Source organism: Cervus canadensis, chromosome 11 (assembly GCF_019320065.1).
Source record: "Cervus canadensis isolate Bull #8, Minnesota chromosome 11, ASM1932006v1, whole genome shotgun sequence".
NCBI classification, from domain to species: Eukaryota; Metazoa; Chordata; class Mammalia; order Artiodactyla; family Cervidae; genus Cervus; species Cervus canadensis.
In genome coordinates this window covers 76,873,926-76,946,014 of record NC_057396.1, presented here as the reverse complement: position 1 = coordinate 76,946,014, position 72,089 = coordinate 76,873,926, and the positions used below count along the sequence as shown (strand labels likewise).

The 72,089-nt window shown below is 42.3% G+C and overlaps 5 protein-coding genes across 5 annotated transcripts in view; all 5 read right to left on the bottom strand.

Annotated features, from left to right (window-relative positions):
- LOC122449525 (olfactory receptor 4D9-like) overlaps positions 1-688 on the bottom strand; it is a 936-nt gene extending 248 nt beyond the window's left edge. Inside the window, exon 1 of the mRNA XM_043481166.1 lies at positions 1-688. This exon is cut by the window's left edge and continues 248 nt beyond it. Within this exon, the coding sequence (XP_043337101.1) occupies positions 1-688 (688 nt within the window).
- An 11,946-nt stretch (positions 689-12,634) lies between these two features.
- On the bottom strand, positions 12,635-13,570 carry LOC122450063 (olfactory receptor 4D9). The gene has a single exon (XM_043482202.1). It carries the CDS (start codon positions 13,568-13,570, stop codon positions 12,635-12,637), a length of 936 nt encoding a protein of 311 aa, XP_043338137.1.
- Positions 13,571-29,322: 15,752 nt separating this feature from the next.
- Positions 29,323-30,258, bottom strand: LOC122449962 (olfactory receptor 4D11-like). Its single transcript, XM_043482082.1, has one exon. It carries the CDS (start codon positions 30,256-30,258, stop codon positions 29,323-29,325), a length of 936 nt encoding a protein of 311 aa, XP_043338017.1.
- A 13,540-nt stretch (positions 30,259-43,798) lies between these two features.
- On the bottom strand, positions 43,799-44,734 carry LOC122450036 (olfactory receptor 4D10-like). The gene has a single exon (XM_043482166.1). It carries the CDS (start codon positions 44,732-44,734, stop codon positions 43,799-43,801), a length of 936 nt encoding a protein of 311 aa, XP_043338101.1.
- A 1,224-nt stretch (positions 44,735-45,958) lies between these two features.
- On the bottom strand, positions 45,959-56,905 carry LOC122449394 (olfactory receptor 4D10-like). The gene is made up of 2 exons (XM_043480897.1): positions 55,951-56,905; positions 45,959-45,993 (listed from the first exon to the last, which is right to left on the bottom strand). The coding sequence occupies exons 1-2, from the start codon at positions 56,903-56,905 to the stop codon at positions 45,959-45,961; spliced, it is 990 nt and encodes a 329-aa protein (XP_043336832.1).
- Between the last annotated feature and the right edge of the window lie 15,184 nt (positions 56,906-72,089).

The following is a 72,089-nucleotide window of genomic DNA, read 5'->3' as shown; positions in this document are numbered from 1 at the left end:
CGGAGCGCGACCTCAGCATGGTCAGGATGACTCCGTAGGACACAAGGAGGAAGACGAACCACAGGGTAGAGATCAAGCCATTGTTGGAAATCATTAAGACCTCAAGGGCAAAGGTGTCGGCGCAGGCGAGTGTGAGGACCTGGGGGACGTCGCAGTAGAAACCGTCCACGACGTTGGGTCCGCAGAAGGGGAGCGGCAGCAGGAGGGAGATCTGCACGATGGAGTGGACGAAGCCCCCCGCCCAGGAGGCCGCGATGAGGACGGTGCAGCGCCCCCGACTCATGACGCTCACGTAGTGCAGGGGCCTGGAGATGGCCACGTAGCGGTCAAAGGCCATCACCGAGAGGGAGAAGATGTCCGCGCCCCCGAGGAGGTGGAAGAAGAACATCTGCGTGAGGCAGCCGCGGAAGGAGATGGTCTTTCTCTCCGAAAGGAGGTCCACCAGGACCTTGGGGGCGGTGATGGAGGAGAAGCAGATGTCCAGGACGGAGAGGTTGCGGAGCAGGAAGTACATGGGGGTCTGCAGGCGGGACTCGCAGCTCACAGTGACCATGATGAGGAGGTTGCCCAACACGGTAGCTGTGTACACCAATGATAAGAAAAGAAATAAGACCCGGCTCAGTTCTCGGGACTGGGTCAGTCCTTGAAAAATAAATTCTTTCACCCTGGTATGATTTCCCTGCTCCATTGGGTCATGTTTTTTCTTCTTTCTCAACTTCCTGGAGAGAAGACAGAAAATAGAATATAGAAAAGATATCATTAAAAACCGAAGGAGTGTGAATTATATGACTGGGCTGCCTTGGGTGTTACTTTTGCAGTTGTTTTCCTTTTGGGGAAAGACGCCAACTCCTGTAGATGGTGTTTTTTGAGTTATCTCAGAGCAAAACCAAGAGTGGGTTTTCGAAGGATGTAATTAATTAAAACCTTTTCATATTGTTCATGGGGTTCTTGAGGCAAAAATACTGGAGTGGTTTGCCATTCCAGGGGTCTTCCAGTCATGGCACATAGAAGGGGAAAAAGTGGAAGCAGTGACAGATTTTATTTTCTTGGGCTCCAAAATCATTGCAGACAGTGACTGCACCCATGAAATTAGAAGACGCTTGCTCCTTGGAAGGAAAGCTATGACAAACCTAAACAGCATATTAAAAAGCAGAGACATCACTTTGCTGACAAAGGTCTGTATAGTCAAAGTTATGGTTTTTCCAATAGTCATGTACAGATGTGAGAGTTGGACCATTAAGAAGGCTGAGCAGGAGGAACTGATGCTTTCAAACTGTGGTGTTGGAGAAGACTCTTGATAGTCACTTGAACTGCAAGGCGATCAAACCAAAGGGAATCAACACTGAATATTCATTGGAAGGAATGATGCTGAAGCTGAAGCTCCAGTAGTTTGGCCACCTGATTCGAAGAGCCAGCTCATTGGAAAAGACCCTGATGCTGGGAAAGATTGAAGGCGGGAAGAGAAGAGGGCATCAGAGCATGAAATAGTTTGTTAGCATCACTGACTCAATGCACATAGATCTGAGCAAACTCCAGGAGACAGTGAAGGACAGGGGAGCCTGGCGTGCTGCAGTCCATGGGGTTGTAAAGAGTAGGACATGACTTAATGAGTGAACACCAACAAATTAATTAAAACACCTTAATTAATGCATTATTCTTACTAAAATTTTTATGGTCTCATCATTTTATTCTTGAAAAACCACTGAATGCTCTGAGAAGTGAAGAGACTAGGGAACAGTATAATACATAGTCTGTGGCTCTAATGGAAGCTCATAGCTTCTCCTTCATTTTCTTCCACCGGAGACAATCTACTTAGCATAGTCTTGCTGAATCTTCATGATACCAGTGATCAGCACTAAATTAAGGCCAGAAAGACAGTTTACATTTTACTTTCTCCTTAGGACAAACAGCTTTGCAGCAGCTAAGACAATTTAATTGAGTGCATTTCTCTTTCTTTTTTTCTTCTTTCCTTCCTTCCTTCTCCTCCTCCTCCTTCTTTTCCTTTTTAGTCTCCCTTCTCTTTGGTGTCTTGTTTTCTTCTGATTTCTGTGGCCCAAGATCAGGACTTGGCAACTACAGTCTCTGCTTTTCATAGTGCTCTTGGCAAAGACTTCACCACCCTGGCCACTGGACCAATGGTTTTCCTTCCTCAGTCTCCCTCCCTTTCATCACCTACATTTGTGCATCACTTCGGTATTTGTAGAGGTTTTAGTTTTGCACAAAGAGCAAAGATGTTAGCATCACACACTGCTGTATTTAAAATGGGTAACCAACAAGGACCCCCTGTAGAACAGGGGACTCTGCTCAATGTTCTGTGGCAGCCGGGATGGAAGGGGCTTTGGGGGAGAGTGGATCTTGATACATGCATATGTCTGGCTGAGTCCTTTTGCTCTTCACCTGAAACTATCACAATGTTTTTAATTAGCTATACCCCGATACAAAATAAAAAGTTCAAAAGAAAAAAAAAAGATGCTGGTTTCAGTAGACCTGAATTTGTGTGTGTGTATTCAAATTTATTTTATTGAAGTGTGGCTGATTTACAGTGTGTGTACATTTCTGCTGTTCAGCAAAGTGACTCAGATTTAGTAAATACACATATTTAGTCATTTCATCATGGTTTACCACAGGCTGTTGAATATAGTTCCGTGTGCTCTACAGTAGGACCTGGTTGCTTATCCACTCTGCGTATAATAGTTTTGCATACACTAGTCCCAAACTCCCGATTCATCCCTCCCCAACCCTCATCCCTGGCAACCACAAGTCTGCTCTCTATGCAGCAGACCTGAATTTGAATGTAGATGCTGCTACTTAATTGGCAGGTAACCCTGACCCTCAGTTCATCATCAGTAAAAATGAGTCTCATCGCGTTTGTGTTACAGGACTGTGGACCTTGAGGAGACTTGCTTAATACAGTCAACCGGAGGTGACACAGACCACATCTCCCCCATGTATAATACACTTAACATTTAGCAGGGTCAGTCTTTTACACATTTTTTTTTTTTTTGAAAATGCTGACAAAAATGCACTTCTATACTTTTGTTATAAAATATGGTTCTTTGAAATAATTGCAACTATTATCTAATCTAACATCTCAAAAGCAGATATGTTCTGTACAATGGGATATTATTCAGTGATCACAGGAAATGAGGTACCAGGCCAGAAAAAGACAGGGATGAAATGTTATTCATAGTACTAAGTGAAAGAAGCCAATCTGAAAATGTACTTCCTGTATGATCCCACTATATGATAGCCTGGAAATGACAATATGATAAATCATAATTGAAAGATTATAACAAAATTATAATAAAATATTAATGGCTGCCCGGGGCTGGGTGTGGAAGCTGGGAGGGATAAATAGGTGAGACACAGGGAATTTTTGAGGCTTCCCGGGTGGCTCAGAGGGTAAAGAATCTGCCAGCCAACTCAGGAGACCCGGGTCAGTCCCTGGGTCAGGAAGACTCTGTGGAGATGGAAATGGCAACCCACTCCAGTATTCTTGCCTGGAGAATTCCATGGCCAGAGGAGCCTGGTGGGGTACAGTCCATGGGGTCGCAAAGAGTCGGACCCGACTGAGAGGCTAACACACACGCACATGGGATTTTTAGGGGACTGGAGCTATTCTGTAGGCTGCTCAGATTGTGGGTACACGACATCGTGTAAACCCATAGAATGTACAACACTAAGAGTGGCGTTTAAGGTCAGGATCTCAAGCTTTTCAGTGGGTCGTGATTGGACTTTTCATGTGCATGGAACACCTTCACCTTGCACAAGCACACTTAATAACATTCTTGCTTTTCAGTATGTGGAAGGATTTGGGTCACATATTTGAAACAGCTACTGCCAGGGAAAGTTCTACACTGAAGCCAAATTTGCACTCATGATTCAGGTTAGCTTAAAATATTATAAGTTGTTATTCTAAAGAGCTTTAGGAATACTCTAATTGTCATGCTATCATTGTTAGTGATACTTAAAAGAATTTTCAGCAAATGCTTAAAAATCCTTTAAATCATGTTTTTAGGAAGTACTGCAGTTCTTCAATACTAGGTCATGAAGGGTAGATCTACTTTTAAAAAAACATTACTAAAATCATGCAAGTACTATACTCATGACATATGTTTTATTATTCTGTTATTATTGGCAGGAATATTGAAATGCTCAGCACTAAGTGAGTTAATGGATAAAAGTTAATATCCATTATCTTTTATGGATAAAAGCCACAACCTGTTTTTATGATTAAGCTGTTAGGACTATTTGAACTGTTTTTTATCGGAAAGAATAAGAATGTGATAAGTGTCTATTTTCCTCCCTTTTTAAAAGTAATGCTAAAGTATCAGTACTGTAAACACATCTAGAATATGGAAAACTGTGATTGCAAACAACTTTCTTTTCCTCATAGTAAATGATCAGGTATGGCGTGGAAAGGAAACTTAAAATTTCCTTTAGCTTTCTTAACAAAAAGAGTGAGCCCTCATGCAAAACATGGGCTTCAGTTAATAATAATGTATCCGTACTGGTCTGTCAGTTTTTACCCAGTGGAGCCCGCTGTGTGCAGTGGGAGTAATAGGCCCACTGGGGTGGTAGTGGGGAGAGGTAGTTGATGGGAGCTCTTTGTACATTCTGTCCAATTTTCCTGTAAACTTAAAATTGCTCCAAGAAATAAAATCTATTCCTCTGAACCCTCCTGCCCCAACACATATAGCAAAGGATAAAACAATTGAGAACATTTCTACATTGCCAAGGAACACAATTTTTACAACACTTATGGCTGAGCTTCATTTGCTGATCCTAATTTGTTGCTGTTCTCCTGTTTACCACTCTGTTTTAAAGAAGATATTTAGAATAAATTCTAGTTTGGGTGTTAATAGGCATCAGTCTATTGTGATTTTAGCAACAAAACAAAACTATCCTTTGCACCTTTTTTCTTTTTCTAAAATCAGCTTTGTTGAGGTATAACTTACTTGCAATGAACTGCACACATTTAAAGGTTTGGTTTGATGAGCTTTGATATACACATACACCCATGAAACCATCACCAAGTTAGGATAAAGAACATCTCCCTCATCCCAAAGTTCACTTGTGCCCCCGAGAACCACAGAATTTTGGCACCTAAGGACTCTGTCCAAACCTGCAAAAGAGATGATCAGACCGCAGCATAGCCTCTGGACACACAAGACAGTGTCCTTAGGATGACCCCAGGCCCTCATTTAAAATGCCTGCCTGGGAAAGCACAAAGCTGCCTGGAAATTTCACTGTTTGTTCCAGCCAACATCAGAGATGGCCCCCGATCTCTCTTGCTTAGAGCATTTACGGACCAGTCCTGGCAACTGTGATGTGTATCTCTGGCAACTTACAAGCGTCTCTTTCAAGGACCAAGAGCCGTTTCTTTGAATGTGATCATCATGAAGGAAGGAACCTCTGTCTCCCAGTCTGCATAGGGGGGTGACTTACATAAATGCTAGCTGGCAGACAAGCGGCCTGATTGCACCAACGCTGCAATTTCCCACTTTTTTGACTCTGCGGAGCCCTAGCTTTCCCCCTCCTTCGCGCCTCCTTTGATCACTCTGAGCAAATAGGCACGGAGCCCAGCTGTTCTCAGGAACATCAGGCTGTGTTCACCTCTGACACTTCTTTCTACTCCTTCCTGTTTTGTGCCCGCATTGAAGCCATCCTTTTGTTCTGCTGTTGTTGCTCTTCAGTCGCTCAGTCGTGTCCGACTCTTTGTGACCCCATGAATCACAGCACGCCAGGCCTCCCTGTCCATCACCCACTCCCGGAGTTTACTCAAACTCATGTCCATTGAGTCAGTGATGCCATCCAACCACCTCATCTTCTGCCTCATTCCCCTCCAGCCATCAACCTTTCCCAGCATCAGAGTCTTTCCCAATGAGTCAACTCTTCACATCAGGTGGCCAAAGTATTGGAGCTTCAGCTTCAGTTAACGACTCAGATCTCTGGATCCCACTGTACTTTATGTCTCACTTTCTCATCAGAACAGAACTTCATGTTGGTAACTTTCCTCCTATTCTCTTTTCTTTGAAGCCCAAGCCACACAAAGCTAATTTTCTTGGCTTACTCCCAGTGACTTAATAACTCCCCAAAGATTTCATCCCCTTCAAATGTTTTCTGTTTTTAAAAGGGCCAGTTATTTAAAAAATTTTTTTTAAATAAAGTGATCAGAGCATATGCAGCTTTTTAGTTTTTTAGATAATGCTGCTGCTGCTAAGGCGCTTCAGTCGTGTCTGACTCTGTGCGACCCCATGGACTGCAGCCCACCAAGCTCCTCCGTCCATGGGATTTTCCAGGCAAGAGGACTGGAGTGGGGTGCCATTGCCTTCCCCACTGCACGGAGGATTTATTTTTAAAAATTTTGAACTATAGTGGGAAGTATTGTGGCTCAGAAAGAAGATACCAGCTTGGGAGATGTGAACTCTGAGGTCTTCATGAAACAACAGTGGAATCTTTAAAGGCATCTAAACTCCAGGATATTCAGTCTTTTCATGAGTGAAATGGGAGCACACACTGCCTCAAGTCCCTTTGTAAGTGGGCAAGGCCTGCCTGGTGTTACACAATATTAAATGGATCCGTTGATCCAGATGATTTCCAGACTTTGGCAGCTTTTTAAAAAAATCCTTTTCATTTTTTTAAAAATTAAAAATATTTTTGACTGCACCATGAGATATGTGGGAGCTTAGTTCCAGAGTCAGTGCCCCTTGCATGGAAGCATAGTCTTAACCACTGGACTGCCAGGTAAGTCCTCTGGAACTTTTTAAAAATAAATATATATGAAATTTTTTTTGTTTAAGTATAATTGACTTATAATATTGTGTTAGTTTCAGGTGTACAACAACATGATTCAGTTCTATATATATATCTGTAAATATCTACATTCTTTAAAAAGTTTGTTTCCATTATAGCTTTACAGTTTATTACAAGATATCAAACATAGTTTCCTGTGCTATATAGTAAGTGCTTGTTTATCTATTTTAATATATGACAGTGTGCATTTGTTAATGCCAATTTATCCCGACCCCCTACCCCTGCTCTAGACCTTTGGAGCTTTAATTCTCAATTGTTTTAAATAGTGTTGCCCTCAATTATCTTGTGATGAGTCTAAGATTATATTCTGTCTATTGCTTACCAGCATTTGAATCTCAGTTAACCTATAAATCTCAAGTGTGTCTTGGTAGTTAACTGATGGCCGGTTGGTGGTGGCAAGAAGTGCCAGGGGGGCAGTTTGTCCTAGTGGTGAGGAGAATGGGCTCTGAAACCCGGACGCCAAGATTCTCTGCAGAAGGGGGTGGTGAGAGTGATCACGTCACCGATCCAACTGAAATGCTGAAAGTGCGGCTCCTCCTTCCACAGGGTATTTGCACAGCTAAGAAAGTAAACCCGGAGGGTGGGAAGATGGATGAGCATCTCTGTGTATGCGTGTCTGTTTGCAACAGGAAAGAATAGAAAGGTGAAAATTATTGTTTATAAGTTTCCTTTAGTTTTTGCTTTTGGCAAGAACGAGTTCAAGACCCTAAGCACTGCTTTAGAAACAGGTCCAGGGACCAATCGAGAGAGTGACATTGACGTGTACACTACTCTGCGTAAGACAGACAGCTGGGGGGGTGCTGCTGGGTAGCAAGGGGGCTCAGCTAGGTGCTCTGTGACGCCTGGAGGGGTGGCGTGGGGAGGGCATGTATGTATACATATGGCTGATTCACTCTGCTGCACTGTGGACACCTAACACAACATTGTAATTATATTTCAGTTAAAAAAATAAATGTACTACTCATAAAAGAAACCCTCATGAAAACAAAATGGTAACTTCTAAAGGGAATGTTTTAATCTAAATACTAAAGTTTAGAAAGAATAAAAAAAAAAAAGAAAAAGGGCCAGGGAAACCCATTCTGGTAAAACAGGCTAGGGAATTCCCTGGCCATCCTGTGGTTAGGACTCTGTGTTTTCACTGCTGGGGCCTGGGTTCAAACCCCGCTCAGGAACCGAAGATCCCGCGAGCTGAACGGCTCAGCCAAAATGCAAAACAACAGTAGCGACCAAAAAGCGACATCCCCCAACCAAAACAGGCTTAATGAATGTCATGGAGCCCCCAGCTTGCGGGACTCCTCACCCCCTCAACTGTCCACCAAGCGTGTGTCTCCCTGGCCCTCTTGACAAGCTGACCTCTCTCTGTTCCTCAAGGACTCTTCTGAATACTGAAGGGCTAATTGCACTGCGTCTCTGAAGTTTTGAGCTTTCATGTCCAGCATCCTCTACCTTTCAGGAGCATTATTACCATTCATTGTATTTCTGAAATCCACAAGAAGATTTTCCAAGCTGGTAGTGCTTAGATTCCACACACGGGCACACAGACACAGATGTACAATCAGACACACAGGCCCTCACCCTGAAGCCCCAAAATAATGCCACTTAAAGGTCCTGACCTCTAACTCCTACCTGAGAAGTAGTGCTGGCCATCCGGTGGCATAGGCTGATCTTAGGAGTCATCGATGCTCATGAACAGTCCCCTTTAAGATGGACATGCCGCTGGGGGTTGGCCGCACAGTATCTCTTATGCTGCAAAGGCAAAGGGCAGGCTCCAAGAATCGCCTCTGCGTGGTCCTGCCACTCAGCCCTATGATGCGGCTGCCCTGAGTCCCTCAGCACCTGGTGAAGGAGGGCATGCTTCCAGATGTGATTGTTCAACTTGCGTAGCCAGACTTTCCTAATGGGATGCCCTTCCCTTGAGTCTTATTAAGAAATTGAACACGCACGGGAAAAGGTATGCGAACGTGCACATTTTGGTTTTGAAATTCTCCTAGGGCAGGGGGGTAGTGACTCCTCTTAGATCTTCTGATTAGGACCCAAATAACTTTACCTGAAGGGCTCATGGGGACAGACAGAGGATTCTGTCTCCTTAAGAGGTGGGAACTCAGCGAAAATGAATAGAACTCCCTGGAGGGTGTGTGTTAGCCTATTTCTTTTCATTTCTTTCTTTCCTTTTTTAAGGCAGGTAGTCTGCTTGTCCTGACAGTATACATAATCAGATGCATCATAGAGACTTGGAGATGCATTTCTTCTTGTTTCCCCCCAAACTTCTCATACAAAGAAGGCATATAAACAGACAAAAGATAGGTTGGGACAATTCATCTCTAAATATGTACTGAGTGTCTCCCTTGTTCCAGACCCTATGAGTCCCAAAACTCCATTTTCCCCCTCCTCTTATTTTCAATATCATTTTTGAAACCTTGTCTCTCAACATATATCCATGGATTGTCTCACTTGGATATAGGGCACACCTTCAACTCAATATTTCTAAAATAGATCTGATCATTGCTATCAAGAACTAATACATCCGGCACTTCCCTGATGGCCCAGTGGCTAAGACTCTGTGCTCCCAAAGCAGGGGGCCCAGGTTCAATCCTTGGTCAGGGAATTAGATTCCACATGCAGCAACTAATTCTTCCCACACCACAGCAAAAGATCCTGCGTGTTGCAACCAAGACCTAGGACAGCCAAATACATTAATAAATATTTTTAAAGAACTAGGACTTCCTTGGTGGTCCAGCGGTTAAGAATCCGCTACTAATGCAGAGGGTCTGGGTTCCATCTCGGGTCTGGGAAGATTTCACAGGGTGTGGGGAGCTACGCCCGTGGGCCACAAGTACTGAAGCCCCGGAGTCCGTGCTCTGCGACAGAAGCCACAGCCGAGAGCAGTCCGCGCACCACAGCTGGAGAGTAGTCCCGACTTTACGCGGCTAGGGAAAGGCCGAGAACAGCAGTGCAGGCCCCCGGCAGCCAAAAAAAAAAGGAAACCTAAATCCTTCTTTTGGTGTACCTGGCACTGTTATTCTGCTTGTCACAAGGACTCAGTGTTTCTGAAATACCTCGGACACTTCCCTTTCCCCCCCTTTTTTTTGGGCGGGGGCTGTTCTTTTGCAACCCTTCCTGAATCAATTGCTTTTAGGTTTCTTTCATCATTTGCAATCATTTTTCCCTAGTTTATTTGGAGAGCTTGTCAGTTCCTGCTCTAATATTCATGCTCTTGTGCCATCCCCTTGCTTGTGTGTGGACTGGACTTAGTTAAGTTGCTTCTAATGAAGGGACGTTGGCAACAACGATAGCCGGCCCTTTTCCAGATGAGGCTCTAAGAGCTGGTGACTTCTGTCTTGCTGACACACTCCTCTTCTTGTTTGTGCACTCTGGTGAAGGAAGGTGCCCTGTGAGAGAGGCCCGAGAGGATCAGAACTGGGAGATGACCTCCAGACACAGCCAGGGAGGAACTGCAGCCCCCAGGCCAATGGCTCACGATATGAGCGAGCTTGGAAGCCGAACCTTCCCCGGTCGAAACTTGTGATAAGACTGCAGCTCCCAGCTGATGCCGTGACTGAGAGATTCTATGCAGAAGATGTAGCTAAGCTGTGCCTGGATTCCCAACTCACACGAACTGTGACTTAATGAATGTGTGTGGGACTTCCCTGGGTACCGGGGGTGGGAATCCACCTGCTGATGCAGGGCACTCGGGTTCCCTCCCTGGTCGGGGGGGATGCTGCGTGCCGCAGAGCAAGGAAGCCTGTGGCCACAGCTGCTGGGCCCCACTCTGGAGCCCTCAAGCCCCGACGACTGCCTGCTTGCCACAACCACTGAGGCCTGTGTGCTCTGGAGTCCGAGCCCCACAAGAGAAGCTGCCACAGAGACGGGCAGCCCGCGCACTGCAGCTGGAGGAAGCACATGTGCCGAAACCAAGACCCAGCACAGCCATAAAGAAAGAAAGATGAAGAAATGGGTGTTGTTTTAAGTCACTGAGTTTTCAGGTGATGTGTTACGCAGCAATAACTCACTAACATCATACTGAACTGATAGTCTATTTCCTAGTAAGAGCTATGTGGACAAGGCTCTCTTTCAGACTCGAAAGACAAGTTACGTAACAGTAACAACAGCAGAACTCTGCAGACCTGTCCAGGGTAGGGTTTTGTGCCTGGAATCTCACAGTTGCTTCAGTATAGTTTCTGTGGTGCTGACTACATTAGCATCTTGGAAACAAAGCTGAAACAGCCTGACACTTCTTTGAATTTTTCAAAGACATCCAGAATGACAGGATCACTCCCGAATCAGCCCACTTGTGTATACAGATACATTTATTTGCTTATGAAAAATATTGTGGAAGTTTAAAATCAATGATCCTGGGGTAGGAAAAAAAATCACAAATGATAGGGGTCAAATATATGGAATGTGTATGGGATAAACTAGAATCAGTTCAATATCTATAGTTCCCTAAGAAAATGTCCCTACTTGGAGAAAAAATATGTATATATATTAATTCAAGTAATTATTTGATATCATGGTGACAGATAAGTAAATTTAATGGTGTTCTGAATTCAACTGCTTTTCCTCACTGTGTTTTATCAGGTTGTTTTGAATGTTGTAAATGGGCCAAGTCAGCTTCATGAACAACTTTAGCTAGGTTACAGTCGTTTGTGGGGTCCTACACTTGGGAATGGGCTTCCCTGGTAGCTCAGCTGGTAAAGAATCTGCTTGCAATGCAGGAGACCCCAGTTCGATTCCTGGGTGAGGAAGATCCCCTAGAGGAAGGCATGGCAACCCACTCTAGTATTCTTGCCTGGAGAATCCCCATGGATAGAGGAGCCTGGCAGGCTGCAGTCCATGGGGTTGAAAAGAGTTGTACAGGGCTGAGCGACGCACACAGACTTGGGAACACAAATTCTGATGTATAGATCTTTGATTATTTAAAATTTTGCCCAGTCATAACAGTTTTGCTCAAGGTAAAGTCAACAGAGAAGTAGGGGGAAAAAAAAGACCTCTTTGTGAGGAGCATAGAGGATGCGGGGAACAATGGTACCAGAGTAAAGATGGAACCAGGGCGTAAAGGCGGGTTTATTCTACAGATGGATCCAACTGAAGACGAGTATATGTCTTTACTGGGACTTTAATGCTTGGAGGAAGAATGTCTAATCTTGGAAAATGATTCAGAACATTTTTGAGTGGTGGAAATAGAACAGAACATTGGAAAGGACAATAAGAAAAAGACGCTCATCTCTTTAGGAGCCTCTGTATTAATAAATGTTTGCGTCAACAGGCATTCCCAGGTGGTGCTGCTGGCCGGGAATCTGCCGGCCAGTGCAGGAGACGCAAGAGACGCTGCTTCAATCCCTGGGTCGGGGAAGTTAGGTTTCTTTATCTCATGGCTCTTTCCCTTCACTGTGGTTCTCTGTGCATTTCAAGTGTCCAGTACTCCTTCCAGCAAACATGTCTATGTATTAAGAGAATCCTGAGCACAATGTCCTAGTCCTTGTACTCTGATCCGATCGTGATTTCTTAGCAATGAGTCATAAATGTCAAAGAGATTTCTAGCACTCACCATTTTTATGTTCTCTCCTCTTCCTTCTGGGCGCAGAGCTAGGTTACATTCCCCAGACTCCCTTGCAGTTAGTCGGGGCTACAGGCTAGAATACAGTCCAGTTTCAGGACTGGCTCAAATGGACCCTTCTCCTGTGTATGTATATATATTTGATCACACCAAGCAGTTTTCAGGACCTTCGTTCCCCGACCAGGGATTGAGCGACTAGACTGCCAGAGAAGTCCCTAATGTTTATCTTTGAGTTCTGGTATTATCTTGTCCTCACAGACGCTAAACCCTTTCTGAATGCCCTAGCTGTTTCTTCAGTCTCCGCATGGCCGCCTTCATCTCCTGGTTCCTCAGGGTGTAGATCAGGGGGTTCAGCAGAGGGGAGATGACAGTGAAGGTCACAGAGACGGCCTTATCGGTGGGGAGGGCGGAGAAGGGCCGGGCGTAGACGTAGATGCAGGGCACAAAGTGGAGGGTGACCACCGTGATGTGGGCGGTGCAGGTGGAGACGGCTTTCCCCCGGCCCTCCCCGGCGTGCGACCTCAGCATCGTCAGGATGACTGTGTAGGAGATAAGGAGGAAGAAGAATATGAACCAACTGACTAAGCCATTGTTGGAAATCATCAGGAGCTCAAGGACAGCAGTGTCAGTGCAGGCGAGTGTGAGGACCTGGGGGACGTCGCAGTAGAAAGTGTCCAGGACGTTGGGTCCGCAGAAGGGGAGGGGCAGGAGGAGGGAGATCTGCACAATGGAGTGGACGAAGCCCCCCGCCCAGGAGGCCGCGATGAGGGCGGTGCAGCGCCCCCGACTCATGATGGTCAGATAGTGGAGGGGTCTTGAGATGGCCACGTAGCGGTCAAATGCCATCACAGAGAGGGAAAAGACATCCGCTCCTCCGAGCAGGTGAAAGAAGAACATCTGAGAGATACAGCCATTGAAGGAGATGGTCTTCCTCTCTGACAGCAGATCCACCAGGACCTTAGGAGCTGTGATGGAGGAGAAGCAGATGTCAAGAACCGACAGGTTACGGAGCAGGAAGTACATGGGGGTGTGGAGACGAGAGTCCCAGGTCACCGTGACCATGATGAGTAGGTTTCCCAGCAGAGTCGTCACGTACACCAGAAACAAAAAGGCGAACAAGACCCAGCTGAGCTCTCGAGACTGGGTGATGCCCAGGAAGACAAATTCTTTCACTCTGGTGTAATTTCCCTGATCCATGGGCTCATAGATTCTTTTTCAGGAATATCTCTGGAAGAAATAACAGCACAGTTAAAGCATGTATTAAGAGATCTACCCTTGTCTTTTCTGTCCTTGGGTTTCGGTGTTGGCCTGAGAAGTGCTTTATTTTCTGTGCAGGCTCTGTGCCTGCAATTCTGGATGCCATCGTGAGGGAGAAGATGACCCACGTTTCCGATGACAGTCGTTTGAGCAGGTCAGTTCTATCACTGTGGCCACCGAAACACAGGTGACAGCTCTGTGAACCTATTCAATTCTACATTTACTATAACACGTGACACTTGCAATAATAAAGAGTAAGCATACATTTTAGGACACATAAAGAATTTGGGGTCTCAAAAGACATCACTATGAGGATTAAAAGAACCCTCAAATGGAAGAAGACATTTACAATACTTATAGCTGAGAGAAGATTGACATCCAGAGTATGTAAACAACTTCTACAAATCAGTAAAAGGAGACAGATGAGCAAAGCAGAAAAGGCCAAAGAGAGGAACCAAAACTTCACTGAAGGGCTTTTCCTGGTGGCTCCGTGGCGAGGAGTCTGCCTGCCAGTGCAGGAGAGATGGGTTTGCTCTCCGGTCGGGGACGAGCCGGTTCGCCGTAGAGCAGCTCAGCCTGTGAGCCCCAAGTATTGAGCCTGTGCTCCAGAGCCCGGGAGCCGCAACTACTGAGCCCCAGCACCCTAGAGCCCAGTGCTCCACGGCAGGAGAAGCCGCCGCCAGGAGGAGCCCTCACGCCACAGCTAGAGCGGAGCCCTTGCTCCCTGCAACTAGAGAACCCTGCGCAGCGAGGAAGGCCCAGCACGGCTGAAATAATAAATGCAAATTTATTAGAAAAAAATTCACAACCGAGTATCCAGAAGTGTAGTCAGCTTCATTAATTACCAGGGAAATGCAAATTAAAATCACAGCAAGAAACTGCTGTTCATACAGAAAATGGCTAAGTTAGAAAACATGAAAAGGAACAGGTGATGGTGAAGCTATGGGACAGTTGGAACCCTGCTGGTGGGGTGTACAATAACCATTTTGCCGTTTGATTATATCTGCTAATACTGATCTCTACACCTTTATTAGCTATTATTTTAAGACAGAGATCTATACATATCTCTCTGTCATCTTTTTACCTATCTCCATCTTAAGAACAATCTATTCTGTTCTTACGACATTTGGACATATGTTATGTCTACTGAAAGACATATCCTAGAATATTCATAGCACTGTTTATAATTGCCTCAAACTGGAGAATGGCATAAATACCCACTAACAGTAGAAAAGATAAATTGTTAAATTCACACACTGCTACGTAGCAGTGGGAAAGATCTCACTGCATGTAACAACATAGACGAATCTCACAAATATGTTGAGCCAAATGATCCAGGCACAAGAGATACACACACTCTCAGTTTGTTCATATAAAAAACCGAGATGTACAAAAGGGAACATGAAGCAGACTTTTGAGGTACTGATAATGTTCTGTTTCTTTGATCTGGGTACTTATTGCAAAGATATATTCAGCTTGTGTGGAAATTCATCAGACTCCAGGCTTATGTACATTTTTCTATATGTATGTACATTGTACTTCAGTAAAATGTTAAAAAATATAAACATATGGTAATGACTTTATAATATTTTAGTCTCATGTGTAATGACTGAATTTCATTTCAAGGAAAATTTAATTGACTACTTGGGATGATTCCCGGGAGAAGGAAATGGCAACCTGCTCCAGTATTTTTGCCTGGGAAATGCCAAGGACAGAGGAACCTGAGCTACGTATAGTCCATGGGGTCACAAAAGAGTCAGACATGCCTTAGTGACTAAACAACAACATTTTCATAATTATTATCTTATAACAAATAAACTTATAGACTTTATCAAATAGAACCTGAAAATTATCTTATCTTTCTCTCAGTTGTCTACTTTGAAAAGTAAAAGTGAAAGTGAAGTTGCTCAGTCGTGTCCAACTCTTTGTGATCCCATGAATCGCAGCACGCCAAGCCTCCCTGTGCATCACCAACTCCCGGAGCTTACTCAAACTCATCTCCATCGAGTCGGTGATGCCATCCAGCCATCTCATCCTCTGTCGTCCCCTTCTCCTCCTGCCCCCAATCCCTCGCAGCATCAGGGTCTTTTCCACTGAGTCAACTCTTCGCATGAGGTGGCCAAAGTATTGGAGTTTCAGCTTCAGCATCAGTCCTTCCAATGAACACCCAGGACTGAGCTCCTTTAGGATGGACTGGTTGGATCTCCTTGCAGTCCAAGGGAATCTCAAGAGTCTTCTCCAACACCACAGTTCAAAAGCATCAATTTTCCGGCGCTCAGCTTTCTTCACAGTCCAACTCTCACATCCATACATGACCACTGGAAAAACCATAGCCTTGACTAGATGGACCTTTGTTGGCAAAGTAATGTCTCTGCTTTTTAATATGCTGTCTAGGTTGGTAATGACTTTCCTTCCAAGGAGTAAGCATCTTTTAATTTCATGGCTGCAATCACCATCTGCAGTGATTTTGGAGCCCAAAAAAAATAAAAATAAAGTCTGACACTGCTTCCACTGTCTCCCCATCTATTTGCCATGAAGTGATGGGACCAGATGCCATGATCTTAGTTTCCTGATTGTTGAGCTTTAAGCCTGCTTTTTTACTCTCCTCTTTCACTTTCATCAAGAGGCTTTTTAGTTCCTCTTCACTTTCTGCCATAAGAGTGGTATCATCTGCATGTCTGAGGTTATTGATATTTCCCCCGGCAATCTTGATTCCAGCTTGTGCTTCTTCCAGCCCAGTGTTTCTCATGATGTGCTCTGCATATAAGTTAAATAAGCAGGGTGACAATATACAGCCTTGACATGCTCCTTTTCCTATTTGGAACCAGTCTGTTGGTCCATGTCCAGTTCTAACTGTTGTTTCCTGACCTGCATACAGGTTTCTCAAGAGGTGGATCAGGTGGTCTGGTATTCCCATCTCTTTCAGAATTTTCCAGTTTATTGTGATCCACACAGTCAAGGGCTTTGGCATATTCAATAAAGCAGAAATAGATGTTTTTCTGGAACTCTCTTGCTTTTTTGATGATCCAGCGGATCATCACTTGCTGGCGATAGAAGTAAGGTCCGATGCTGTAAAGAGCAATATTGCATAGGAACCTGCAATGTTAGGTCCATGAATCAAGGCAAATTGGAAGTGGTCAAATAGGAGAAGGCAAGAGTGAATGTCAACATTCTAGTAATCAGTGAACTAAAATGGACTGGAATGGGTGAATTTAACTCAAATGACCATTATATCTACTATTGTGGGTAGGAATCCCTTAGAAGAAATGGAGTAGCCATCATGGTCAACAAAAGAGTCCAAAATGCAGTACTTGGATGCAATCTCAAAAACGACAGAATGATCTCTGTTCGTTTCCAAGGCAAACCATCCAATATCATGGTAATCCAAGCCTATACCCCAACCAGTAACGCTGAAGAAGCTGACGTTGAATGGTTTTATGAAGACATACAAGACCTTTTAGAACTAACACCCAAAAAAGACATCCTTTACATTATAGGGGACAGGAATGCAAAAGTAGGAAGTCAAAAAACACCTGGAGTAACAGGCAAATTTGGCCTTGGAGTATGGAATGAAACAGGGCAAAGGCTAATAGAGTTTTAGCAAAGGTTAATAGAGTTTTGCCAAGAGAACACACTGGTCATAGCAAACACCCTCTTCCAACAATACAAGAGAAGACTCTACACATGGACATCACCAGATGGTCAACACTGAAATCAGATTGATTATATTCTTTGCAGTCAAAGATGGAGAAGCTCTATACAGTCAGCAAAAACAAGACTGGGAGCTGACTGTGGCTCAGATCATGAACTAGTTATTGCCAAATTCAGACTTAAATTGAAGAAAGTAGGGAAAACCACTAGACCATTCAGGTATGGCCTAAATAAAATCCCTTATGACCATACAGTGGAAGTGAGAAATAGATTTAAGGGACTAGATCTGATAGACAGAGTGCCTGATGAACTGTGGATGGAGGTTTGTGACACTGTACAGGAGACAGTAATCAAGATCATCCCCATGGAAAAGAAATGCAAAAAGGCAAAATGGTTGTCTGAGGAGACCTTACAAATAGCTGTGAAAAGAAGAGAAGCAAAAAGCAAAGGAGAAAAGGAAAGATATTCCCATTTGAATGCAGAGTTCCAAAGAATAGCAAGGAGAAATAAGAAAGCCTTCCTCAGCGATCAATGCAAAGAAATAGAGGAAAACAACAGAATGGGAAAGACTAGAGATCTCTTCAAGAAAATTAGAGATACCAAGGGAACATTTCATGCAAAGATGGGTTCAATAAAGGACAGAGATGGTATGAACCTAACAGAAGCAGAAGATATTAAGAAGAGGTGGCAAGAATACACAGTAGAACTGTACAAAAAAGATCTTCATGACCCAGATAATCGCAATGGTGTGATCACTCACCTAGAGCCTGACATCTTCGAAAGTGAAGTCAGATGGGCCTTAGGAAGCATCACGTCGAACAAAGCTAGTGGAGGTGATGGAATTCCAGTTGAGCTAACTCAAATCCTGAAAGATAATGCTGTGAACGTGCTGCACTCAATAAGCCAGCAAATTTGGAAAACTCAGCAGTGGCCACAGGACTGGAAAAGGTCAGTTTTCATTCCAATCCCAAAGAATGCTCCAACTACCGAACAGTTGCACTCATCTCACACGCTAGTAAAGTAATGCTCAAAATTCTCCAAGCCAAGCAACAGCAATACGTGAACCGTGAATTTCCAGATGTTCATGCCGGTTTTAGAAAAGGCAGAGGAATCAGAGATCAAATTGCCAACATCCACCATCTACTTTAGGTCTTACCAAATTCTTGTCTTATGCAGTTACCCTGCTGTAGTTCTTTCTCTGATTCTGGTTTTAATTCCTGTATTCCCCCATCTCCACCCCTTTTGCTTTTCTAATCTTAGAAAGTCTTATAAATTAGTTGCTCAGTCATGTCTGACACTTTGCAAATCCATGGGCTGTAGCCCACCAGGCTCCTCTGTCCATGGGATTCTCTAGGCAAGAATACTGGAGTGGGTTGCCATTTCCTTCTCCAAATCTTAGGAAAAAAATCCTTTAAAGAGCACAGTTCCCCAGGCAGCATTCTCCTTTTATTCACACAGAAAAATAAGATAAGAACCCCTTTTTCATTTCATTGCCATTACTGCTTGTTGTTTACGTCAACAACATAGAGTGATAAGAATAATGTTATTGATAAGAATAAATGTTCAGAATCATGATCACAGAAAATTTCAGCTCTCAAGAATCCTAACATTCCCCACAATAACTACCTACCATAACCAATGGAGAAATCATCCTCAAAGCCTTTGGTTTATCTGGAACATAGAAATATTTTAGTTGATGGCAGCATCTTATTCTAGAATCTTTCTTTCAAATATTGGAGTGATAAGTGAATGGTTTTCAAATTTTCTGCTCAGGAAACCACTGTGACAAGATTAAGAGCTTCTTTGTCAACTGTTCTCCCTTCCTTCTTGCTCCTGTGTTTCTTCCCTGTTTCTATTTTCTTTCCTTCCTCTACATTCCATTTCCATGGCTGTATTAGGGTTCTCTAGAACCCCAATACAGAACCAATAAGATCTGTATTTATATCTGTATCCATCACATATATGGGGCTTCCCTGGTAGCTCAGTTGGTGGCCCTGGTTCAATTCCTGGGTCAGGAAGATCCGCTGGAGAAGGGATTGGCTCCCCACTCCAGTATTCTTGGGCTTCCCTCGTGGCTCCCCCCTGCAGTGTGGGAGACCTGGGTTTTGTTTTTTTTTTCCCTTCCTCTATATACCATTTCCATGGCTGTGTTAGGGTCCTCCAGAAAAAGAACCAGTAAGATCAGTATTTATATTTGTATCCATCATATGAATATATGTATATATGTACATACATATATACACATATGCACATTTAGTGAAAGAGAGAATTATTATGCAAAATTGGCTCATGCTGCTATGGAGGCTGAGAAGTCCCTCAGTCTGCCTTCTGCAAGCTGGAGACCCAGGAAAGCTGATAGTGGAATTCAGTCCTAATTCGTCAACCTGAGGACTAGAAGAGCTAATGGTATAAAATGATGAGATGGCCGAACTCGAGCTGTGAGGCCAAAATAAGGGGTCCAGGGACGTCCCTGTCCGTCCAAGGGCTAAGATGCCACACTTCCACTGCCAGGGGCGTGGGTTTGATCCCTGGTCAGGGAACTAAGATCCCACAGGCTGTGCTGTGTGGCCAAAAACAAATAATAAAATGGAAACTGGAAAATTTTTTTCTTTTTTCTCTTTATCTTTTTTTCTTAAAAAAAAAAAAACAACAGAATGGGGGTTACATTTCTCCTTCCTCCACCTCTTTTGTTCTATTGGGGTCTTCAACAGGTGGGGGGATATCCACCTACTGGGGGACGGGTGACTAATCTGATTTACTGAGTCCCCAAATCCAAACGCTAATCTCATCTGAAACAGCCTCTCAGACACAACCAGCAACCAGGTTTAATCTGAATCCCTGCGGCCAGTCCAGTTGACACATAAAAGTAGTCATCATAATGACATTGAGGAAATGGTGACTCTAACAAGATCCTCTCCTGAAGGCATTTACAGTTAAGACAAGAAGCGTGTTGCAGCTTGTGGAATCAGCAGAAAGAAAAGTGAGGCGGTACAAAATCACAGGGAGATATATGAAAAAGCATCCCACTTGGACATAGAATATTTGCAAACCTTGTCCAAGAGGCCTGCTGAGACAGTATCACACCCTACACTCCCATTTTGGATAAACCTTTGTAGATCATCTGGAGCATTTATGCAGTTTGGGATTGACCACTTCCTAGCTGGTTTGACCTTGGGCAGGTTACTCAATAGTAGTACCAAACTCATGAGAAATACATGTGAGGTTCATAGGACGTGAATTAGAGTCAGTTCTCAGCCTGCATCACTAGAATTGATTTACAATATGGTGACAGTTGGGCATGAACTTAGGCAAACTCTGGGAGATGGTGAGCGACTGGGAAGCCTGGAGTGCTACAGTCCGTGGGGTCTCAAAGAGTTGGATACGACTTGGCGACTAAGACCTACCTCATAAGCAGGGTTCTTCTAAGGGGTAGGTGAGACCGCATGTCTGTTTTGCAAACTAGAAGCTGTTGAGGAACCTGAGTTGCCAGTCGCTACCCCGTCTCACCAGCTTCAGGAGCATGCTGCTTCCTTACGCAAGCCAGGTCCCTTTCGGGGACTTGACCGAGAGTAGGTCATCTTGCCACCAACCCTGTGATTCAAAGCTTTCTTCCCAGCACTTTGGAATAAGTGTAAAATGCCATTTATCCTCTAGTGAAGTTTTTCTTTTTTTTACACAGCAATTTAAACTAAGGCATATGTTGAAAAAAAATCAGAGTATTATATCCCACACCTGCTTATAACCATAGGTAAGTTTATCTCTGTATGCAGTCATAAATATAGGTATTTATATTAAAAAGTCTTTACAGAAAGAAAATAAACTATAACCCTCACTTTGAAACCCAGTCATCTGGATATTTGGCCTCGGGGTGGGGTGGGGTGGGATGGGGTGGGAGTCCAGACAGCTTTCAAGGTTTCAGCATTATAGAAATGTTAGCAGAATAATGGAGCTCTGCTTTGCTAATTTTTTTCTTGCTCTTTGTGAATATTTATGTTCATTTTATTGCTTCTAAAACCTGTCATATCCATGTGAAATAAATATCATTATCCTGGTCTTATAGATGAGGAGACTGAGGAACAGAAAGATTAAGTAATTTGGTCAAAATCTCACTGCTGGTAGATCCATGTCTACCATCCATGTCTCCAACCAAGATGTGTCTTAATCCAAAGACTGATGCTATTAACTATTGCAACTATACTTTTTCCTGGTGTTGATCAGCCCTTCTCAGAAAATCCTGCAGAGAAAAAAAATCTTTTGCAAAACAAGTGAAAGTAGAAAGTGGGTGTAAGGTGGTGAAGGTAGAAACTGGCACACAGTGAGTGAAAAGTTTGACTGAAAGTAACTTACATGAGAGGATGTCATAGTGACTTGGAAAAAAATGCGGAGTTTGATAAGCAGACTTTTCATTTTTCAGAGGTACCTTCACCAGGAACCTCCCTCAGTCACAGAGTGTTCCAATGCAAGGTGCAGAAATGAGTGCCCAGTAGCATAAACTCAAACACAAACTCCTCCTGAAAACCATGAATCTTGTGGGTCCCTAAGGATGCTGTCTTTGTTCAGAGTGAGAAGGATGCTTTGAAACTGTAAGATTATCACATTGCATTGAAACACAGGCACAGGAGCGGGGTAGTGGGTAAAGAAATACAATTGGGGGGAGGGTTTGGGATTAACATATACACATTACTATACATAAATTAGATAACCAACAAGGAGCTACTGGATAGCACTGAGAACTAAATATTTTGTAATAATCTATAAGGGAAAATAATCTGAAAAAGAATATATGTATATATATATATACATATATATATGTAGAAATGAATCACTTTGCTATACACCTGAAACTAACACAACATTGTAAATCAACTATACTTCAATCAAAAAAAGAAAAAAGAAAGATAATTTTTTGTGTTTTTACAAGGTGAAAAGGATCATGAAGTTTTCTTAGAAATCACCCCCAAGGGGAGCATCCTTTGGAAATAAGCTTATCAGACACCTTCGCGTCTGCAAACTCAGGTTACCTGCCAGTTCAGTTTCCTACTAAGCATGCTGTCCCACTCCCTACATGGAGTTGAATCTCAGAGAGGCCCCCCCTGTCACAATTTTCTCTTTTCCTGTGTTGAAAAGCATTTAGTCTTGATTAAATCCCTCCAGATTTTAGGAACATTATTCATATACAGTAGCACACAAGAGTACAGATTAGCTAGCTGTTAAAACACCTTACTCAAAGCTTTCCAAATTCCATTCCCAGCCGAGAAGCAAAGCTGGCCAGAGTGCACATACTGAATTAGGAACTGCTGTCTTGGAGAGCAGTTTTTCCAAGGCTGTCGCCTCCAGAGAGCTGGGGTATCAGCAACCTTCTCAACTACCTTGAAAACAATTCAAATCTCAACATCTTACCAAGTAAAAATGTTTCATGCCCTTGGAGCCACCTGACCTTCTATTTTGCAAGCCCCAGTTCCCTTTTTCCTAATATTGAAAAGCTACCACTTTTCTTGGCTTCATTAAGAGTTTGCTTTCACTAAGAATATTCTACATACTTACACCATTTCTGAAAAGTCAGCAGTTTTTCAGTTTCAGTTCACATCTCCCAGCACTAATTGCCTGACTCAGTCTCCAAGGGAAAAATCGATCTTCTTATGATGCTCCAGCTGCATCTTAGAAGTTGGTTCTGGGGAAATTCTACGTTTCCTGGACAGCCTACCTCAAGGCTAGTGATTTTGCTGTTTTTCCTTCAGGTGGGAAATGGCAACCTCGGGAAATCACATCATCTTGTCTCTTCCGTGTTGCCACGCAGCACCTTGGCCACCTCTATTAGTTCCCCAGCCACAGCCTAATCAAGGAATCCGCAGTGGGAACGTTGTTGGGTATGAATGCAGAAGCTAAGTGGCCAATTCAGTGGTGTTCTTGTGGGACTCATTAAAGGGTCACCAAGCCCTCTTTCTCTCTCTCCGTCTGCCTCATCCCCGCTCTGACCCATCTCACAGGTTCCTGCAGAGACACTGGTGAACATCCAGGTCATATCCTTTTCTCTAGAGGAAGCATGTGAGATAGTGTGTTCCCTCCTTGGCTTAGGAAGAAAACGTTCTGTGAAATCACACCATGGATCACACAACTTTCTTCCTCAACAAAATTGCTTTGCTTGCCATCAGCTGCGAAATGAAACTTAAGTAAAAGGGCAACAATAGAAAAACCAAAGCTCTGTGGCCACAGTCAGGGTGTCTCTCAGAGACTGTATGGCGTAGATTATAGATGCAGTTTCTTTTCTCAAAAATTAATTGGTTGCGCCACATCTTAGTTGCAGCACTGAGGATGTTTGGTCTTCCTTGTGGCCCACAGGATCTTTTATAGTTGTGGCATTCGGGATTTTTTTTTTTTTTTTTTTTTAGCTATAGCATGTGGGATCTTTGGTTGCAGCACATGGCATATTTAGTTGCAAGCATGTAAAATCTTAGTTGTGGCATATGGGATCTAGTTCCCTGACCAGGGATGGAACCTGGGCCCCCCTGCAATGGGAGCACAGTCTTAGCCACTGGACCACCAGGGAATTCCCTGCAATTTCTGTTTAACGTGGCATAATGTCAGCCCTATGTGATTGTTTTAATCTACATCTCTGAGGTCCATGGCTCACTTAGAGCCTAGGGAGGTAGCACGGCGACAGTTCTTGATATTCATCAGTTTAGTTACTTCAGAATTATTTTATGGCATCGGGTTCATGGGTACCCAGAGATGTTTATCATTAAAATGCTTGATTAAAAGGAGTGAGGTAGGAAAGGGTAGTTTGAAAGCTAGTATATGACCTATGGTGGTGAAAGTCACTCAGTCATGTCTGACTCTTTGCGACCCCATGGACTGTAGTCCATGGAATTCTCCAGGCCAGAATACTGGAGTGGGTAGCCTGTCCCTTCTCCAGGGGATCTTCCCAACCCAGGGATCCCGCACTGCAGCCGGATTCTTTACCAGCTGAGCCACAAGGGAAGCCCATGTATATGACCAGAGTCTGTTAAATTTTCTATGGCTCTTAGCAATAGAGCTTATGCAATAATAACAACTGATTTAAATGGGAAAAATGCAGCCCAGCCTGTGACTTTTATGTCATCCAGAGAAACAATAAATCTTGGTATAATGAGATGCAATTGCTTTCCCCTTCTCCGGAATTATTGAATCAGGTTATATCGTGTTTTAGACACAGTTGGAGGAAGTGTCAGGGACAGTGGTGTGGCTGGGGTTCCTGGGTTCCTGTCCCCTGGGAACTATGCTTCTGTGATACAGTGACTCACACTCCATAGGTCCAGTGCCAACGCAGTGATAAAACTCTGATGTGAGTGAGTCATAAGAAGGAAAGGGAAGGATGCATTTGCATGAAATGGGCTATAAAGTGCTTTGTGGTATGAATTTTTCATAAGCAGTTTCATAAAGAAAAGCTTCAGGAGTCTAGAGACCAGGGCTACCTGATCAACGTTAGCAGAACCGTAGGAGTGGTGACGACAAGTATGGATTATTCTTAGAATTTGCAGGCTGGGTTAGTACTGTGAAAGGTTAGAGCTGATTGATCAGGTGGCAGGAAATGACCAAGTGAGCTGGTTAGCTCATGGGTCCTTATGAGGTCAGCCCAGATCCAATGAGGGGTGTGAAGGAAGTCTGTCTTTAAGACTCACTGTGTGTGCTCAACTGGGCAGCCCCACAGACGCAGCCTCTCAGGCTTCACTGTCCATGGAGTGTTCCAGGTAGGAGTAGTGCAGCAGGTTGCCACGCTCCGCTCCATGACCTTCTCCACCCGGGGACTGAACCTGAGTCTCCAGTTGGCAGGCGGACTCTTCAGCACTGAGCCCCCTGGGAGGCCCCCTCAATCCGCACTATCCTTTGGCTAACTAACTCCCGCAGGGCTCTCTTTCATCAGCTAGGGTCTGCCTTCTTGGCCTGATCCCTTATCTCTACTCTCAAAGCCAGTTTATCTTTGAGTCATTGTTTTCTTTCGCTTTCTTGTGCTATACTGCATCAGCTTCAGGGTAATGCGTCAAGCTATGTAAATAGGAAGTCCTATTGTCATGCCATTGAATGTCATGCTCAACATTCAGAAAACTAAGATCATGGCATCTGGTCCCACCACTTCATGGGAAATAGATGGGGAAACAGTGGAAGCAGTGTCAGACTTTATTTTTTGGGGCTCCTAAATCACTGCGGATGGTGATTGCAGCCATGAAATTAAAAGATGCTTACTCCTTGGAAGGAAAGTTATGACCAACCTAGATAGCATATTAAAAAGCAGAGACATTACTTTGCCAACAAAGGTCTGTCTCATCAAGGCTACGGTTTTTCCAGTAGTCATGTATGGATGTGAGAGTTGGACGGTGAAGAAATCTGAGCACTGAAGAATTGATGCTTTTGAACTGTGGTGTTGGAGAAGACTCTTGAGAGTCCCTTGGACTGCAAGGAGATCCAACCAGTCCATCCTAAAGGAGATCAATCCTGGGTGTTCATTGGAAGGACTGATGCTGAAGCTGAAATTCCAATACTTTGACCACTGCCGGGAGCCAACACACGAGACCCTACCCATGACAAGGCCATGAGGGAGGAAACCTGACAGGCAAGGCAGATCAGGTTTTCAGGGATTCCGAAAAGCTGCCCTTGGCGCTCACCTTAAAGATGATATCTGTCTTTCTGATGCCTGCCTCAATAGACTACTCCCTAATTTCTGTGACACAGGCAGAAGGCCTTCCCCAATCTCTTCCCAAATAAGAATCAATTTAGAACTTTAATCAATAAGTTTCCCAGGTGGTGGTATTTTATGAGATTATCCAGGGTGAAAGGAGTGTTTTAATTTAAACTCCTTTGCTGGTAGTTTGTTAGCCAAATGCATTTATGCCCTTGGTACTAATATGCATGATTGCTTATAATATCCTAATCATAAAATAGCATAAAGAACCTGATTATATAAAAGCCCTAATAGACATAGAGCCTTCTTAAGGGGTAAAGGAGTCCTATTAGAAAACACAAGAAAAATTATTCTATAGTGGTTATTGGGTTGAGATCTGCTTGCTGTGATTTTGCTTTTAATGTGCTAAGGTTGTGTTATACAAACCATTGTTAATATAGTTAAAGATCTAGAGAAATAAGAACTTAGCCCTAGTGTGGTAACAATGAGATGGTTGTTAATTGTCATCCAGGCATGCTAGGCAGAAGCTGCCTCACCAAAGTTGCAGAGTCAGTATGGGGTAAACTTCTTAGATAAACACAACTGATAACTTTTGTAGAAGGATTAATTTTTGTATTAACAAAGATATAATTCTACTCTGTACTATTGCCCTATGAGACTGCTACCTTTCAGTTAAGGTCACCATAAAAACGGAAAATAGGTTTACATTCACCTGACCTGCATAAAATGTTAATAGCCTCAAGGCCAGAAGATCATGTGCTAAGAATTACTATAGAATTAGAAAGCAAAAAACATCCTGCTTTTCCTAAAAAACAAAATGATGTAATATTGATCCTGTGTAATCATGAGTAAGCATCTTGTACCTTGAAAACATTCTGAGAAAGGGTATAAAACCTGTTGTCAAAAAGTAAAACACAGACTTGGCCCTGTCAAGGCTGGTCTCACGTGTCTTCTCTCTCTCTCTCTCGCCGACGCCATTCATCCTGAGGGTATCCCCTGGATCCTGCCGAGGCTGGACCCCGGCAGACCACCTCATGTGAAGAGTTGACTTATTGGAAAAGACCCTGATCCTGGGAGGGGCTGGGGGCAGGAGGAGAAGGGGACGACAGAGGATGAGATGACTCGATGGCATCACCGACTCGATGGACATGGGTTTGAGTAAGCTCCAGGAGTTGGTGATGGACAGGGAGGCCTGGCGTGCTGCGATTCATGGGGTCGCAAAGAGTCGGACACGACTGAGTGACTGAACTGACTGATTGTCATGCTTAAGTGACATAAAGCTAGAATTAAAAAAAAAAAAATTATTAATTTATTTGGCTGCACTAGGCCTTAGTGCAGGATCTTTGCTCTTCATTGCAGCATGCAAGATAGTTTTTTAGTTGCAGGCATGCAGACTGTTAGTGGCTTGTGGTTCCCTGACCAGTACTGGAACTCCAGGCCCCCTGCATTGTGAGTATGCAGGCTTAACTACTGGGGAGGCTTAACTACCAGGGAAGTTTCAGAAAGCTAGAAATTTTAAGATGATAGCTGCTTTGAATTTAATGTACATTCCCATGTTTTCTACACTATTTTTTCCCCCCTAATAATGATGAATATGGGCCATATAGGAGAAGAGTGTAACAGGCTGATGGGGGACAGAATGTGTGTTAGGAAGAGCAAAAAGGATCATATCAAAATGGACCCATTTGTGGTTTTTATTGCATATGGGCAAAGCAGTTAGCTGTAGGAGATTTTTAACTATCTGCTTTATGCTTCCTAAGCTTTCTGCATTTTAGGTAATAAATATATAATAAGTGTAATTTTATTTTATTTTAATAAGTGTAATTTTAAAATAAAGTTATTTTCATTTTGGAAAAGAGAGAAGCACAAACACTAATATAAAAAACAAATAAATAAAATGGACCCGTTTGCCTCTGACTGAGCATTTACTATCTGCCAGGGATTGTGTTTCATATATGCCATCACCAGGAGATCGTATAAGTACATTTGGATAGGTGAACTGTGAAGGGTTAAAGTAACTCAAGGGACTTCCCTGATGGTCCAGTGGTTAAGAATCTGCCTGTCAAAACAGGGGACACGGGGCTTGACCCCTGATCTGGGAAGATCCTACATTCCGAGGAGCGACTAACCAAGCCTGTGAGCCACGACTACTAAGCCCACCACCCTGGAGCTCTTGCTCTGTAAAAAGAGAAGCCCCTGCTCTGCTTCTCTGGAGGGTAAACTAACTGGAGGGTATCTCTGCTCACCGCAGCTCGGGACAGCCTGCTCACAGCAGTGAAGACCCAGCACAGCCAAAATAAGTAACTAAAAAAGAAAAAAGTTAAACGAACTCAAGATCACACAGTTGGTGGGTGGTGGAGGTAGGATTTAGAACCAGGTTTGTATAACTCTGAAGTTAGAGCTCTCAGCTACAATGCTTTACTTCTTACGTAGTCCATATTTGCAGACAAAAACGCTAACCTATGCTGCCTCTTCACAAACACTAACAGATTGAAAAATGGACAATCTGGTTAGAGTTTTATCTGTCTTTCTCTCTCTTTCCAGTGGGAAGAATGTAAATCCTATCTGAGTTTGGCCCTGGAAAGGTTTGCAACTGAAAACTAGCCCTTGAATAAGGAGAATGGGTTACTCTTTGTGTAGGATCCCTGAGGTTCTGCCTGCCTTTGTCTAAACTTATGAGAGTGTGAATCTGGCATGTCTGGTTCTGCATAAGGTAAATGCCTTGAGGCCATGATGGGAAATCTTCCCAAGCTTCTTCATTCTGATAAGAATCTAGGGGTACAACAGTTGTGTACCTTTGAGGTGCTCACTAGGTTGGGAGCCCAGATGGAGTTAAGCCCAGCAGAACAAATTCCTTAATCTGTGATAGGCCATATGTATTCATATACGTGTATTTCAGGGGCACTGATCATGAGACCTTTCTAGAAAAGCACTGCAGTTTGGTATGGACAGCTCCAGTAATGAAGTAAATTGCATTCATATGGTGAGAGCAATGACTGAGTATCTGAGTATCTGAAGACTTCTCTATGGAATTAACTCGAGATAAGAGCTTGAGCAAGTCACTCTATCTTTATTCTTCTGTTTACTTTTGAGAAAGGGATTAGATTCAGTCAGTCTCTTCATCTGCCATGTAGCTTTCATGATTGACACATGGTCACTTTAGTCTTTGAGTAAAAACACATCAGAAAACTTAATCCTGTAACACTGATACTCTGCTCATCAGAGGCTTGGGTTACCAGTAGTCTATTAATTTAAATTGCAAAATAAAGTGTTGCCTAGTACATGCAGTTGGGTTATTGACAGTATATTTGAGTATATAAATATGACTCTCTGGGAAAAATAATGAAAGGGGTCCTTGCTGATGAAGAAGTTGGAAAGTCTTACTCTACTTCATTACAGAAGGCCCGAGTCTTGCCCTCAGCCTCCGCATGGCCGCCTTCATCTCCTGGTTCCTCAGGGTGTAGATCAGGGGGTTCAGCAGAGGGGAGATGACAGTGAAGGTCACAGAGACGGCCTTATCGGTGGGGAGGGCGGAGAAGGGCCGGGCGTAGACGTAGATGCAGGGCACAAAGTGGAGGGTGACCACCGTGATGTGGGCGGTGCAGGTGGAGACGGCCTTCCCCCGGGCCTCCCCGGAGCGCGACCTCAGCATCGTCAGGATGACTGCGTAGGACGCAAGAAGCAGGACGAACCACACGGTGGTGACCAGGCCGTTGTTGGAAATCATCAGGAGCTCAAGGACAGCGGTGTCGGCGCAGGCGAGTGTGAGGACCTGGGGGACGTCGCAGTAGAAACCGTCCACGACGTTGGGGCCGCAGAAGGGGAGCGGCAGCAGGAGGGAGATCTGCACGATGGAGTGGACGAAGCCCCCCGCCCAGGAGGCCGCGACGAGGGCGGCGCAGCGCCCCCGACTCATGACGCTCACGTAGTGCAGGGGCCTGGAGATGGCCACGTAGCGGTCAAAGGCCATCACCGAGAGGGAGAAGATGTCCGCGCCCCCGAGGAGGTGGAAGAAGAACATCTGCGTGAGGCAGCCGCGGAAGGAGATGGTCTTTCTCTCCGAAAGGAGGTCCACCAGGACCTTGGGGGCGGTGATGGAGGAGAAGCAGATGTCCAGGACGGAGAGGTTGCGGAGCAGGAAGTACATGGGGGTCTGCAGGCGGGACTCGCAGCTCACAGTGACCATGATGAGGAGGTTGCCCAGCAGCGTGGTCACGTACACGAAGCATAAAAAGAGAAATAGGACCCAGCTCAGGCCTGGGGACTGAGCAAGCCCCAGAAACACCAATTCACTTACTCTGCTACCATTTCCCAGCTCCATTGGATCATGTGTCCTCTTCCTGTGTACCCGGGAAAAATGAAAAGTGTTATTTCAGAGAGCGTTTGCCCTACCTTACCAGAGTCAGGTTTAGAGAGTCAGGTATTAGGTCTAAACACTAGTGAGATATTTTACCTGGTGCATATCTGTTCTGGGGTTACGGCTCACATGAGCAAAGTGATCCCTCCTGACACAAGCATGCATTTAGTTATCGTTTCCCACGCAAATCATAAACATTTCATAAAATGAATACTGTGAGGCTCTGCATATATAAGTTCTAAGTATCCAAGATAAAGTGACTACTGTAGCACGGGGGATATGAAGTTGGAGTCAGCTTGGTGAGTGGCAGTGTCTGATACCCCTGAGTTTCCATGAGTGCCTGTTCAATATGACTGAGTTCCCCGGAGGTCCATTTCCCCCCCCAGATGATGCCTTATGTAAATGACTTAAAAACTGTTATCTTTAGGATGGTTCTTTTTGGACTGAGTTCTGTAGAAGCACTTCTCTCTTTTTCAAACCACACTCCCCCCCCCCATTATTTGATTTATTATTTTAAAGAGAATCCCACATTGTACATAAATTTACCTATTACTACTTGATATGCTAACATATAATGATGTATCTACCATGCCATTAGCACACCTAGTACAAAAATGCCTCACATTTCCTGATAGAAATGATACCCAAATGTTGTGATTTCTTAAAAAGTGTTTGTTAGGACTTTCCTGGTGGCGCCGTGGATAAGACTGCCTGCCAATGCAGAGGGCGCGGGTTCCATCCCTGGTCCGGGAAGAGTCCACATGCTAAGGAGCAACTGAGCCACAGCCGCCAAGCCGAGCTCACCAGCCTGAGGTCCACAGCCTAGAGCCATGCCCACAGCAAGAGAAAACTCGAGAGCAGCAATGAAGTCCGAGTGTGGCCAAAAATAAAGAAATGAATAAGACATCTTGGCAGTTTCTTAAAATGCTAAACATACACTTACTGTTTAGTCTTATGGCTTTTGAGTTACTACTTTTTTGGTGTGTGTGTGTGAATCCTTGAAATGGCCCTTAACTTATTTCTTTGCAGTTTGCCTCCCTTTTCTTGCTATCATCAGAAACAAAGGAAAGGTGAAATACACTCCCCTCCTACTTTCTGGGTGTGTCTTCCAGTTCCAATGAAGATCTTTCTTTCCACCCTGCTCACTTTCCCTTCAAGCTGTCTTTCCCCTGGGTGCAGTTTTGTCCACAGTCTATTTAGTATGGAAAACTAGTAAAGCTGCAGGAGGTCTCATGGCATACAGCAGAGACCTGGGGAACTCTGGCATCCCAAAACCTGTTCAAGTCCCAGATAGACCCTAACTGGTTATGTGAAAATGGACAGGTTGCTTCATCCCTTTGGCCTCCGGCTCTGCACTGGTGTTTAGAAACAGTAGCAACTCCTATATAATTTTTATAAGGATTACATGAACTCACCTATGTAAAACATCAGTACTTCAGCAGGTGTACAAGCTGGATTTAGAAAGGGTAGAAACATCAGAGATCAAATTGCCAACATCCGTTGGATCATAGAAAAAGAGAAAATTCCAGAAAAACATCTACTTTCTGCTTCATTAACTACACTAAAGCTTTTGTCTGTGTCTATCACAACAAACTGGAGAATTCTTAAAGAGATGGGAATATCAGACCACTTTACCTGTCTCCTGAAACATCTGAATGGAGGTCAAGAAGAAGCAATCAGAGCTGGACATGGAACAACGGACTGGCTCAAAATTGTGAAAAGAGTACATCAAGGCTGTATATTGTCACCCTGCTTATTTAACTTATATGCAGAGCACACTATGTGAAATGCCAGGGTGGAAGAATCACAAGCTGGAATCAAGGTTGCCGGGAGAAATATCAACAACCTCAGGTATGCAGATAATACCGTTCTAATGGCAGAAAGTGAAGAAGAAGTAAACAACCTCTTGATGAAGGTGAAAGAGGAGACTGAAAAAGCTGGCTTAACACCACTTTCATAAAATGAAGATCATAGCATCCAGTTACATTACATAGATGCGGAAAAAATGGAAACAGTGACAAATTTTATTCTCTTTGGCTCCGAAATCACTGTGGACAGTGACTGCAGCCATGAATTTAAGAGATGCTTGCTCCTTGAAGGAAAAGCTATGACCAACTTAGACAGCATATTAAAAAGCAGAGACATCACTTTGCCAACAAAGGTCTGCATAGTCAAAGCTTTGGTTTTTCCAGTGGTCATGTGTGGATGTGAGAGTTTGACTATAACAAAGATGCCGAGGAATTGATGCTTTGCAGTCAATCTTAAGGGAAATCAGTCCTGAATATTCATTGGAAGGACTGGTGCTGAAGCTGAAACTCCAATACTCTGTCCACCTGATGCGAAGAACTGACTCATTGGAAAAGACCCTGGTGCTGGGTAAGACTAAAGGCAGGAGTTGAAGGGGATGACAGAGGATGAGATGGTTGGATGGCATCACTGACTTGATGGACATGAGTTTGAGCAAGCTCTGGGAGATGGTGAAGAACAGGGAAGCCTGGTGAGCTGCCATCCATGGGGTTGCAAAGAGTCGGACATGGCTGAGCGACTGAACCACAACAAAGCATCAGTGGTGGGAGCACTGCCTAGCCCATAATAAGTGTGATTACATGTGTGTTATCTCAAAGAAAAGCTTTAGGTTATTAATTCTCACAGACATACAACTTTTTTTTTTTCTGGAAGCTTCCCTTTTAAAATTCCTTTTGAAGACACGAAAGTCACATTTGAGAGCTTTATAATAATTATTATTTTAACATTTAAGACTCATGAAATCGTCTATGAAATAAGAATAACAATTGGCTCAGAGGCCAGGCATAGTTTTGTTCTTTAATCTCTCAGTCCTTTATTTGCTTTTGTGGGATGCTGCAGGCCAATATACCTTCCTATTCTTTAGTTTAAAAATTTTTTTATTTTATATGGAGCATAGTTGATCAGCAATGTAATATTAATTTCAGGTGTTCAGCAAAGTGATTCAGTTATATGTATACTTGTGTCTGCTTCCAAAGTGACTCAGTGGTAAAGAGCCCACCTGTCAATGCAAGAGACGCAGGTTTGATCCCTGGGTCAGAAAGATCCCCTGAAGAAGGAAGCGGCACCCCCTCCAGTATTCTTGCCTGGAAAATTCCATGGTCAGAGGATCCTGGCGGGGTACAGTCCACGGGGTTGCAGAGTGGGACACGACTGAGTGTGTACACGCACACATACGTGTATCTATTCTTTTTCAGATTCTTTCTCCATTGAGGTTATTACAGGGTATTGAGCAGGGTTCCCTGGACTATACAGTAGGTCTTTATCAGTTATCTGTTTTAAATACAACAGGGACACACAACTTCTTTAAATATACTGGCCATCTCTTGGAGGAGCTAAACATTTCCGAGAACATGTGTTTTACAGCTTCATCAGAACATCCTGCTTTGAGGAAAATAGAAGGCGGTTTCTCTTTCCATGGCAAGCAGAGTGACCCAGAAGGTGGCGGCAGTGCATGGCCTAAGAAGAGGGCTGGCTTGTTTGGGCTTCTCGTGGGATCTCATCTTAGCAGACCAGAGAAGGCTGGGGCATGATGTCTGCATGGAGAATCACAGGTTCTCAAGTTCTGGTTTTGCCCCTGTGTGATTCATGTGAATTAGAGACCTACTGAGTCCCACCTCATCTGTGGAATGGGGGTTGTAATACCTGCCTCCCAGGGAGGTTAGGAGGATTAAGGGAATGAACTTCTGCAGCCGTCTCAGCGCACAGGCTTGTTGTGGTTGTCTCTAAGTCATGTCCTACTCTTTGCAACCCCATCAAAGGCAGCACTCCAGGCTTGCCCGTCCTTCACCATCTCCCAGACCTGGCCCTCATGTCCACTGAGTCGGTGATGCCACCCAACCATCTCACCCTCTGTCATCCCCTTCTCCTCCTGCCCTCAATCTTTCCCAGCATCAGGGTCTTTTCCAATGAGTCAGCTCTTTGCATCAGGTGACCAAAGTATTGGAGCTTCAGCTTCAGTATCAGTCCTTCCAATGAATATTCAGGGTTGATTTCCTTCAGGATGGACTGGTTCAATCTCCTTGCAGTCCAAGGGACTCTCAAGAGTCTTCCCCAACACCACAGTCTGAAACATCAATTCCTTGGCGCTCAGCCTTCTTAATGGTCCAACCCTCACATTCGTACATGACTACTGGCAAAGCTATAGCTTTGACTATACGATGATTACTACTCTGTTGAGTAACCTTAATACAAGAGGCTTATCAGTAAATAAGTGTATTGAACTAAGTGGTAGCTGAGCTATCAACCCTGATCAGTTTAAAAAGAGAGGAAATGGTCACCAGAAAAAACCAACTCCATATAGTTACTGGAGAGATTGAGAGAATCCATCCTACTTACAGAAGCCTTCCACAGGGTCCCCCAAGTAAATAACAGACTATGGTCTGCACAGCAGGGTAGAAGTTAGTTACCTCGGGCCCCGAGGTGAGCCCATTTATCAGACAGGAACAGGTCCCATGTTCACAAACTACCTTTGATAATTCAGCATCCTCCAGGTGCTGCTCCATCTTTTTGCTATTTTGAATCCATCTGATTATTTAGCAAGCATTAAAGGAAAATTGGCAGAGTTCTATGCTATTTGTGAGAAAACAGTGTAATCCTAAGCCAGTGGAAAAACAATAGAAATCTAACAGTAGTAAGGCCATGATGGGGATCGTCTAAAGACAGACGAAGAGCTGTGTGTGGGGAAAGGGTGATTTCTCCCTGAGATGCTCAGGGAATCCTGTGTGGAAGAGGTGGCATTATGTTTGGGGCACATAGGAATGGAGAGAAAGGGAGTTCTGACTCTTGGGGACCATTTGGATGAAAGCTGCTTGTGAGTGGGAAGTTTGGTGGGAATGAAGAGATATAAACAGGCAGGCCTGGAAAGATACAGGAAAGAAAATCATTGCTATGCCTTTTCTTTTTTGTAAATGTAAGAAAAGTTATGTAGATGTTCATCATTGTACAATTCTTTCCATTTATTTCAGGACTGTAACTATTTTGTTTTTCTCTCTAATTTTAAATTTAGCATAAGAAAACTCTCTCCTTTGTGCAACTCAAGAGATGCCAGAAAGCAAAATGTGCTTTTCCCCCATTCCAAACTGATCCTGTTTTCATGTCTCTCATCTTGCAATGCCTTCTTTGTTAACATTTCTTGTCTGTGTTGTTCTGTCTCTGGGTACACTGGGATATTGTGTACTTATTATTTGTAGCTACAATATATCTATAAATATTAACAATTAAATCTAGATTTCAGTTTTTCTCCCTGTTATGCATAAACACCCAGACACCACAGATGCACACACCCAGGTAGAGTTGTGTGTGGGTGCTATGTTGCTTCAGTCCTGTCGACTCTGCGAACCTCTGGACTGTAGCCTGCCAGGCTCCTCTGTCTGTGAGATTCTCCAGGCAAGAATACTGGAGTGGGTTGTTACACCCTCCTCCAGGGGATCTTCCTGACTCAGGGATCGAACCTGCACCCATTATGTCTCCTGCATTGGCAGGCGGGTTCCTTACCACTAGCGTCTCCTGGAAACCCAGGGAGAGTTATTCATCTTACCTAAAATCTCCAGTCTCCTTTCCAGGTCTCTGACATCCTAAATAATGTTCACGTGAATCACTCAGCTTCAGAAAGTTCTGTTAAGTACCCCTCTGAAAGCCAGTGATTTCAGTGGCTTCCATCTTTATGAGGAAAAGGGCAGACACAAGGAATCACATTGTCTTGACTTTTTCATGCTGAGACACAGTGCTGCACCCTATTGACCAATTCCTTAATCCCCAAGCCAGTGTGAGAATTATCAGAGGGAAAGTAGACGGATGTGGCTCTGGAAATATTCTGCTGGTGGAGAGGTGGTTTCACTGGGAGTAATTAAAAGGCTATTCAGGCACATACACTTTGTTATCAAACTGTGTATTTTGTATTGGAGTACAGCCAATAAACAACTTGGTGGTAGTTTCAGGGGGACAGCAAAGGGACTCAGACATACATGTACCTGTATCCATTCTTCCCCCAACTTCCCTTCCATCCAGTCTGCCACAGAGCACTGAGCAGAGTTCCATGTGCCGTACAGTATGTCTTTGTTGGTTATTCATTTTAAACATAGCAGTGTGTACATGTCCATCCCAAACTCCCTAACTCTCCTCCCAGCCTTCCCCCACTGGCAACCAGAAGCTGGTCTCTAAGTCTATGAGTCTATTTCTGTTTTGTAATTAAGTTTATTTGTATCAAACCTTTTTAGATTCTACATATAAGGGATTTCATGATGTTTCTGCTTCTCTGTCTGACTTGACTCAGTATGACACTCTCTAGGTTCATGCATGTTGCTGCAGATGGCATTATTTCATTCTTTCTGATGACTGAGTAACATTCCATTGTACATATGTACCAAATCTTCTAAGGATAATGTTCATCTGTCAATGGACATTTAGGTTGCTTCCATGTCTTGGTGATTGTAAACAGTGCTGCAGTGAACATTCGGGGTGCATGTATCTTTTTGGACCATATTTTCCTCCAGATATATGCCTACTAGTGGGATTGTTGGGTCATACAGTAGCCCTATTTTTAGTTTTTGAAGGAACCCCCATATTGCTCTCCATAGTGACTGTACCAGTTTACATTCCCACCAATAGTGTAGGAAGGTCCCCTTCTCCTCAGCATTTACTCTTTGTGGACTTTTTGATGATAGCAATTTTGACTGGTGTGAGGTGATATCTCATTGTAGCTTTAATTTGCATTTCTCTAATAATTAGAATGCTGAGCATCTTTTCATGCAGGCACATACACTTTGAAACAGACATTTGTTTGGGGTCTAAAATTTTCCAGCTGTGGTAAAGATTCTCTCCTTGATCAAATACTGCACAGCTTCCCCTGAATTTTTCAACAAACCCTCCACTTTTGGACCTCCATGTTTTTCTCTGCATTGTCCAATTTTAGCAAAAATCCTGCTAAGATACTTTACCCATAATTCCCCATCCTCCCGATCCGATCACCTTCCTCGTCCAATCAGCTTTCTCATCCTCCACCACCTCCTAGGTGATGTCTGATCACCCTGGATGCCTTCAGCAAGAATCCTGTTAGGTCAGGTTAGTCAGGATGCCTCCTTACCCTAATGGTTTCCTTTGTAATTTTTTTATAAGGAAATAAATGTTGTCTTTAAGGATTGTGAACTTCCTCAGGCAGTTTCACCCTGGCAGGGAGATTCCTGAAGTGTGACACAGGTGTTGGCAGGAGCCCTTGGATCGGAAGAGTCGTGTAGGTGAGAGTGAAGGAGGGCTCGGCAGGGCGATGACCAAAGTGGATGATGGAGTCCTCGTGTTAGGTAGTTAGAACAGGGAAAAAGAGTCCAAAATGGCGGTGGCTAAAAGACCTGGAAGGGAAAGCCCGTGAAAATAGAACAAAGGAAGGTCCAAGGACTGGAGTGAGAACCTCAGGTAAAACAAACACTCCTGGCTGGCCCAGTTTACATAAGACAGGCCCAGGGACGGAGAAACATATAAAAAGAGGAGCCAAAGCCCCCCCCCCCCCCCCCCCCCCCCCCCCCCCGTGTGATGGGGCACTCTTCTCTTTGCGTCTTTGGATCGACGTGCCCTCACGCCTCAAAGATGGATTTTCCTGCTATTATCTAAATAAATAGAGCTGTAACACTGAGCTGTAACACTAATTTATTTAAGAGCTGTAACACAGTCTGTCCTTCGAGAGCTGTGACCCGCCGAGGGGGCTTCAATGTCCGTCACTCCAAATTTTTGTTGTGACGAAACAAAGAACTGAGGAGCATACACTCGCCTGACACTCGTAAGGTCTACACCGGCTCCACCAGCAAATCCTACTTGCTTGACCTTCAAAGTTTTTCAACAATCTTACTACCTCCACCATGACTACCCGAAGTCATCTCTTCGTTATTTCTGCTGTAGTAACTTCTTAACTGGTCTCCAAGTTTTTGTCCTCAACCCTCTTTAGTTTGTTCGTAACAGTAGCACCTACAATTCCATTAAAACTTGCATAATTAGCCCATTTTTCAAAGTCCTCCAAGTGCAGCTCATCTTACATGTTGTGACAGCCAAAATCCTTACAATGGTTTAAAAAGTCCTAATGAGCTGATCTTATGACCTGGTTCTCTCTCTGACCTCAGTGACTACCCCTCTCTGCTTCCTCTCATCTAATTACAAAGTCTTTCTCACTGTTTCCTGGATACTCTGGGCACATCCCCCACCCCAACCTCCGGGCATTTGCATGTCTGATTTGTGGGCTGATATGTATATCACAACGTGAACATGTTTCTAATTTCAAAAATTTTAAGACCTATAATTTACCTCCAGAAAAGGAGAGAAACAAAAACCCTCCCATCACCTGTAAGCAGTAAACAAATGAAATATGGATTTATGGAAAAATATGTGGGAAAATGTAGAAAAAATATGTGGAAACATGTTTTCCACTTCATCCCAACTCTTTTAAGTATATGTGCATCGTCTGAAGCAACTTCAAAGGTTTCTGTCTGTTTTAGGAAGTCAGGTTGTCAGGGCATAAAGAAAGAGTTGGTTGCTTTCTTAACCTATTCTCCAATGATCTGAGCAGCAAAAAAGTAACTGAGAGGCAATATTCATTTATTGACTTTTTACTTTTAAAATTTAATTTGTTTATTTTTGGCTGCCCTGGGTCTTCTCTGCTTTCCTTGGGCTTTCTCTGGTGCGGAGCGGGAGGGCTACCCTTTGCTGTGATGTCAGGCCTCTTATCATGGTGGCTTCTCTTGTTGTGGCTTCCAGGCTCTGGGGACGGGCTCCAGGAGTTGCGGTGTATGGGCTTAGTTGCTCCATGGCCTGTGGAATCTTCCTGGACCAGACACTGAACCGATGTTTCCTGTGCTGGCAGACAGATTCTGATCCACTGTGCCACCAGGGAAGCCCCATTGTTTTTTTAATTCAACGGTTTTTATAAGTGTTTTCTATGGTCTGCTTGCTCTGCCAGGTGCTGGGGACAAAACCATAAACACAGTGTAAAGAGAATCAGGAATGGGAAACAGTGTCCTGAGTGCTGGCTGGGAGCCCAGCACTGGGCGTGGAAGGAGACCAGTGGATGGTGGTCAGTGGACCAGGGCTTCAGAGGAAGGTCACAGTGAGGACCTTTCGTGAGGTGACAGAACTCCTCAGTTTCATTCAGTTCAGTCGCTAAGTCTTGTCTGACTCTCTGGGACCCCATGGACTGCAGCACGCCAGGCCTCCCTGTCTATCACCAGCTCCCGGAGTTCACCCAAACTCATGTCCATTGAGTCGGTGATGACATCCAACCATCTCATCCTCTGTCATTCCTTTCTCCTCCCGCCTTCAATCTTTCTCAGCATCAGGATCTTTTCCAACGAGTCAGCTCTTCGCATCAGGTGGCCAAAGTATTGGAGTTTCAGCTTCAGCATCAGTCATTCCAGTGAATATTCAGGACTGATCTCCTCTAGGATGGACTGGTTGGATCTCCTTGCTGTCCAAGGGACTCTCAAGAGTCTTCTCCAACACCACAGTTCAAAAGCATCAATTCTTCGGTGCTCAGCTTTCTTTATAGTCCAACTTTCACATCCATACATGACGACTGGAAAAACCATAGCCTTGACTAGACGGACTTTTGTTGACTAAGTAATGTCTCTGCTTTTTAATGTGCTATCTAGGTTGGTCATAACTTTCCTTCCAAGGAGTAAGGGGCTTTTAGCTTCATGGCTGCAATCACCATCTGCAGTGATTTTGGAGCCCAGAAAAATAAAGTCTGACACTGCTTCCACTGTTTCCCCATCTATTTCCCATGAAGTGGTGGGACCAGATGCCATGATCTTAGTTTTCTGAATGCTGAATTTTAAGGCTGCTTTTTCACTCTCTTCTTTCACCTTCATCAAGAGGCTCTTTAGTTCTTCTTTACTTTCTGCCATAAGGGTGGTGTCATCTGCATATCTGAGGTTATTGATATTTCTCCCGGCAATCTTGATTCCAGCTTGTGCTTCTTCCAGCCCAGCTTTTCTCATGATGTACTCTGCATATAATTTAAATAATCAGGGTGACAATATACAGCCTTGACGTACTCCTTTCTCTATCTGGAACCAGTCTGTTGTTCCATGTCCAGTTCTCACTGTTCCTTCCTGACCTGCATACAGTTTCCTCAAGAGGCAGGTCAGGTGGTCTGGTATTCCCCTCTCTTTTAGAATTTTCCACAGTTTATTGTGATCCACACAGTCAAAGGCTTTGGTACAGTCAATAAAGCAGAAATAGATGTTTTTCTGGAACTCTCTTGCTTTTTTGATGATCCAGCGGATGTCGGCAATTTGATCTCTTGTTCCTCTGCCTTTTCTAAAACCAGCTTGAACATCTGGAAGTTCATGGTTCACATATTACTGATGCCTGGCTTGGAGAATTTTAAGCATTACTTTACTAGTGTGTGAGATGAGTGCAATTGTGTGGTAATGTGAGCATTCTTTGGCACTGCCTTTCTTTGGAGTTGGAGAGAAAACTGACCTTTTCCAGTCCTGTGGCCACTGCTAGGTTTTCCAAATTTACTGGCATATTGAGTACAGCACGTTCACAGCATCATCTTTCAGGATTTGAAATAGCTCAACTGGAATTCTATCACCTCTACTAGCTTTGTTTGTAGTGATGCTTCCTAAGGCCCATTTGACTTCACGTTCGAAGATGTCTGGCTCTAGGTGAGTGATCACACCATCTTGATTATCCGGGTTGTGAAGATCTTTTTTGTACAGTTCTTCTGTGTATTCTTGCCACCTCTTCCTAATATCATCTGCTTCTGTTAGGTACCTACCACTTCTGTCCTTTATTGAGCCCATCTTTGCATGAAATGTTCCCTTGGTATCTCTAATTTTCTTAAAGAGATCTCTCGTCTTTCCCATTCTATTGTTTTCCTCTATTTCTTTGCAATGATCACTGAGGAAGGCTTTCTTATCTCTCCTTGCTATTCTGTGGAACTCTGCTTTCAAATGGGAATATCTTTCCTTTTTTCCTTTGCTTTTTGCTTCTTTTCTTTTCATAGCTATTTTGTAAGACCTCTTCAGACAGTTTTTTTTGCATTTTTTTTTTCCCTTTGGAATGGTCTTGATTCCTGTCTCCTGTACAATGTCATGAACCTCCATCCATAGTTCATCAGGCACTCTATCAGATTTAGTCCCTTAAATCTATTTCTCACTTCCACTGTATAGTCATAAGGGATTTGATTTAGGTCATACCTGAATGGTCTAGTGGTTTTCTCCACTTTCTTAAATTTCAGTCTAAATTTGGCAATAAGGAGTTCATGATCTGAGACACAGTCAGCTCCCAGTCTTGTTTTTGCTGACTGTGTAGAGCTTGTCCATCTTTGGCTGCAAAGAATATAATCAATCTGATTTCAGTGTTGACCATCTGGTGATGTCCATGTGTAGAGTCTTCTCTTGTGTTGTTGGAGGAGGGTGTTTGCTATGACCAGTGCACTCTCTTGGCAGAACTCTGTTAGCCTTTGCCCTGCTTCATTCTGTACTCCGAGGCCAAATTTGCCTGTTACTCCAGGTGTTTCTTGACTTTCTACTTTTGCATTCCTGTCCCCTATAATGAAAAGGACATCTCTTTTGGGTGTTAGTTCTAGAAGGTCTGGTAGGTCTTCATAGAACTGTTCAACTTCAGCTTCTTCAGCATTACTGGTTTGGGCATAGACTTGGATTACCGTGATATTGAATGGTTTGCTTTGGAAACGAACAGAGACGATTCTGTCGTTTTTGAGATTGCATCCAAGTACTGCATTTTGGACTCTTTTGTTGACTATGATGGCTACTCCATTTCTTCCACAGGATTCCTACCCACAGTAGTAGATATAATGGTCATCTGAGTTAAATTCACCCATTCCAGTCCATTTTAGTTCACTGATCCCTAGAGTGTCGATGTTCACTATTGCCAACTCCTGTTTGACCACTTCCAATTTGCCTTGATTCATGGACCTGAATTTACAGCTTCCTATGCAATATTGGTCTTTACAGCATTGAACCTTGCTTCTATCACCAGTCCCATTCACAACTGGGTATTGTTTTTGCTTTGGCTCCATTCCTTTATTCTTTCTGGAGTTATTTCTCCACTGATCTCCAGTAGCATATTGGGCACCTACAGACCTGTGGAGTTCCTCTTTCAGTATCCTATCATTTTGCCTTTTCATACTGTTCATGGGGTTCTCAAAGCAAGAATACTGAAGTGGTTTGCCATTCCCTTCTCCAGTGGACCACATTCTGTCAGACCTCTCCACCATGACCTGACCGTCTTAGGTGGCCCCACACGGCATGGCTTAGTTTCATTGAGTTAGACAAGCCTGTGGTCCATGTGGTCAGATTGGCTAGTTGTCTGTGATTGCGGTTTCAGTCTGTCTGCCCTCAGAGGCCCTCCCTCAGTGCCTACTGTCTTACTTGGGTTTCTCTTACCTTGGACGTGGGGTATCTCTTCATGGCTGCTCCAGCAAAGCGCAGCCACCGCCCGTGACCTTGGACGTGGGGCAGCTCCTCTCAACTGTGCTTCCTTGGCGGCTCAGACAGAACTCCTCGGTGACATCCATATTCTAATTCAAGCTGTGCTAACTGCAAGGCACCTCAGCAAATAGTTACTTAATTTATTCATAGTCTAAAGTCAGAGAAGGAACTTCATTTGGATATATTCACTTCCTCAAGATGTGAAAACCTGATAGAATCCAAATGCACAAAGTGTGTTATTTTCTAATGTGTCTCATTTCCCTTCTGTGAACACTGTAGGAATGCAGAGACAATGTCTGGGTATATAGTCTGCTTTTTTTTAATTGAAAAATTTGTTTAGATAAGTGTAGATTCCCATGCAGTTGTAAGCGATAGCGAGAGAGACCCCACTGTAACTCATGTTGCCCCAGTGACCATTTCACAATATTCATGTATATCCAAACATCAAGTTGTACATCTTAAATATATGCCATTTGTATTTGCCAATTGCAACTCAATAGAGCTGAAAAAACCTCACAGCTATCCAGTGTGATAAAATTATCTGAGTGTATTGGATTCCATTTTCTTTATTTCTTCCAAGGTTGTAAAGTGACATTCATTTCTCTAGCTAACTGCTCAATTTCTCTACTTCTTTTGTAACATAAAATCCATTAAAAAATTATGATTGCATGCTGATCAGAACAGTTGTAAGTCATATGTTTCTTAGTGGGACTTCCCTGGTGGCTCAGAGGTAAAGAATCTGCCTGCCAATGAAGGAGATTCAGGTTCAATCCTTGGGTTGGAAAGATTCTCTGGAGAAGGAAATGGCAACCCACTCCAGTGTTCTTGCCTAGAGAATCCCATGGACAGAGGAGCCTGGCAGTCTATAGTCCATGGGGGTCCTAAAGTGTAGGACATGACTTAGCAACTAAACAGCAATAACAAAAACAATAATATATCTTAGTAGACTTTAAAAATTAATCAGAAATCCTTTAATAATTATGGATTATTGATGCACAAAGACTTTCAAAGGCTGTGAAATGGAGTGAGCTACCTGTCTACACCCTGTCAGATGGCCTGAGTCTTGCCCTCAGTCTCCACATGGCCGCCTTCATCTCCTGGTTCCTCAGGGTGTAGATCAGGGGGTTCAGCAGAGGGGAGATGACAGTGAAGGTCACAGAGACGGCCTTATCGGTGGGGAGGGCGGAGAAGGGCCGGGCGTAGACGTAGATGCAGGGCACAAAGTGGAGGGTGACCACCGTGATGTGGGCGGTGCAGGTGGAGACAGCTTTCCCCCTGCCCTCCCCGGAGTGCGACCTTATTAGTAATAATAGGACCATGTACGATACAAGGAGGAAGACGAACCACAAGGTGGTGACCAGGCCACTGTTGGAAATCATCAGGAGCTCAAGGACAGCAGTGTCAGCGCAGGCGAGTGTGAGGACCTGGGGGCCATCACAGTAGAAAGTGTCCAGGACGTTGGGTCCACAGAAGGGGAGGGGGAGCAAGAGGGAGATCTGCACGATGGAGTGGATGAAGCCCCCCGCCCAGGAGGCCACTATCAACCCAATGCACCGGCCTCTGCTCATGACGGTCACGTAGTGCAGGGGCTTAGTGATGGCCACGTAGCGGTCAAAGGCCATCACTGACAAAGAAAATACATCCACTCCTCCAATAAGATGGAAGAAAAACATCTGGGTGAAGCAGCCATTGAAGGAGATGGCCTTTCTCTGGGCCAGAAGATCCGCCAGGACCTTGGGGGCTGTGATAGAGGAAAAGCAGATATCGGCAATCGATAAATTTCGGAGCAAAAAGTACATGGGGGTGTGAAGGTGGGAGTCCCAGGTCACCGTGACCATGATGAGGAGGTTTCCCAGCAGAGTGGTGACGTACACCAAAAGGAGGAAGAGAAATAAGACCAGGCTCAGTTCTCGATTCTGGGTCAGGCCGAGGAAAATAAATTCTCTTACCCTGGTGCTGTTTCCCAGCTCCATGGACTCATCCTCTTTTTGCCTGTTTTGTTTCAAGCTACTTCATATGAAAGTGCTCAGCTATTTATCTTGTTTTCTTCTTAAACACTGTGAATGCAATTCAGAACTTTCCCCACGTGGCTGTAGTGCTTGCGGTTTGTTGAGTTGTCCAAATTTTTAAGATTGCAGTCAGTTTAGTGATCCATTCAAATCATCATATGTGAAGCCATTCAACAACTCATTTCCTGTAAACCTGTTTTTGGAAGGAATAAGCATTTGTGTTAAGTAGTGACCTTTACACAACCTATTTTATTTAATTAATTAATTTATTTTAAAATGTTACTATTATTTTTAATTTCACACACATTTATTGATATCAGAAGCTGTCTAAAGTATTTTCCTGTATTCAAACCATATCTTTGTATTCAAAGATAAGTAAGACATTGTGGACTTAAGAATCTACAAGTTTAATGTTCATATTAGGAAAATATTCTGCTGACTTCTTGTTTAAAAAAGATGTCATCTGTTTCTCATTGGGCTTCCCTGGTAGCTCAGCTGGTAAAGAATCTGCCTGCAATGTAGGAGACGCCGGTTCCATTCCTGGGTCAGGAAGATCCGCTGGAGAAGGGATAGACTACCCACTCCAGTATTCTTGGTCTTCCCTGGTGGCTCAAATAGTAAAGAATCCTCCTGCAGTGTGGGAGACCTGAGTTTGATCCCTGAGTTGGGAAGATCCCCTGGAGAAGGGAAAGGTTACCCACTCCAGTATTCTGGCCTGGAGAATTCCATGGATTGTATAGCCCACGAGGTTGCAAAGAGTCGGACATGACTGAGCAACCTTCACTTTATATTAGCAAATTTCAATTTCATATTGGGAAATGTTCTGTTGACTTCTTGCTTAAAAAGGATGTCACCTGTTTATCATTACAATGTTGCTGTCCATGAGTCAGTTTTCTTGCTCTTGGCTTTTTCTGAGGGATTTCTTAAACCTGCTGCCCATTATTTTGTGTAGATAACTTGTCATTGCAATTATTTTTTACTAGTAAGATAACTTACTTAATAATTCTTTAAAGCATTTAAAATTTGCTATTGGAAAATAGCTTGAAACTGTGTAAATCCAAACCTCAAATGATATCATAATTTTTTTAACTTGGTAAGAACACAAATGTAAGGGCTCCCTTCTTAACAAAAATTTCAAGTGCTCAATACGGTACTGCTAACTGTGGTCACAGTCATGTCCAGCAGACCTCATCTTGTATGACTGATGTGGTCCTTGCTTGAGTCTGGGGGAGGCGGTAGAGACAGTGGCCTAGTTCTGAGTGGTGGCCCAGACGGTATCAGGCACACTCTCCTCTGCCTCTTTTGTTCTGTGGATGAAAGATAAAAGAGTGGCGTGTTCATATAGCAGGGAGGGACACTTGTATCATCACCATTTTTACATAAGCTGTTACTGATAATTTTTAGGAAATTTTATAATTATCATTTGTTCTTCCTTAGCTAGTGACCATTTGTTGCAATCTTCAAATGCATACAGATAAAACTAACACAACATTGTAAAGCAATTATATTCCAGTTTAAAAATTATAGGTATATAAAAAACCCCAATGTATATAGATATATTGCACCATGTTCTCAAAGTGTCCACAGGTTCACAAAATTGATGATACATATAAATTGATGAACATATATAAATTCAGAATGATACAAAGTGAAATGTGTTATGAAGAGAGAAGTAGTAGATTTGGGTGGGATAAGAGATTTGATAGGAGATGTCATGATTTTTGGTAGTAACAAAACTACTATTTTTAAGATTTTACTATATGTGAAGAGTTAAAGAAAAGTTTATTTATCATCATCTTTTAGTAAGTATAAATATTATTCTTGGTTTTTATGTGGAATATGTTATGAATTTATGTTTGGTTGAAGGGAATAAAGAGATGGAAATAGGATGCAAAGAAATACCGTCCATTTTTTTTTTTTACCTTGAACTTGGGCAAACTCCAGGAGATGGTGAAGGACAGGGCGGCCTGGTGTGCTGCAATCCATGGGGTCACAAAGAGTCGGGCATGCCTGGGTGACTGAACAACAATAACAATATATGTATGTATGTGTGTGTGTGTGTGTGTGTTTGTATACATATAAGAGGAATATATAACAATAATTTTGTATAACAGGAATGTGTGATAAAGTATGTCTGAAGATAAGCCACTTGGCGAAAAGAGCTCTGAAAATCACACTGAATGGGCCATATCTCTGCATTCCTCTGAGCACAACATCTCTCTTCCTGCTGGTTAACACCCACCTTTGTTTCTGTCACTGAGAAGACCATCCTGGCTCTGAAACACTTAATTTAACTGAGAAATATGAAAGTCAAAGTAGTTATACAAAATCAAGAAGGACATCTCAATTTCATTCTGTGTGACCTTAACTTTAGCTAGAGGTCAAACGTCTTTACCTAATTCCTTTGATCCTGAAACTCCAAGTGTGAATTGTATGACATTAGGTAAGTGAAGAACAAGACACTGGTGACATTAATTCTTGAAAAATTTGTTTCTGATGGTAAAACTCTTTGGAGGACTGAATATCTTAGTGTCTTTTCTCCCCTTTCAGGAGAGAAAGCGCAGATTCAAAGAATCACATCTTCAAGGCTCTCCCGTTGTGTCTAATGGACAAACCCCTCAGCCTCTGATCTCATATAAGAACTGGAAAGGGAATATTATTGGACTAGGAAGGGAAAGTCAAACGCATTATTGTGCTGTTGGTGATGAATTTTCAATGGGAGTTATTAAAACATCACCAGGACATGCACATGTACACACACACATACAAATTTTAATTAGTGTCCAAAGTATTTAGAGGCAGTAGATGAAACTTATGCCTTAATCCACCACTCAATCAGACCTTTGTTAAAACATGCCAAGTTCTGTGCCCAAGAGACTGCAAGGGTTCCATTTCTAGGACTTACAAGGCTCAGAGGACCATATGCAAATGAATTTTAATTAGATTGCCAAAGAGCCGGAATCAGACAACTGGACAAATCTTTTTTTTACAATTCCAGTTTCTAATTACACACAGGATGATTATAGCCCTATAGTGTTGCAATTTACACTTGTACAGAAAGAATAGTTGAGTGAGGCATGGAGAATGCCACTGATTAGACAATGATGTCAAAGGGTAACTGGAAGGTCAGATTAACTGAGAGAATTTTGGTTTATGCTGGAAATGGAAGATTCTTATCAGAGAACTGACAAGATTGGTCTTTGGGGATAACTCTTGCAGCAGTATAAATATGACTGAAGAAGAGCAATAGAAAACTATGTATTCATTACCAGGAATATATAAATATTAATCTTTTGACACATTGATTTCAGTTCAACTAAAAAAATCAAGCCTATAGAGTTGTGACATAGAAGAACTTTCATATTTGAATTTTTCTTGTTTTGGAGATTCATCCATGTTATTGAATGTACCAGTTGTTCCTATTTGTTGCTGAGTGGTATTAGATTATACACACACACACACACACACACACACATATATATGTCACAGTCTGTTTATCTAATTATGTTAAATGACATTTGAGTAGTATCCAATTTTTGGCTATTATGGGTAAATGTTGGCTATCAATATTCTTGTTCATTTTGGTGTACATAGTTTTTCATTTCTCTTGGGTAAGTACCTGGAGGTGTAAGGGCAATTATATGGTAAGTACACGTTTACTCTTACTGGGAAACTTGCTTATTGTATGTTCATTTGACATTGCCACCAGCAGCACTCCAGTAGGTCCAGGCTCTCCTCAACGTTTTCTTCTTTTTTAATTATTTGGTGTATAGTTGCTTTAAAATGTTGTGCTAGTTTTTGCTGTAGAGTAGAATGAACTTGCCAGACATGGACACATATCCCGTGCCCCTTGGACTTCCTTCACATTTAGGTCACCACATGCACTAGGTGGAGTTTCCTGAACTACACAGGTTGTTCTCATTCATTTTCTATTTTATGCATAGTATCAATAGTGTATATTTGTCAATCTCAATATCCCAATTCCTCCCTCCCCTTCCCTGGACACTTCATTGCATTCCAGAGAGAAGAAATCCAGCTTCACCCACCAGAACACTGACACAAGCTTCCCTAACCAGGAAACCTTGACAAGCCACTCTTCCAACCCCACCCACAGGGAGGAACTTCCACAATAAAGAAGAACCACAAACTACCAGCATACAGAAAGGCCACCCCAAGCAGAACAATCTAAACGTGATAAAAAGGCAAAGAAATATTCAGCAGGTAAAGGAACACAATAAATGCCCACCAAACCAAACAAAAGAGGAGAAGATAGGGAGTCTACCTGAAAAAGAATTCAGAATAATGATAGTAAAAATGATCCAAAATCTTGAAAACAAAATGGAGTTACAGATAAATAGTCTGGAGACAAGGATTGAGAAGATGCAAGATAAGTTTAATAAGGACCTAGGAGAAATAAAAAAGAGTCAATCAATAATGAATAATGCATTAACTGAGATCAAATGCACTCTGGAGGGAACCAACAGGAGAACAACTGAGGCAGAGATAGGATGAGTGAGGCGGAAGATAGAATGGTGGAAATAAATGAAGCAGACAGGAAAAAAGAAAAAAGAATTGAAAGAAATGAGGATAACCTCAGAGACCTCTAGGACAATGTTAAATGCCCCAACATTCGAATCATAGGAGTCCCAGAAGAAGAAGACAAAAAGAAAGGCCATGAGAAAATACTTGAGGAGATAATAGTTGAAAACTTCCCTAAAACGGGGAAGGAAATAGCCACCCAAGTCCAAGAAACCCAGAGAATCCCAAACAGGATAAACCCAAGGTGAAACACCCCAAGACACATATTAATCAAATTAACGAAGATCAAACACAAAGAACAAATATTTAAAGCAGCAAGGGAAAAACAACAAAAAACACACAGGGGATTCCCAAAGGGATAACAACTGATCTTTCAATAGAAACTCTTCAGGCCAGAAAGGAATGGCAGGGCATACTTAAAGTGATGAAAGAGAAAAACCTAAGACCCAGATTACTGTACCCAGCAAGGATCTCATTCAGATATGAAGGAGAAATCAAAAGCTTTACAGAAAAGCAAAAGCTGAGAGAATTCAGCACCACCAAACCAGCTCTTCAACAAATGCTAAAGGATCTTCTCTAGACAGGAAACACAGAAAAGGGGTATAAATGTGAACCCAAAACAACAAAGTAAATGGCAACGGGATCATAATTATCAATAATTACCTTAAATGTAAACGGGCTGAATGCCCCAACCAAAAGACAAAGACTGGCTGAATGGATACAAAAACAAGATCCCTATATATGCTGTCTAAAAGAGACCCACCTTTAATACCCCGCTCACACCTATGGATAGAGCAACTAAACAGAAAATTAGCAAGGAAACACAAACTTTAAATGATACAATGGACTAAAGTGCACACAGAACCTTCTCCAGGATAGATCACATCCTGGGCCATAAATCTAGCCTTGGTAAATTCAAAAAAATTGAAATCATTCCAAGAATCTTTTCTGATCACCATGCGGTAAGATTAGATGTCAACTACAGAAAAAAACTATTAAAAATACAAACATATGGAGGCTAAACAATGCACTTCTGATTAACCAACAAGTCACAGAAGAAATAAAAAAGGAATAAAAATATTCACAGAAACGAATGAAAATGAAAACACAACAACCCCAAACCTATGGGATTCAGTAAAAGCAGTGCTAAGAGGAAGGTTCATAGCAATACAAGCTTACCTCAAGAAACAAGAGAAAAATCAAATAAATAACCTAACTCTACGCCTAAAGCAACTAGAAAAAGAAGAAATGAAGAACCCCAGGTTTAGTAGAAGGAAAGAAATTATAAAAATTAGGGCATAAATAAATGAAAAAGAAACAAAGGAGACCATAGCAAAAATCAACAAAGTTAAAAGCTGGTTCTTTGAGAAGATAAATAAAATAGACAAACCATTAGCCAGATTCATCAAGAAAAAAAAAGGCAGAAGAATCAAATCAACAAAATTAGAAATGAAAATGGAGAAATCACAACAGACAACACAGAAATACAAAGGATCATAAGAGACTACTATTAGCAGCTATATGCCAATAAAATCAACAACTTGGAAGAAATTGACAAATTCTTAGAAAAGTATGACTTTCGAAAACTGAACCAGGAAGAAATAGAAAATCTTAACAGACCCATCACAAGCATGGAAATCGAAACTGTAATCAGAAATCTTCCAACAAACTAAAGCCCAGGACCAGATGTCTTCACAGCTGAATTCTACCAAAAATTTAGAGAAGAGCTGACACCTATCCTACTTAAACTCTTCCAGAAAATTGCAGAGGAAGGTAAACTTCCAAATTCATTCTATGAGGCCACCATCACCCTATACCAAAACCAGACAAAGATGCCACAAAAAAAGAAAACTACAGGCCAATATCACTGATGAACACAGATGCAAAAATCCTTAACAAAATTCTAGCAAACAGAATCCAACAACATATTAAAAAGATCATACATCATGACCAAGTGGGCTTTATCCCAGGGATGCAAGGATTCTTCAACATTCATAAGTCAATAAATGTGATATACCACATTAACAAATTGAAAGATAAAAACCATATGCTTATCTCAATAGATGCAGAGAAAGCCTTTGACAAAATTCAACATCCATTTATGATAAAAACCCTCCAGAAGGTAGGCATAGAAGGAACATACCTCAACATAATAAAAGCCATGATAAACCCACAGCAAACATTACCCTCAATGGTGAAAAATTGAAAGCATTTCCCCTAAAGTCAGGAATGAGACAAGGGTGCCCACTCTCACCACTACTATTCAACACAGTTTAGGAAGTTTTAGCCACAGCAATCAGAGAAGAAAAGAAATAAAAAGAATCAAGATTGGAAAAGAAGAAGTAAAACTCTCACTGTTTGCAGATGACATGATCCTCTACATAGAAAACCCAAAGACTCCACCAGAAAATTGCTGGAGCTAATCAATGAATAGGAAAAGGAGTATGTCAAGGCTGTATATTGTCACCCTACTTATTTAACTTATATGCAGAGTGCATTATGAGAAACCCTGGGCTGGAGGAAGCACAAGTTGGAATCAAGATTGCTGGGAGAAATATCAATAACCTCAGATATGCAGATGACACCACCCTTATGGCAGAAAGTGAAGAAGAACTAAAAAGCCTCTTGATGAAGGTGAAAGACGAGAGTGAAAAAGCTGGCTTAAAGCTCAACATTCAGAAAACTAAGATCATGGCATCTGGTCCCATCACTTCATGGGAAATAAATGGGGAAACAATGGAGACAGTGGCAGACTTTATTTTTCTGGTCTCCAAAATCACTGCAGATGGTGATTGCAGCCATGAAATTAAAAGACGCATACTCCTTGGAAGGAAAGTTATGACCAACCTAGATAGCATATTAAAAAGAAGAGACATTACTTTGCCAACAAAGTCCGTCTAGTCAAGGCTATGGTTTTTCCAGTGGTCATGTATGGATGTGAGAGTTGGATGGTGAAGAAAGCTGAGCACTGAAGAATTGATGCTTTTGAACTGTGGTGTTGGAGAAAACTCTTGAGAGTCCCTCGGACTGCAAGGAGATCCAACCACTCCATCCTAAAGGAGATCAGCCCTGAATATTCATTGGAAGGACTGATGCTGAAGCTGAAACTCCAATACTTTGGCCACCTCATGCAAAGAGCTGACTCATTTGAAAAGACCCTGATTCTGGGAAAGGTTGAGGGCAGGAGAAGGGAACGACAGAGGATGAGATGGTTGGATGGCATCACCGACTCAATGAACATGGGTTTGGGTGGACTCTGGGAGTTGGTGATGGACAGGGAGGTGTGGAGTGCTGCGGTTCATGGGGTTGCAAAGAGTTGGACACAGCTGAGTGACTGAACTGAACTGAACTGAATCAATGAATATAGTAAAGTTGAAGGATATAAAATTAGCACACAGAAATCCCTTGCATTCCTATAGACTAACTATAGAGAGAACAGAAAGAGAAATTAAGGAAACAATTCCATTCACCATTGCAATGAAAAGAATAAAATACTTAGGAATAAATCTACCTAAAGAAACAAAAGACATATATATATATATATATACATATATATGTATATATAACTATAAAACACTGATGAAGGAAATCAAAGATGACACAAATAGATGGAAAAATATACCATGTTCATGGATCAAAAGAATCAATGTAGTGAAAATCAGTATACTAGCCAAAGCAATCTATAGATTCAATGCAATTCCTATATGCTACCAACAGTATTTTTCAGAGAACTAGAACAAATAATTTCACAATTTGTATGGAAATACAAAAAACCTCGAGTAGCCAAAGCAATCTTGAGAAAGAAGAATGGAACTGGAGGAATCAACCTGCCTGACTTCAGACTATACTACAAAGATACAGTCATCAAGACAGTATGGTACTGGCACAAAGACAGAAAAATAGATCAGTGGAACAAAATAGAAAGCCCAGACATAAATCCATGCACCTATGGACAGCTTATCTTTGACAAAGGAGGCAAAAATATATAATGGAGAAAAGAAAATCTCTTTAAGAAATGGTGCTGGGAAAACTGGTCAACCACTTGTAAAAGAATGAAACTAGAACACTTTCTAACACCATACACAAAAATAAGCTCAAAATGGATTAAAAATCTAAATGTAAGACCAGAAATTACAAAAATCCTGGAGGAAAACATAGGCAAAACACTCTCTGACATAAGTCACAGAAGGATCCTCTATGACCCACCTCCCAGAGTAATGGAAATAAAAGCAAAAATAAACAAATAGGACCTAATTAAACTTAAAAGCTTTTGCACAATGAAGGAAACTATAAGCAAGGCGAAAAGACAGCCTTCAGGATGGGAGAAAATAATAGCAAATTAAACAACTGACAAAGAATTAATCTCAGAAATATACAAGCAGGTCCTGCAGCTCAATTCCAGAAAAATAAATGACCCAACCAAAAAATGGGCCAAAGAACTAAACAGACATTTCTCCAAAGAAGACATACAGATGGCTAACAAATACATGAAAAGATGTTCAACATCACTCATTATCAGAGAAATGCAAATCAAAACCACAATGAGGTACCATCTCACGCCATTCAGAATGGCTGCTATCAGAAAGTCTACAAACAATAAATGCTGGAGAGGGTGCGGAGAAAAGGGAACCCTCTTACACATTTGGTGGGAATGCAAACTAATATAGCCACTATGAAGAACAGTGTGGAGGTTCCTTAAAAAACTGGAACTAGAACTGCCATTCGACCCAGCCATCCCACTTCTGGGCATACACACTGAGGAAACCAGAATCGAAAGAGACACATGCACCCCAATGTTCATTGCAGCATTGTTTGCAATAGCCAGGACATGGAAGCAACCCAGATGTCTGTTGGCAGACGAATGGATAAGAAAGCTATGGTACATATACACAATGGACTGTTACTCAGCAATTAAGAAGAATGCATTCAAATCAGTTCTAATGAGGTGGTTGAAGCTGGAGCCTATTATACAGAGTGAAGTAAGTCAGAAAGAAAAACACCAATACGATATACTAACACATATATATGGAATTTAGAAAGATAATAATGATGACCTATATGTGAGACAGCAAAAGAGACATAGATATAAAGAACAGACTTTTGGACTCTGTGGGAGAAGGCGAGGGTGGGATGATTTGAGAAAATAGCATTGAATCATGTATTTTATCATATGTGAAATAGATCATCAGTCCAGGTTGATGCATGAGACAGGGTACTCAGGGCTGGTGCACTGGGATGACCCTGAGGGATGGGATGGGGAGGGAGGTGAGAGGGGTTTCAGGATGGGGAACTAATGTACACCCATGGCTGATTCATGTCAATATATGGCAAAAACCACTACAATATTGTAAAGTAATTAGCCTCCAATTAAAATAAATAAATTTTAAAAAGACAATGTTCAATCATTCTCCCATTAATTCAATAAGTTTTTGTTGAAGTGGTAGTATGTTTTTGTTGCTGTGCAAGGAAGTAAAGCATAACCTCTCTCCATGAGAAGTTCACAGCCCAGTGAGACAGAGAGAGAGAGAATGAGAGAGAGAGCATGAGAGCTTACTTTCCTTTTCTGTAATATGAGCAGAAATGTAAAAATAATGTCTGAGTAAACCTTGATTAAGCATCTTTAAAAGTTGCACTGCAAATCCATATACATTTGCTAGCAGTTTTCCTTCTGTTTCTCCTTTGATGCATGAAATCTGTTTAAATTATTAATATTTATATCAACTAAATGCTGATAGGAAGTTTGTTACATACACACACACACATGTATATATAATATAAATCTAATGTGGCATATCTAATGATGCTGGGAAAAATTGAGGGTGGGAGGAGAAGGGGATGAGATGGTTGGATGGTATCACTGACTCGATGGACAGGAGGTTGAGTGAACTCTGGGAATTGGTGATGGACAGGAAGGCCTGGCATGTTGCAGCCCATGGGGTCAGAAAGAGTCGGACATGACTGAGCAACTGAACTGAACTGAACTGAACCGAATGTTGCATATATTATTCAAGAAAATGAAACATATTTAGCAATCATTTAGTAAGTATATTTAATTAAAAAATGTTTTTAAAAAAATCTGATTTAATTAATTAATTGATTCTTGGCTGCACTGGGCTTTCATTGTTGTGTGTGTTCTTTCTCTAGTTGCGGCTAGTGAGGGTGACTCTTCAGCTGTGGTGAGCAGGCTTCTCCTTGTGGTGGCATCTCTCTTTGGGGAGCATAGGCTCTAGGCATGCAGGCTTCAGTAGTTGTGGTCCATGGGCTTAGCTGCTTTGAGGCATGTGGAAATCTTCCCAAACCAGAGGTGGAACTTGTGTCTGCTGCTTTGGCAGGTAGACTCTTAACCACTGGACCACAAGGGAAGTCGAATATTTAATTTTATAGGCAACATTTTCAAAATTGGGAGGCTTGGGTATAAATATCACAAAATGAATTGTAGGTAGTGTATAGAAGAGCATCAGTGATCTAGCCCATCAAGATGTCTGGGTACTTTTCTGACCAGAAGCTTGAGCTATCAGTAACCTACTGACTTAAAAAGGAAAAGAAAGGATTACTTAGTAAAGGCACTGGGTTCTTGGACAATGTATTTGAGTCTATGAATAAGAATCTATGAGGAAAATAATAGAAGGAGTCCTTGGTACTGGGGAGTTGGGAGATTGTATATTCCCTGTCAGAAGGCCAGAGTCTTGCCCTCAGCCTCCGCATGGCCACCTTCATCTCCTGGTTCCTCAGGGTGTAGATCAGGGGGTTCAGCAGAGGGGGGATGGCAGTGAAGGTCACAGAGACGGCCTTATCAGTGGGGAGGGCAGAGAAGGGCCGGGCGTAGACGTAGATGCAGGGCACAAAGTGGAGGGTGACCACCGTGATGTGGGCGGTGCAGGTGGAGATGGCCTTCCCCCGGCCCTCCCCAGCCTGAGACCTTATTAGTAATAATAGGACCATGTATGATGTAAGGAGGAAGAAGAACCACAGGGTGGTGAGCAGGCCGCTGTTGGAAATCATCAGGAGCTCAAGGATAAAGATGTCAGTGCAGGCGAGTGTGAGGACCTGGGGGACGTCGCAGTAGAAAGTGTCCAGGACGTTGGGTCCGCAGAAGGGGAGGGGCAGGAGGAGGGAGATCTGCACGATGGAGTGGATGAAGCCCCCCACCCAGGAAGCCACTATCAACCTAATGCACCAGCCTCTGCTCATGACGGTCACGTAGTGCAGGGGCTTAGTGATGGCCACATAGCGGTCAAAGGCCATCACTGACAAAGAAGCTACATCCACTCCTCCAATAAGATGGAAGAAAAACATCTGGGTGAAGCAGCCATTGAAGGAGATGGCCTTTCTCTGGACCAGAAGGTCCGCTAGGACTTTGGGGGCTGTGATGGAGGAAAAGCAGATATCGGCAACAGATAAATTGCGGAGCAAAAAGTACATGGGGGTGTGAAGGTGGGAGTCCCAGGTCACCGTGACCATGATGAGGAGGTTTCCCAGCAGAGTGGTGAGGTACACCAAAAGGAGGAGGAGAAATAAGACCAGGCTCAGTTCTCGATTCTGGGTCAGGCCGAGGAAAATAAATTCTCTTACCCTGGTGCCGTTTCCCAGCTCCATGGACTCATCCTCTTTTCCTCTGTTTTATTCGAAGCTATTTCCCATGAAAGTGCTCAGCTACTTATTTTGTTTTCCTCTTACACACTATCAGTGTAATGCAGGTGTTCTTCATCTGGCCGCAGTGTTTTCAATGTGTTGAATTATTGAATTGTCCAGGTTTTTAGTATTACCATCAGTATGGTGATGCAACCAAACCATCATTTGAAAAATCATTCAATAATACGTTTCCTATTAAACTATTTTTGGAAAGAATAAAAGTTTGTGTTAAGTAGTGACATTTATATTTACAGCCTATTTTATTCATTTTGTTTTTAAAATATTATTATTTGTAATTTCTCACAAATTTATTGATGTCAGGAGTTGTCTGAAGCATTTCTTATATTCAAACCATACCTGTGTATTTGAAGATAAGCAAGACATGGCCCCAGCCTTTGTGTACCTGTAGTCTACAAGGTTAATATTTTTATTAGAAATATTCTGTTGATTTGCTAAAAAAAGATATCACCTGTTTCTGATTACAGTGTTGATGTGCATGGGTCAATTTCCTTTGCCTTGGCTGTTTTATGCTGCATTTCTTAAAATTACACCATATAATTTTGTGGTGGTAACTTGTCATTGTGGTTACTTTATACTAATGGGATAATTTGTTTAATAATCCTATAAAAATATTTAAAATTTTGTATCAGAAAACATTGAAATAGTGTGTAAATCCAGATCTGAAATGATATCATAATTTTTAAAATTTTCATAAAAATTCAAGCATAAAAACTACCCTCTTAACAAAAATTTAAAGTGCACAATACAGTATTATTAACTGTGACCATGGTCTTGTATAGCAGATCTCTAGAACATATTCATCTTGTATAACTAATGTGAGCTTTGTTTGAGTCTGGGGGCAATAATAAAAATAGTAGCCCACTTGTGAGAGGTGGTCCAGACCATATCAGGCATGCTCTCCTCTGCCTCTTTCCTTATGTGGATCAAAGATTAAGAGTGGAGGGATCATGGCAGGGATAGACACTGGTATCATTAGATTAATGCCCAGTTTTTATTTACAAAACACTCTTGCTCCTTGGAAGGAAAACTATGACAAACCAAGACAATGTGTGTAACAGCAGAGACATCAAAGGTCATATAGTCAAAGCTGTGGTTATTCCAGTAGTCATGTATGATGTGAAAGCTGTACTGTAAAGAAGGCTGGGTGTCAAAGAATTGATGCTTTCAAATTGTGGTGGGGAGAAAGGGACTCTTGAGGGTCCCTTGGACAGCAAGGAGATCAAATCAGTCAATCCTAAAGGAAATCAATCTTGAATATTCATTGGAAGGACTAGTGCTAAAGCTGAAGCTCCAATACTTTGGCCACCTGATGCAAAGAGCTGACTCACTGGAAAAGACTCTGATGCTGGGAAAGATTGAAAGCAAAAGAGAAGGGGGCAACAGAGGATGAGATGGTTAGAGAGCATGGTTGACTCAATGGACAGGAATCTGAGCAAACTCTGGGAGATAGTGGTGAACAGAGGAGCCTGGTATGATGTAGTCCATGGAGTTGCAAAGTGTCAGTCACAACTGAGCCACTGAATAACAACAAGCTGTTATCAACCATTCTTAAGAGATTTTGTAATTATTATTTTTTCCTTCTTATACTCAGCAAGTGACCATTTATTTCAATCTTCAAATGCATATAGATAGACTGAACCATTTCATTAGGTTTATAGCCTAATGAAATAAATGAGTTGTATAAATTGATCAATGTAACATATGAAGAAATGTGAAATGTATTATGAAAAGAGAAGAAGTAAAATTGGGTGGAACAAGACATATGATAAGTGATGTCATGATTTTCAGCAGGAACAAAATCTGCTTTTTTTAAGGCCAAAATAATTTTTAATGGTTAAAAAAAATTTTTTTTTAAAGAAACTTTAAAATTTTAATCAGTGACTGCAACTCATGGTGGGGGAACATCTCCTGGTTCTTCAATTAAGGTAAAATTTATATATAACAAAATGTTCAGATTTTAATGAGTTTTGACAAGAATACAGGTCCAGATCATCATTACGATCATAATAGCAAATATTTCCATTGCACAAGAATGTTCCCTTGTGCACTGTTCCAGCCACCCCCCTGATTTTACCCAAGAGGTAATCACTGCTCTTACATCTATTGCCTTAAAAAACTACTATTTTTTGAGCTTACTATAAGTGAAGAAATGTTAAAAGTATTTAATTTTACCATAATCACTTAGTAAGTATTAATGTTATTCTTAGTTTTCATGTGGAATATATTATGAATTTATGTATGGTGGAAAGGAAGGTAGAGATGGAAACAGGATGGGAAGAAACAAACAAACAAAAAAAACAACAAAAAATATCTTTAAAAAAAACCTTTAATGATACCTAGTCTAATTTTGGATAACAGAAGTGTTTGATAAAATGTCAGAAAATAAACTGTAGGCAGAAAGGAGTTCTGAAAATCACAATGAATGGACACCATTTCCCCACTCCGCTTAGCACAACATCCTTCTTCCAAATGGTTAAGACCCATCTTTGTTGTCTCTGTCACTGAGAAGACCGTCTTGGCACTGAAACATCTAATATAACTGAGAAATATTAAAGTCAAACTATTTTTACAAAACCAATAGCGACATGTCAGTTTCACTACGCATGACCTTAAACTTAGCTAGAAGTTGAATGTCTTTACCTAATTCCTTTGATCCTGAAACTCCAAGTGTGAATTGTATGCCATTGGGTCGAATGCAGATCAAAACATGGTGATATTAGTTCTTGAAAATCTTGTTTCTGAAGGCAAAACTTTTTGGAGACTAAACATCTTTCTCCCTTTTCAGGAAAGAAAGGGCAGTTTCAAAGAATCACATCTAAAAAAAAAAAAAAATCACATCTTCAAGGTCCTTTCACTGTGTCTTACCCACAAATTCCTCAGCCTATATCCTCATATAAGAATGGAAAAGGGAATATTATTGGACAAGAAAGGGGAAGTCAAGTGCCTGATTGTGGTGTTGGTGATGAATTTTCAATGGGATTTATTAAAAAGTCACCAAGATACACAGAGTATGGTGGATGAAAGCTAGGCTTTTATCTATAAAATATGCCAGTTGCTGTTCTCAAGGGACTTAAAGGTCCAATTTTGCTGGGGTGCAAGGCTCAGAGGCCACCGCAGGCAATTGAGTTTTAATTATATTGCCAAAAAACTAGAAAAATGAGCCAGATCTCAAATACTTTGCTATTAGTCCAGTTTCTGAGTCTACTCAGAATGGTTATAGTCTCATGAGTCTCCTCAGGGAGAGAAACATGACTTAGATAGTGTTTGGGGAACACACAATTTTCTTCTTTCCCAAAACTCGACTCACATGGAATCTCTCATTTCCATACAGCATGATAAGTACCTCAGTAAAGCTGTCCACACAACCATAGTAATTTAGGATTAATTCAGTGTATTAAATGGTTTCATCTCATGTAGAATATACTTTGTTTACAGAATGCTGATGGATTTGGATTTACCTGCTTTTTTATTTTGTTTTAGTATATTAAGCTACATATGCAATATGTATATTTAGTATATTAATCTGCAAAACTTCCTGATACAGGTTGTATGTTTGAGATGGGTATTTTTCCCCACCTTTTTTGAGATATAAAGAATTGATGTCTTCAAACTGTGGTGCTGGAGAAGACTCTTGAGAGTCCCTTGGACAGCAAGGGAGGTCAAACCAGTTAATCCTAAAGGAAATGAACCCTCAATATTCATTGAAAGGACTGATGCTGAAGCTGAAGCTCCAATACTTTGGCCACCTGATGCAAAGAGCTGACTCACTGGAAAAGACCCTGATGGTGGGAAATATTGAAGGCAAAGGAGAAGATGCTAGCAGAGGATACTTTGGACACCTTATGAGAAGAGCTGACTCATTGGAAAAGACACTGCTGGGAAAGATTGAAAGCAGGAGGAGAATGGAACAACAGAGATTGAGATAGTTGGATGGCATCACAGACTCAATGGACATGAGTTTGAGGAAACTCCAGGAGATGGTGAAGGACAGGGAAGCATGGTGTGCTGCAGTCCATGGGATCACAAAGAGTCAGACATGACTGAGTGACTGAACAAAACAATGACAAATGGACAGATGTGTTGTGTGTATTTAAGGCATATACATGGTGTTGATTGATACCTTTATACACTGCAAAATGGTTATCTTAGTAGTATTAACTAAAAATTCCATCATCTCACATATATACCAATTCTTTATTGAAGTGAGATCACTTAAGCTGTGGGCTTCCTTGGTGGCTCAGTGGTAAAGAATCCGTCTGTCAGTGCAAGAGTTGCAAGTTCAGTATCTGGGTCTGGAAGATCCCCTGGAGAAGGAAATGATAACCAACTCCAGTATTCTTGCCTAGAGAAATGCATGGATGGAGAAGTCTGGCAGGCTACAGTCCATGGGGTCACAAAAGAGTCAGACATGACTTAGTGACTCAACAACAACAACAACAACTTTTAAGATGTACTCCCTTAGAAACTTTATGTATATTGGCCAACATCTTCTCATTTCTTTCACCCTCCCCACACCTGGCAATCAACTCTGTTTAAATTCAGGTTTTTAGATTCCACATATAAATGAGATCATGCAGTCTTTGTCTTTCTCTGGCTGATGTATTTCATTAGGACTTATTTCACAAGGTCCATCCATATTATTGAAAGTGGTAGGATTTCCTTTTTTTTAATGGCTGATCATATATGTATTTATCCACACCTTTATCTGTTCATCTGTTGATGGACAATTAGATTATTTCCATATCTTGGATATTATGAAGAATGCTACCATAACCATGGGATTTCTGATATCTCTTCTAGATCCTGATTTCTTTTCCTTTGGATGTATACCCAGAGGTGAAATTGCTAGATCACTTGTAGTTCTACCTTTCAATTTATTGAAGAACTTTTATATCATTTTCCATAGTGGCTGAACCAATTTATATTTCCACCAAAAGTGTACAAAGATTTCTTTCTTCTTCACCTGTTTCAGGTTTTCCAGTTTTATAGCCTTCATATCTAAGAGTTATGTTTCATTCTTTTTACAAACCTACTTTTTTCTTTTGTTATCTTTTTAGCTCCTTATTTACATTATATTCTTTAAAAAATTATCATTTATTTTTTGGCTGTATTGGGTCTTCATTCCAGTGCACAGGCTTCTCTAGCTCCAGCGTGCAGGCTCTCTAGTTGTGGTGCACCAGCCTAAACACACGCTGGTTAGGTCCCATTAGCTTATTTTTGTTTTTCATTACTCTTGGAGGTTGGAGAAGGAAATGACAACCCACTCCAGTATTCTTGCCTGGAGAATCCCATGGACGGAGGAGCTTGGTAGGCTATAGTCAGTCCGTGGGGTCGCTAAGAGTCAGACATGCCTGAGTGACTTCACTTTCACTCTTGAAGGTGGATCAAAACAATCTTGCTATGATTTATGTCAGACTGCTCTGCTTATGTTTCCTATTGGAGTTTTATAGCAGCTAGTCTTGCATTTAGGTCTTTAACTCATTTTGGACTTATTTTTGTGTATGATGTGAGAGAATGCTCTCACTTCAAGGCACATGAAAACATGCTTGACATCATTATTATCAGGGAAATGCAAATCAAAAGTACAGTGTGGTATCACCTCACACTGGTTAGAATGGCCATCATCAAAAAGCCTAGAAACTGTAAATGCTGGAGAGGGTGTAGAGAAAAGGGATATGGAGAACAGTATGGAGATCCTTAAAAAACTAAGGATTGAGCTACCATATGATCCAGTAATCCCACTCCTGACATATATTGAGAAAATCATAACTGGAAAGGATACGTGCACCCCAGTGTTCATTGCAACACTCTTTACAATAGCCGGGATGTGGAAACCAGCTGAATGTTCATTGACAGAAGAATGGATAAAGAAGATGTACATATATACAATGGAATGTTCCTCAGCCATAAGACAGAATGAAATAATGCCATTTGCAGCGACACACATGGACCTAGAGAGTGTGACTCTGAGTTATTAAATGACATCACTTACATGTGGAATCGAGAGAAATGGTACAAATCACCCTATTTACAAAATAGAAGTTGAGTCACAGATGTAGACAATAAACTTGTGGTTACCGGGGCGGGTGGGGGGGCGAGGGTGGGGAAGGTTGGGGAGGGATAAATTGGAAGGTTAGGACAGACATACACACTACTATATTCAGTGCCTGCTAAGTGCGATTCATGGGGTCGCAAAGAGTCAGACGCGACTGTGTGAGGCGAGCAGAAGTAATGCCATGGCAGGCAGCTTAGATTAGGAGTAGGCCTTCCTACTTCTGGGTGGTAAGATTATCAGGCCACCTGGATCAGCTTTCACTTAACACTGACTGCTGTTTGCCAATTAGGAACGGGGCAGAAACCCCCGGGAAAGTCCCGGGCGCGCAAAAGTTTTGACCAATGAAATTGCTTTGCAATCCGCTTAAACGAACTACCAACGGTGTGTGCTCACCCTATAAATTTGTGTAACAGCTTGGGCTCGGGGCTCTCTGACCCCGCACCACTGCATTGGATGCGGCAGGAGCCCTGGCTCGAGTCAGCAATAAACTTCCCTTTTTGCGAGTTGCATTGTCTTGGAGGTCTTCTCTCTTCCCGCCCGGGGATTTGGACATCGGGCATAACAACTGAGCGACTGAACTGAACTGAAGTCGTTTCAGTCGTGTTTGACTCTTTGCGACCGCATAGAGCAGATAGCCAATGAGAACCTACGGAGGCGCGCTTGGGCCGCAGCTCGTCATGCGCCACACTCGCAGCCTCGCGTCCTGTGCTGCCAGGAGGCCTGGCGGTCAGCGCTGTCCGTGAGCCCAGGCAGGAGCCGGAGGAGGAGCCCGCGGGTGCTGAGTTGTTCAGGAAAACAAACAACGGTTTAAAAAAATCAACCCTTAAGGAGAACAAGATGGTAGAGGAGTAGGTGGACACGGAGTCCACCTCTCTCCAAGGATACATCAGGAATACACCTTCAGACACAGAAGTGCATGCAGAACACCCGCTGAGAGCGGACAGAAGGACCTGACCAGTGAAAAAGAAGATGTAGAACCACACAAAACTCGGTAGGACAAAGGAAGTAGGGGGAAAAACAGGAGTGCTAGTAGGACTGGACCTGCCCTTGGCAGGTGGGGCAACTGAGGCAGGGGTCTGATCCCCACATTGGGGCAATTATCTGAGTCAGAGGAGAAACATTTAAGGCTGAGAGTGAAACAGCTGATCTGTGGCAGCCTGAATGGAATGAGAACCAGACAGTCCTTGCCGCAGCCATACAGCCCCCGGGCAGGAATGCAGGTCCCCTGGAAGGTGCAGCGGCTGGGGGCTGGAGTTTAGGGGATTGTGGAGCAATCCCAGGGCGAGGGCTGCTGTTGACTGCGGAGAGACGGATCAAGGGGACGTGAGGGAGGAGATCGTGGTGGGAAATGCTGGTAGAGGAAAGCCGGGCATCCATGGAAGCAAGGTGATACCGCTGAGTCACGTGTAGGGGGTGGAGCCATCACCATAGCCTCTCTCCCCACAAGCCAGCATTGACAGCTGAACAATAGAGAGGCTGGCCCATCAAACGCTGACTCTCTGAACTACGGGGCAGGACCCCACCCAGGATCCCCCTTTAAGTGCCTGACACCCTGGTCTACAGAGTAGGACCCCAGGCAAGGGATCCCTCTAAGTGCCTGAATGGGTGGAGCTACGGAGAAAGACTGGCCAAAGAGGCCTTCTGATAGCCAGCTACAGGAGGGTTGAAAAAAGACTCTGATGGGGCCATAGTTCCTGCCGCGGAGGCAGTCCATGTCCCTGCACACTTGGCGCCACCAGGGTCCCGCGAGCCAAGCAGCTGTGCCTCCTTCATGCTCAACCCTCACTGGGGCAGAGCTGCCACAGGCAAAAAAATTCTTGCATCTATGCATGCACGATCACTTCGGTCGTGATCTTTGCGACCCTGTGGACTGTGGCTTGCCAGACTTCTCTGTCAAGCAGGGGAGTTCTGCAGGCAAGAACACTGGAGAGCATTGGCCAATACTGGCTGCCACACCTTTCTAGAGACTATATTTCCTGCTGCCCTAGGAGCCAACCGCCCTGAGTACCTGGTGCTGCCAGAACCCCTGCGACCCAAGCAGCTGCACCGCCTCCACACCGGGCCCTCATGGGGCAAACCCGAGTCCTCCAGCGCAGCCTCAGGGGTTAAACCCCAGTGGACGACCCACATGCAGAGGTGGGAATAAAACCACAGTTGAAACCCAGGGGCGGTGTGGCTAAGGAAGAAGACCCAAAGCCTTCCCTCCGGCTGTACACGCTGCAGATTAAATCCACACGATCAACTAGGCAGACTGTGTGTCTGTGGACTGTATAAGAGGACACTGAGAGCTCCCACAAAAGGAAATGTACCAGGTCCGATAGCTGTGGGCATCGGAGGCAAGAACGCAAGGAGTAGGACCAGACTGGAATCTGAGCTGCCCCCACAGCAGGTCCAGAGGCCAGCGCAGTGCTGGAGGGCATCCTAGGGAGGCCGGTGGACTGTGACTCCCAGCGAGGGAAAGGGCTCTGACTGCAGTGACTCAAGAAAAATATCTATTATTAAGCTTTGACGTGTTCTGTAGATTCTTTTAGACATTTTTTCTTTTCTTTTTTCCCCCCCAGCCCCCACTGTTGTAGTTGTCAATTTTATTGGCATTATGAAATTTATTTGAACTTTTGAGCTTTTTTTTTTTTTCCTTCTCAGTCACATTTTTTTTTTTATTGCTGTTTTAAACCTCTGCCTCTATGTTGGACTTTTACATTTCTGTGGAGTTTTCTTTTTTTTTTTTTTAAATTTTAATTTTTTAAAACTCATTGTTATTTTTTCTACATTATTCCTTTGTTTGCTTTTCCTATTATTTTTCTCCTTGCAGTTGATCTTTAATGTATATGAGTCTTATTTATCTACCTCTATTTAACTTTACCTATCTATTCTTTCTTTCTTTTCCTCAATATATTTGTTAATTTTATTTTCATTCCTTTATTCCTCACTTGGCACCTTGCTTTAGTTTTGTTTTCCAGTTTGTGTTTTAGTTAGGTTTTTTCCTTAACTGGTAGATATAATTTTTGGTTACCTTTGTTTGCCGGGTCAATCTATTGTACTTTATTTTTGTTGGACTGTTTTGATTTTCCTTATGGGTGTATATATATGTGTGTATATTCAGTCACACTTTTTACTGTTGTAAAAAGTAAAAAAACCTCTGCCTCTACTTTGGGTTTTGCAGTTCTAAGGAGTGTTCCTTTTTTTCTTTCTTCTTTTCCCTTTTTTAATTTTAATTTTTTAAAACCTACTATATTTTTTCTACATTTATTCCTCTGTTTGCCTTTCATATTCTTATTTTCCCCTTGCAGTTAATCTTTAATGTATATAAATCTTCTTCATCTACCTTTGTTTAAATTTGCATATATATTCTTTCTTTCTTTCCTTTCCTTTCAATATATTTGTTAGCTTTGCTTTCATTGCTTTATTCCCCACCTGGAATCTTGCTTTTTGTTTTCCAGTTTGCGCTTTAGTTAGCTTTGTTCTTAACTGGTAAATATAATTTTTGATTCCCTTTGTTTGCCGGGTCAACCTACTATACTTTGTTTCTGTTGAACTGTTTTGATTTTGCTTATGAGCATATATGTACATGTGTATATTCCATTATTTTAATTATTATTTGTTTGATTTTGTAACTGTCACTTGTCTGGGGTTCATCTTTGGTTTCTCGTTTTTGGTATTTGTTATTTGTTTTAATCTCACTTAATGCCATAACAAACTACTTGTGGAATCTTCATTCCTGACCAGAGATTAAGCCCTGAGCCTTTGGAGTGGGAACACTGACTCCAAGACCCTAGACTACCAGAGAACTAACCCTAGGGAGTATCAAATAGTGAGAACTCACACAAAGGAAACCACTTGAATACAAGATCACCCAACCACCAGTAGCACCCTGTGCAGGATGCCTCATCTAAACAACAAACAAAAATACAAACACAGTCATCAGCAGACAGGGTTACCACCTCACTCATCCTTGCCTATCAGAGGAAAAATAAACAAACAAATAAAAAAACTCAGCACAAATCTCACCATATACAAAGTTTACACAGACCACTGGACCAACCTTAGGAGGGCAGAAACCAAAAGGAAGAAAGAATTCAACCTTTAAGCCTGGGAAAACACAATAAGTTAAAAAAAAAGAAAAAGAAAGAAAGGGCAGAGAAATACTACGCAAATGAAGGAACAAACTAGAAACATGGAAGCCCAAATAAATGAAGAGGAAACAGGCAAAGTACCTGAGAAAGAATTCAGAGCAATGATGGTAAAGATGATCAAGAACCTTGAAAACACAATGGAGAAAATGCAAGACTCAATTAGCAAAGATTGAGAAGAATTAAAGAACAAACATACAGAGACAAAGAACACAATTATTGAAATTAAAAATAATCTAGAAAGAATCAATAGCAGAATATCTGAAACAGAGGAACGAATCAGTGAGCTGGAAGATAAACTGGTGGAAATAACTTCTGAAGAGCTGAATAAAGTAAGAAGAATGAAAAGAATTGAGGATAGTCTCAGAGACTTCTGGGACAATAGCAAACACACCAATATTCGAATTATAGGGAATCACTAACACTGAAGAAGCTGAAGTTGAATGGTTCTATGAAGACCTACAAGACCTTTTAGAACTACCACCCAAAAAAGATGTCCTTTTCATTATAGGGGACTGGAATGCAAAAGTAGGAAGTCAAGAAACACCTGGAGTAACAGGCAAATTTGGCCTTGGGATATGGAATGAAACAGGGCAAAGGCTAATAGAGTTCTGCCAAGAGAACGCACTGGTCATAGCAAACACCAACAAGAGAAGAGAAGACTCTACACATGGACATCACCAGATGGTCGACACCGAAGTCAGATTGATTATATTCTTTGCAGCCAAAGATGGAGATGCTCTATACAGTCAGCAAAAACAAGACTGGGAGCTGACTGTGGCTCAGATCATGAACTCCTTATTGCCAAATTCAGACTTAAATTGAAGAAAGTAGGGAAAACCACTAAACCATTCAGGTTTGACCTAAATCAAATCCCTTATGACTATACAGTGGAAGTGAGAAATAGATTTAAGGGACTAGATCTGATAGACAGAGTGCCTGATGACCTGTGGACAGAGGTTCGTGACATTGTACAGGAGACAGTAATCAAGACCATCCCCATGGAAAAGAAATGCAAAAAAGCAAAATGGCTGTTCGAGGAGGGCTTACAATAGCTGTAAAAAGAAGAGACTCAAAAAGCAAAGGAGAAAAGGAAAGATATTCCCATTTGAATGCAGAGTTCCAAAGAATGGCAAGGAGAGATAAGAAAGACTTCCTCAGTGATCAATGCAAAGAAATAGAGGAAAACAACAGAATGGGAAAGACTAGAGATCTCTTCAAGAAAATTAAAGATACCAAGGGAACATTTTATGCAAAGATGGGCTCAATAAAGAACAGAAATGGTATGGACCTAACAGAAGCAGAAGATACTAAGAAGAGGTGGCAAGAGTACACAGAAGAACTATACAAAAAGGATCTTCATGACCCAGATAATCACGATGGTGTGATCACTCACCTAGAACCAGACATCCTGGAATGTGAAGTCAAGCAGGCCTTAGAAAGCATCACTATGAACAAAACTAGTGGAGGTGATGGAATTCCAGTTGAGCTATTTCAAATCCTGAAATATGAGCTGTGAATGTGCTGTACACAATATGCCAGCAAATTTGAAATTTGAGAAGTGGCCAAAGGACTGGAAAAGGTCAGTTTTCATTCCAATCCCAAAGAAGGGCAATGCCAAAGAATGCTCAAACTACCGCACAGTTGCACTCATCTCACATGCTAGTAAAGTAATGCTTAAAATTCTCCAAGCCAGGCTTCAGCAATACGTCAACTTCCAGATGTTCACACTGGTTTTAGAAAAGGCAGAGGAACCAGAGATCAAATTGCCAACATCTGCTGGATCATTGAAAAAGCAAGACAGTTCCAGAAAAACATCTATTTCTGCTTTATTGACTATGCCAAAGACTTTGACTGTGTGGATCACAATAAACTGTGGAAAATTCTGGGTCATATGGCAGTTCTAATTCCAGTTTTTAAAGAAATCTCCACACTGTTCTCCATAGCGGCTGTACTAGTTTGCATTCCCACCAACAGTGTAAGAGGGTTCCCTTTTCTCCACACCCTCTCCAGCATTTATTGCTTGTAGACTTTTGGATAGAAGCCATCCTGACTGGCGTGTAATGGTACCTCATTGTGGTTTTGATTTGCATTTCTCTGATAATGAGTGATGTTGAGCATATTTTTGTGTGTTTGTTAGCCATCTGTATGTCTTCTTTGGAGAAATGTCTGCTTAGTTCTTTGGCCCATTTTTTGATTGGGTCATGTGACCCAGCAATCCCACCTCTGGGCATACACACTGAGGAAACCAGATCTGAAAGAGACATGTGCACCCCAATGTTCATCGCAGCACTGTTTATAATAGCCAGGACATGGAAGCAACCGAGATGCCCATCAGCAGACGAATGGATAAGGAAGCTGTGGTACATATACACCATGGAATATTACTCAGCCATTAAAAAGAATTCATTTGAATCAGTTCTAATGAGATGGATGAAACTGGAGCCCATTATAGAGCGTGAAGTAAGCCAGAAAGATAAAGACCAATACAGTATACCAACACATATATATGGAATTTAGAAAGATGGTAATGATAACCCTATATGCAAAACAGAAAAAGAGACGCAGATGTACAGAACAGACTTTTGGACTCTGTGGGAGAAGGCGAGGGTGGGATGTTTCGAGAGAACAGCATCAAAACATGTATATTACCTAGGGTGAAACAGATCACCAGCCCAGGCTGGATGCATGAGACAGGTGCCCAGGCCTGGTGCACTGGGAAGACCCAGAGGGAGCGGGTAGAGAGGGAGGTGGGAGGGGGGATCGGGATGGGGAATACTTGTAAATCCATGGCTGATTCATGTCAATGTATGACAAAAACCACTACAATATTGTAAAGTAATTAGCCTCCAACTAATAAAAATAAATGAAAAAAATTAAAAAAAAAAAAAAGAAAAAGAAAATCTGTGGAAAATTCTGAAAAAGATAGGAATACCAGACCACCTGACCTGCCTCTTAAGAAACCTGTATACAGGTCAGGAAGCAACAGTTAGAATTGGACATTGAACAACAGACTAGTTCTAAATAGGAAAAGGAGTATGTCAAGGCTGTATATTGTCACCCTGCTTATTTAACTTATATGCAGAGTACAACATGAGAAACACTGGGCTGGAAGAAGCACAAGCTGGAATAAAGATTGCTGGGAGAAATATCAATAACCTCAGATATGGAGTTGACACCACCCTTATAGCAGAAAGAGAAGAAGAACTAAAGAGCCTCTTGATGAAGGTGAAAAAGGAGAGTTAGAAAGTTGGCTTAAAACTCAACATTCAGAAAACTAAGACTGTGGCATCTGATTCCATCACTTCATGGCAAATAGATGGGGAAACAATGGAAACAGTGACAGACTTTATTTTTTTGGGCTCCAAAATAACTGTAGATGGTGATTGCAGCCATGAAGTTAAAAGCTCCTTACTCCTTGGAAGGGAAGTTATGGCCAACCTAGACAGCATATTAAAAAGCGGAGACATTACTTTGACAACAAAGGTCCATCTAGTTAAGGCTATGATTTTTCCAGTGGTCATGTTTGGAGGTGAGAGTTGGACTATAAAGAAAGCCGAGCACCAAAGAATTGGTGGTTTTGAACTGTGGTGTTGGAGAAGATTCTTGAGAGTCCCTTGGACTGCAAGGAGATCCAACTAGTCCCTCCTAAAGCCAATCAGTCCTGAATATTCATTGGAAGAACTGATGTTGAAGCTGAAACTCCAATACTTTGGCCACCTGATGCAAAGAACTGACTCATCTGTAAAGACTCTGATGCTGGGAAAGATTGAAGGCGGGAGGAGAAGGGCATGACAGAGGATGAGATGGTTGGATGGCATTACTGACTCAATGGATATGAGTTTGAGTAAGCTCTGGGAGTTGGTGATGGACAGGGAGGCCTAGCGTGCTGCAGTCCATGGAGCTGCAGAGTTGGACATGACTGAGCGACTGAACTGAGTGACACTTATATTTACAGAAAATTTTATTTATTTTGGTTTTAAAATATTATTATTTTTAAAAATTTCACACCAATATTTTTCATTAGATGTTCTTTTTTCATTTGCATAATGTTTTTCTTTATTTTTAAAACATCTTTTATTTTATATTGGAGTTTAGCCCAATTAACAATGTGATTATTTCAGGTGGACAGCAAAGGGACTCAGCCATACATATACATGTAACCATTCTCCGTTAAACTCCTCTCCCATCTGGCAGCCGGATGGCTGCCCAGTAACATTGAGCAGAGTTTCCTGTGCTATACAGTAGGACTTTGTTGGTTATCCATTTCATATATAGCAGAGTATACACGTCAGTCCTAAACTCCCTAACTATCTCTCCAGCCATCCCTCCCAGCAATCCTAAATTCATTCTCTAAGTTCGCTTTACACCAATGTATTGCTGTCAGGAGATGTCTGAAGCATATGTGTATTCAAACCGTATCTTTGTATTAAAAGATAAGTAACACACCTCCAGGCATTGTGGAGTGGTAGTCTACAAGTTTAATATTCTTTTCGCAAATGTTCTGTTGATCTGCTGAGGAAAAGATATCATTTGTTTCTGATTACAATGTGGCTGTACATGAGTCAGTTTCTTTTCTCTTGGCTGCTCGATGTAGAATTTCTTAAAATTACAGCCTGTTATCTTGTGCGGGTAACTTGTCACCATGATTACTTTATACTAATGACACAATTTACAATTCTTAAAAATATTTAAAATTTGCTATTGGAAAGTAGCTTGAAACAATGTGTAAATCCAAATCTCACAGAGTATCATAATTCTTTTATTGCAATAAAAAACACAAACATGAGAGCTACTGTCTTAACAAAAATTATAAATGCACAATACAGTATTGTTAACTGTGGCCAGTCTTGCACAGTAAATCTCAAGGAAGTATTCTTGTATACTGATGTGACCCTTGCTTGAGTCTGGGGGAGACAGTAAAGATAGTGGCCTGCTTCTG

What these genes read in the sequence shown, in the direction of transcription:
- LOC122450063 (XM_043482202.1), bottom strand. Translation starts at nt 13,570, where the DNA reads ATGGATCAGGGAAATTACACCAGAGTGAAAGAATTTGTCTTCCTGGGC.
- LOC122449962 (XM_043482082.1), bottom strand. Translation starts at nt 30,258, where the DNA reads ATGGAGCTGGGAAATGGTAGCAGAGTAAGTGAATTGGTGTTTCTGGGG.
- LOC122450036 (XM_043482166.1), bottom strand. Translation starts at nt 44,734, where the DNA reads ATGGAGCTGGGAAACAGCACCAGGGTAAGAGAATTTATTTTCCTCGGC.
- LOC122449394 (XM_043480897.1), bottom strand. Translation starts at nt 56,905, where the DNA reads ATGGAGCTGGGAAACGGCACCAGGGTAAGAGAATTTATTTTCCTCGGC. An exon ending in TACAATCTCCCAACTCCCCA is followed by an intron (nt 45,994 to 55,950) that starts GTACCAAGGACT and finishes CGCCTCCCCCAG; the next exon opens with ACTCAAGCAAGGACCACATC.